Raw genomic sequence first — 72089 nt, 5'->3', positions numbered from 1 at the left:
CTTGGCCAATCCACGTCTGTGGTACGTATTCATGGTCCCAGCTACTAAGAAATATGTCGTTTAATAGTATAAATTCCAACACACTTGTCGTAAGAATCAATTGCATAGGTACATCTGAAACATACGATAGAAAATGTACTTAAATATATTTACTACTAAAAAAGAAAAAACATTTTAAATTTATATAATCATTAATTTTTTTAAATTCTAAGTATGAACATAGTTGAGCCACAGTGATGTCTAAACAAAATAAAAAGTAAAAAATAAAAAAATGTAATTGCTTTCGTGCTTAATTTTTTTTCTATTATTTGTACACCTACATGATGATGTAAAAATGAATACAAAAGAACACATTTTTCATGACTGCTACAAATATACGAGTATATACTATACAGCATTCAATTCTGATTTTTAAATGAGTATTCAAGATTATATAAATCAAAAAAATATCCAACCATAGTTGGTTGAATAATACCCATCTATTAAGTTTTTTTTTCCTATGGTTTATATTAAAAATTAAAACCATTGAATTATTTTATTTTTAAGCAAATACAAATATCTTGAATTTATTTGGATGTATTTAATTTTAATGTATCTATATAATTATTTAAATTTCTATTTTTTAACATATAATTTCAAATGCTTAATGATTTTAAAAAAAAATTGTAAAAAATTAATTGAAACATAAAAATAGCATATTATTGTAGGTAACAAAATAGGCTAAAAAACGTAAGGATTTCAAAGTGTAGTAATTATTCTAAATTTTAAATTAACTTATTAGCTTAAAAATAAAATTTTAGATTAAGAAACAGAACATGTAAACGTTTCTCTTATATTATATAAAAAATAAAAAAATAGTATAATACAACAAATATAAATGAATGACTTATTCTAAAGACGTCAGATTTTTACTATTTGTAAGACATGAAAAATAATTATTATTATGATTTATGGTATACATATAAGATTAAATAAGTAATAAGTATATATTATTTTACAAATAAATGAATAATACTTTTAATGCAACTATAGTATATTTATTTTTATCTTTTTTAATTAATTTAAACTTTAATCAAAAAATCAACATGCGTATACTTAATACCTATAATTTAAAGCAATATGTTGAGTAAGCCTTTATGTAGTTATAGAGTCATATAATTTTAATGTGATTTCTTATTATATACCTACCTTCTTATATAGGAAAATAACTTATGAAAATAAAGCTAATTAATTATCAATTAAAACTAATTCATAGTTAAAGGGGTAAATATTGGTACTACTAATATTAGGCACATATCAAGGTTAACGTAATTTATTTTTTAGTACAATCAATAATTCATTAGTAATAATTTAAAAATTGTACGTGTGTTATCTAAATTACACTTCAATTCATCATCTTTCCATACATAAATATTTTTTTAATTAAACATTGAATTGTTGAAATACGTTGTCTATTAAACTTATATCAATGTATGAAATGTATAATATATTCATAAAACCCGTAATAAAATGAAGTAAAATATCGTTCAATCTCAATGAATATAAACTTAATATGCACTTATTATTTACTGTCTATAGAAAGACTTAATGTAATTTTGTAATTCAAAAATATATCTCATTATTTCTTTTGCGATGTTTCAATAGGTAATGTAATAAATATGTCAATTAAAAAACGTAAAGAATAATAATCTAGAAGCATTTACCTGTCACGTAGTGGACGTCTGGACAATATATCTTGGTGCTATGACCACCCGGTATGATGGAAACAAAAAAAAAAATAAAAAAATAAAAATACAATGGACTATCAAGAAGAATACTAAACAATCATGGGATCGTTGCTTCAACATTATATATGTATTTGTTTTTTTTCATTCGTGTTAATAAATACATGACAAACATATTAAACATATTTAAAATTTAAAATAAATAATATAATATGTACTCTACGGAGTTAAGACAACACTAAATCATGTTAGTCATAAATGCGTTTTAAAATGTTAAAGTAATTAAAAAATTTACTTTACCAAATTTATCAATATTGTGAACGAACTATATAATAAAAATAATTATATTAAACTGAATTATTTGTTTAATTTTTTATAAATATATGCACCTACTAATTTTTGGTTTTATCATTCCTTAATCCTTATACGTTGTCCACAATAACTATACTTTACTATGGCTGAGTTTTAGGGCTTGTATAAATATTGAATTAGTATTTCCTAAATATTATAAAACTAATAAGCACTGCACCGAAAAGTAATAAATATACAAATATAAATAAAATATAATTCAATAAAATTAAATGAGTTCACATTTTTCAATTCATTCTTAAATTTGAATTTAACGAAATCAACGAAAACAAATTTATTAAAACCATTTGTTATTAGGTAGGTTATTTTATATATTGAATCAATAAATTCATTTCTCTAACAAATGACACCACATAGAAAAAATGCAAATACAATAATAATAATAACAATAAAAAGTACACACAGCAGTAATATTGTAATAATAAATCATTAGTGGGAACCCCAAAAGAGATGTTTACACTATGAGCACAAAAAAACCAACCAACCGATTGTTGAGGGAGAAATGACTTAAACCCTTTTTCTTCAATACCTCTCCTCGACTCTCTCCCGAGTGTATAGATAGATAGTTTTTAATTTGAATGTTAAATGTTTATTTAGGCCCGATGAGATTAAATCATTGTTACCAGGTGTTTATTCAGGTCAATACACTTATTCTGTTTAGCTTTTTTTGGTTGGTAAGTATGCAGTGACTTGCAACGGAAGCACTCTGTCTAAGTCTCAGCAAATGAAAGTATATTTAAAAAGAAAAGAAAAAAAAACATTATTTTGAGTGGTAGTAGAAAAATAACTTCCTCCACATGATCATTGACTGTGTAGCCAACGATAATCGCGAGTTATTCCATTTAACGGATATAATACTTTATAAAATATTATATAAAACTGCTCGTGCGAAACATTAGCACATGAAAAGACTGAAAATAATAATAAATAAAATATTAAACGGAAGTTATGCATTTGCATTTAAGACTAATTCACACTCGTAACGGGTATGAGAAAGATTAAAGAAAACAAGTTCAATGACGATAATCTAAAGCAATTTTGCTTGAAGTAAATATCTAATCGAGTTCAATTGTGTAGAAGAAAATCCATTAATAAACATCTAATCTATGAATTAACTATAATTGCATGAAGATTAAAGATTAAACTACATTTTTTACTTTGAAAAAAAGTATCTAAATAAAATCAAAACAATTAAAGAGGGTGTCTGCACTCTATTTATTCTCTTCCTGACCTACGCGAAATAGCAAATTTGCGTTCAATAAAACCACTTTGTAATGTTAGCGTTGTTAAATGACCCATTATAAAAATAAAAATTAAGAATATTAACTGTGTTCTCATATTTGTACATTAAACATAGGTACTCATAACTTCCATAAAAATTATAATATCGTAAAACAGCCAAGAAAAATAAAAACACAATTATTATTCTTAATTATACATTTAATAAAAGATCAATTTACTAAAACAACTATAGCACTTAAGTTACTAAAGTTAACCATGGTTAACTCTTCTGAATCTAAATTTACTGTTACGCTTAGATGAAAAAAAAACAAACAGTGCGCTAACGGATAAGCAATGCTACATCTTTAATTTAAAATTAATGTTACTAGTATAAAAAATGTAAATTGAATCATAATATGAACTTGTATTTTATATTTTTATAATAAAATATTCTTTTTGGGCCATAAATCATCTAAAAAAAATAACCCAAATTATAGTATGTACACAAAAATTAATTTATTAAATAAATCTTGATATTTTTGAATTACTATTTTTCAACAACAAGTATATACTCGTACTTTTGAAGTTATCATGGAATAAAATTCCATTAATATTGAACAGTTTTATAACTTAACTTTCATAATACATTATTAAAGTTTGAATAACTTAAATGTAATCCTTTTGACTTAATCTATTTATGTTTTTTACAATTTTTAATAGCATTCAAATAAAATTAATAAGTATTTTCAATAAATGAATCATCTAAAATTAATAGTATATACATTGTATACTTGTATCTTATTAATATCTATTAAAAATGTATTGATAGTTTTCTCATTATGTTTATTTTGACATTTTTATTTAAATTTAAGATTTACATGAATATTCTTAGACATTTTAAGTATAACAAGAATAAATTCATTTTTTCGTAGTATAAACATAAGCCATAAACTGTAACCTATCTTAAAAATGTCAATATTTGTATAAAGATATAATGTATATTTAATTGTATTAATTTAATGCAGGCTAAAAACCTTTGTTGTTGAAGCCGTAATAAATTTATAAAAAAAAAAAAAAAAAATTAATTAATTAGAAGAGTGTAAATTTGGGCATGCTTAACTACATATATAATCTAGATACACTAACTACTATACAATAAATAAAAATTAATTTCCAACAATTAAGTATTTAAATTTCATATTTTTTAATATAGGAATAAGTAATGTATTTATCATGTACAAAACGAACCTAAATTGTATAAAAAGTAAGAATATGTTAAATATCACGGTATACAAAAATGTTTTGAATAGTAAAAAAAAACAATTAATATTAATTTAAAAAGTGTTTATCAATAATATTTTATCTTTTATTCCTATTAATCTCAAAATGCACACAGGTTAAAAATTATAATTTAGAGGCTAATCATTTCCTTTTAGATATATAAGGTACCTATAAATTATACACAGAATATTTCCAAAATATCTACACTTAATTAAAATAAATAGCATTGAGCAATTAAAGAAAAATCAAACAATATTATTTAAAACCTACTGTATCCGCACATAGAACGAACATTATTATTAAATAGGTAAGGCATAATTAAACACTCCGATCAAAGTGTACATTATGTTAATAATATTTGTAACTTATTACTTATTAGTTTTAAGAAATATAATTATTTATTATAAGAGTATGAATAATCAATAACCATGTAATATGTTAAAGCACATTGTAAAAATAATAAAATAATATTAACACTTCATCATTGATATTAACGTAAATATTACTGCTTATAAGATGAGAATAATAAAATTTAATAATTTTACTAAGTTTATACGACTCAATTTTATACTAAATGTGTAAGACTGAATTTTTATCAAGGTACCTATATCAAAATATTTTAATTTTTCAATTAATGTTTCTAGACTCTAATACGTATAAGAGGACGAGTGTGGTAACACTGACCTAGTGTCAACTGGTGTGTTATTCAAAACGAAACGTTCCCGCCACGGAATGTGTTTACGTAACTAGATCTTACACGTAGTAATGTAGTACTAAGATTAATATCCTACACACTATTTTCACTATTTTAATATCTAACATTTTAGTTAATATTTATTAATATAATATATCAATATTTTAGTTTATTAAATGAATGCACCACAATATATGAATACAAGGCAGACGGCAGTATAGACGTCATATTTTGGTAATAATAATAAACATACTGTAATGAATATTTTAATTTATTAAGTAGGTAGGTAACTGATGTTAGTATGTTACACAAATGAGAAAATCGATTAACTGAGATTTAATTTTATTAACTTCGTCGTAAAATATCACGATTATTGAATTTAAACGCGTTTAAAGGAAATCCTTTTACCGTAAAACCATATAAAAGAATTGTAATTTTAGATTATAATAATCAAAACATCAGAATAAACAAGATACGTCAATATTACTTAAAATAAATAATTGTACATACCTATTTGATATTTCATATCATGGCGTATACAATGTGTACTTACAATCAATGAATTAACAATGACAAACTTAAACGAAGTCTTCAAAATATTAATGTAGAGATTATTCTCTAAATAAAATAAACAAAACACGAACTTTACTCTTCATCAACGATTAATTTGTTTTCAATAATTTGGAACTGATAAGACGCGAGTTATGATAAGATTAACCGGCTGTTAGTTGTGCAATGGCGGGTGGTCGGTGTTGGTTGATAATCGTGCAGGTTCTAGGCGCGCCCGGTGTACAATAATTTGTATACGGTATTTTTTTTACACACAATAATTACCGACATTGGCATTGACTTCCTTTTGCCGTCAGCTTCTTACACTATTATAAATTATAATAATATTATGCATTCATACTCTTGTGTAATACTATTCACAAAATAAAATATTATTAGCATTTTTTAAATTAATTTTTCCCCCCTAAAAATTTTTTGAGGAAACCCAGGATCTACAACAAATTATTTAAATATTTAGTACAATAGTATAAAATTTAAAAATATAATGCACTATACTATTGTTTTGTCTGTAATTCATTATAAATTATAATATATTTTTATGTGCATGATAATAAATTAACTTTTTAGATTAACTTTGATTACACTAAAAAAGAACTTAAGAATTATTATTCAATTAATATTTTTTTATAGTTATCTCACAACAATTGAATAGTCACCAGTCACCAGTTACCACAATAAAAATATTACATATCACTAAATTAAATAAATTAAAATTAGTAAGCAACTGATGAGTTTTACAAACATGAAAATTGTAATATTAATACAATTTTAAGCTTAAAGAAATTTATAATTTTTTATAATTAACCGTTAACCATTTATTTTAATAAGAACTATTACAACTATTGTGCGTGTATACTTTTCATATAAAATATTATTGTATTATAATAATTAATTCGATTTAACTGAGTATTTCCTATCATTATTATTTTACATTTTTCTGTTAAATCTGTGATTAATTTTAAAATAATTATAAGTTAGGTATCTATTTAATTCACAAATAAATGAAGAAGTAGATAATAACTAGTAGGAGGAACTTGAATTTAATAAATAACAGTGACTATTCAATTCATTTAAATAGTAAATATATTTAGGGATTGATTAATTATAATCAGTGTCAAATACTCAAATGTAAGATCCAATTCGAAGCCCTGCAGCTTAATCATATGCGTATATCATTTTAAAGTAGGTACCTACTCTCTTAAAAGCTCTTCCTTCGGTCGTATAAAAATCCTTAAGCATCAATTTTTTTGATTGAGTGTATAAAATAATATATAACATTATATATTAAAAGTTTTAGTTAATTTTTTTTAAATATAACAAAATAACTAAAATCATTATTCTTTATTGAAATATTTAATTTTATTCAAATTTAAACTTTATCTATTATAAAAAATCACCAACGATAGCGATGACAAACACTAAAATAAAATAAAACACATTATTGTAAAATTAATACATTCATCGCTCTACTTAGAATTTAAAATCATACAATAGTACCTAAATGTACCTACTACGCGTATATAATTGAATTTCAAATATTTTTGAGTTACACACGTAACTTAAGCATTCAATATATTATTGAATATATTGAATTTATTATTATAGCATTAACTGTTTTACAACCGCACAATGTAGATTGTACTATTGTTAAGACTCAAATTAATAATAAATTATGATTTACTTATTTTTTTTCGTTTTCTTTTTGAAGTTTGAGTAGCTTGTTGATAAAATATTGTCTCGACGTGATTATATTTTATTAAAATATATAAATAATTATTATGTACCTAAATTACAGAACAAAAAAATAAGTAGCCATTGAACAAAACATTATAAAGTGTTCTACAGACCGTGTTATTTTAATTTTTACTCATTTATTCCTTTAATTTTTCAGTCGATCAATTATTATCAGCTGATTAAAATCTAATTAAAGATATCAGATCTTAATTATTGTATGATTCACACTTCTTATATATAAAGAAAACAACAGTGATAAAAATGCAGTTCCTATGTTATTTGAAAACAATTTGAATGTATAGATTTTTATATATTGTACTATAGTTAATAATTATTATAAAAAATAAAATTTTAATCAATAAAAGGGCATGGTAAATAATGTAGATTTTCCTGTGAAATCTTTCAATTTAAGGGGTAGACAAATGCGTACATGCCGTCTAAGCTAGTATTAATTTGCAGGACCTACAAAATATATTAATTTATTATCAAGAGTATTCTTGAACTGAGATATAAAAAATATTAAATAATTTATTTTTTAACAACAGTTAAATCCAGAAATAATATATTTAATTTAATTTAATATGATAGTAGGTAACTATTATATTATTATTTATTTAATATTTCACATTAATTAAAGAAATCATGAATGCATATGACTAAGAGGTAAATAAACTAATAACACGTATATTTATTAAATTAAATGCACAATAAATACTGATTATAAATTAACATGTTACACGCCGTAAATATATATATATATTTATTTTTTTAAGATGCATTTACTAAATATCTTAAAATTATTTTATCTTATAATTAAATAATATACTATGAATAAAATGAATCACTCTGTAAAATAAGGTATGAACTTTTAAAAGTACCTATTTTGTTTTGGCCAATGTAATTTTAACACTAATGTGAACTTCAAAATGGACGTGTTATTTGTAAATTTATCAAAATCAGTAATCTTCTTCGAATTATTGTTTACCATAATTAAATTAAATCTGAATATATTATGTTTGAAAAAATGGCAAATACATATTAAATAAACTGGTGCTTTTAAATCTATATATACTTAATTATACCATACATTTATTCAATTGAATACTAAACAACTCAATGTGTTAATCAATAGGAAAAACAAAATTTCTCAATGAAATTATCTTTAACAGTTTAAACTATTGTTTCAATTTTGTATACCATTAAATCAAAAGTAGTTATATTATAAAGTACTTAAAATACGTATGCCTAAGCCATATTGGTAATACAACATATACCAGCTATAGTAAAATGTACATGTTGATATATCACATAGATACGTAGAAGAGTTTATCCACAGTTATTTTATATTGCTATTTATATACATCAAAATAATAACTTATCGCTTGACAGAATTTTTTAAGACCATAATTTAAATTAATTTTTAAGGAAAACCAGATCGTAAGCAATAACAATTTATCTAAGGGACGTAATATTATAATATTTATAAAAAAGTATACGTTTATTACGAATATGTAATATATTATACAATCTATTAAATATTAATCTATGGTGCAGAATGACTCCAGTAGAATCAAGCTTAATAAGAATAAATTTTAATAATATTATTCTTATAATTTTATTTGTACTACTCACTAGCATTGTCTTGTATGTATACAGTGTACTTACTATAATTTTCTGTTGTGTGTTTCACGATTAACTATATCTATTATTACGTTTAGGTTGTGTGCGATCGCTCATATTAGATTTTAAATTTCTAATTGTTTTTCAAATTTTATTGTTTATAATTTTTTTTTTTTTTTTAGTCGATTTCTAATTGTAGTTACATTACTATAGTAGTACTATAGTAATAACTAATAATGGAATAAATGCGAAACAGCAAATCATCAGAATGCCAGAATGTCAGGATCAATGATTTATTGCATTAAGTATATAAGGTATACTTGTTGTTTATGTGGAATAACTAGTAGAGAATTATATAAATAAAAAATATATTTCACAATTTTATTATTTTAATAGGTACCTTGGAAATTACTAATTGGTAATATAACTATACAATTTGACATTTTGTACAACGTGTATTATTAAATACTAACTACTTTATAGGTATTAGTATAATAAATTTATAATAATTGATAGTATTATAGTATTGTTTTAAAAGATTTAATACAAATATAAACAATAAGGTCACTTAGCTGTTTAGTAGCAGGTATCAAGTATATACTTTGTCATCGACAGTGGATCACTTAAATGAGTTTATTAAACTTGAATTCGATGATAAATTATGATAAAAAAATATTTTAAGCGTAGTTTGTCGATATATGTTGATAATTATATTTTAATTTAAAAATATATCAATAATAATTATTTATTCATTTTATTTTTTTAATATGGTGGGTTAAAATAATCACATTAATATAAACGTACCTATTATATAATTATTATTATATTTTTCTTTCAATATTACTTATTGTTATATTAACTTTAGCGCATACACCTAACTTAAAGTAATTATACTGACGAACCACAAAACGGTATTAATACATTTTTGATATGAATAAATTAAAATTAGTTAAAATATTTTTAAAAAATAAAATATTAAAATACAACAGACATCATTGTAATACCATTAAAACCAATAAATTTACCGTTTTACTCGTATTTAAATTCTCTTGTATAAGTACCTACGTTTATAGAATATTTGTTATTATAATTAATAGTTCTCTAGTTGATATTACAATCGTATTATAATTATTTAGTGTTTTCATTTTTATTTTCATAGGTATATGTATAAATAATAATATAGATTAAACATTGTAATTTTAATAAAACTATTTATTTCAATTTTACATAAAAAAAAAAAATATTGACGTTTGTGTTTTTTATTCTATTGGCATTTATTTTTTTTTAATATTATTATTTATTTGAAATTAATTTTTAATTTTTTTTTTCTTTTGAATATCCGAAATTGTTTATGTTTCTGTAGAAAATGGTATATAATAATTGCCGAAAGGTAATTATTTTAATTTTCTTCCGACGATGTATTGTATGCACGGCGGATCTCCGAGAAGCAATAAGATACAGCACAATGCATTTTTATACCGACGACAGTATAGACATGACATCCAACGGAAGAAACAAACATTAAAAATATATTTAAAAGTATAAAATAAAAAAAAAATAAACAGATAAAAATAGGGTAATAACATCGTCGTAGGCATAATGAAAACCTCATTGCTACGGATGTAATTTATTATTACGCACTTGTTATTCATCCAATGAGTCAAAATTTAATTGTACTGTCTACCTTAGTAATAATAATAATAATAATGATAATATTCTTGGCGTGTATAATGTCCGTATAGATCAGTCTACCACCGGCCACCACCGTCCACCGTTTTTTATCCTATTCTTTGGTCGTCTTATTCCTCCACCGTACTGTACAAATGTATAATAATACAATCAGCTATTTGCTCCGGTAGTCCGGTTTATGATAAAATTAGTATCAATCCATAATATACATTTGCCCATGTAATATGTATTCAAATACTTCTCTAAAAATAATTTTTTTGTACATAGCACGTAATTATATGTAATAGTCATACAATTGACTTTACTTTAATGAACATTTGAAGTTATTCTAAATTTTGTTGTAAACTTTAACTTTAAATTAAAATCGAGTATTGTTCATAGTAAATATTTATGATTGTACCTCATAATTTTATGTATTATTTATATACCATAAATATACAGTTATATTATGTGAACAATTCTTTGCGTTTACACTAGACTGAATAGTTAATAAAAATATATCAAATAGTATATATTAATTTTAATAATAATTGTATTGAAATAAGAAATAATAATAAGTTAAAAGGTTTATTTTTACTATGTAATATAAATTAAAATTATCCCATAACAATAAAGTACTTTAGTAAAATGTACTAAAATATTAATAATTTATTATTATTAAAATTAAAATACAATAATTTACATTCATATAAGTACAGTTTAAAATACCAAAATATTATTAATATTTATTACGATATACCACGAAAATATGAAATACGGCGGTTATTGCTATAATCACAATATAGTGAATTTTATAGAGTGCAGTATATTATCATTTAAAGTAAAGAGTAACGGCTATATTATTCTGATTATACTACATATTATTATTATTACTATTTTCTAGTAATAAAATGTATCATTATTCATTATTGAACACAGTCAAATAATATTGTGATAAACAAACTAGTTTTTGATTACATTATTATAACACTTAAAATTGTATAACTCAAAAAATAATGTCTTATTTTTATTTAAGGAAAGAAAGGATAAAAATGACGAATTTTAAAATAGTTTCAAAAATTTTAAATTGAAATGATATTAGTTTTTTTTTTATGAAGATCTAATTACAACAGTGTAAATTTGATTAAAATAATTAAATTAATAGACCTATAATTTATGTACAGTCATAACTCATAACATATATCCAATGATCTTTAATAATGTTATAACTTTGAGAAGCATCAGTAATACACTATATCATATATTTATGACTTTCACATAATATTTGCTTAAATAAATTGAAAGTGCAATAATAGTTTATTTGCACATTAAAAACTTACGTGTGATTGATTTCATAAAATATGTAAATATCAATTAATAGTATTAATACATAGAGATTGAAATTTTCAAAAATGTGATGATTTTTAATTTATAAAAATGAAATGATTTAAAGGATTTTAACAATTTATTTTCTTAATTATTTATGTCTATGCATTTTATAACAACTAAAAAAAAAAAACTATAAAATTACATAATATTTTTTTGTAATTAAAAATTAAATGTGAAAATATAGATTATCAATTTAAAACGTAATTAATATATTGCAATTCATGTATGATATCATAATAAATTAATAAATAGTAAATATAGTTTTTAAACCATCATATATATCGCGTATTATACACTGCAGTAATTACATAATAGTATGTAGGTCATTAATAAAAAAATATATATCTTGATGCACAAAATTATCAAGCTATCAGTTTTCAATATTTTTATAGTAACATTTTTTATACTTATGTTCCCTCCACTATAATACAAGCATTAACATTATACAAGGTGATTCACCAAGCATGCCAATCCTACTTTTATTCTTTAATAATGTATTCATTATATTTCTCATTTTTGAAATGCTTTAATATACAAAAAAAATATTTTTTATACTTTTTAAAGTAGGTCATATGATGACACAAAATTCTTATTTTTTTTTTTAATTAAACACCTTTTTTTTTTTTTACTAAAAACCATTACAGATTTAAAAAAATAAATAATTTGTATCTAAATCTAAATTTTAACAAATGAAAATTCAGAATTATTAAAGTTATTTAAGTATTAAAGATAATATAGGTAGTCCTTATTGATATTTATGGAATACAATAATTTATGTAGTATATAATATTTAGTTTAGTATTTTGTAGGCACTTATTAATTAAACTAATGCTATTATTATAAATTATAACATTTTAATTGATTATAACTAATTAATATAGTCTTAAAATCCTAACCTATTATCGTGGACTATCATTCTTATAATGCTAAAACGACTCGTTTGAATTTTAATTTAGCTACATTAACATTTTCAACAAAATCTGGTTAACAATTGAAAAGGTGGTTTTCGTATGAATATAAGTTTGTATCACTCCAAAACACCTTAAATATAACCTTTAAAGATTATTTTTTGAAAATATAATAACCAATATTTTGATATAATATGCATAAATTGAGGAACATATTATAATGGTGACAATATTCCGTGAATCAGTCTGTATATTGTATGATTAGACATTTTAATAGATTAATATGTATATTGTTATTTGTTAATATATTATGTATAATAAATTTATTTTTGATTGCGTTTTCAATTTAAATATATCTTATTATTCTTGTTATTACTGCATCAGTAGATAGTTTATTTAGAAAAAATTTAAATTAAATAAATATGGTAATATTGATGTCGAATGTAATAAGAAAATTATAAGTTTTAAATGATGAATAATAGATGGTGTTTATATTAGGATTAGAAAGTGTGATGCATAATAATTATTTTAACAATACTGAATACGTGCAGGTAAATATTAAGCAACATTAAATTTATAGTGTAAATATACAATATACTATATTATATATTTATTTTACAGGTACCTATTATACCTATGCACTTTTGCTCTGACACAATTAAAAACGTAACTCGAATACAATTCGATGTGAAGTGAATACGATTTTTTGGCATTTGTAAATCACCACAGCTGCAGATAATAATATATCTGTTAGCGGGGTCAACGGCAAGAACTTTGGGCTGGTCGAAAAACACGCGGAACGCAAACAACTGAAAATAATACACGACAATGTCGTGCACGACCCCCGTGCCGTAGACGAATTGTGATACCACAAGAATTGGAGCGCTTGTTTAAACGTCAAGGTCGCCGGCTCAAACGTCGCGCCCGAGCGTTGTTATTATCACTTGACGCTCACACCGCCGTACTCCGCGTAACCAATAATAATAATAATAATAATAATAATAATGATAATAACGATAATAACATGAGATATTGAAAATTTTCACAGTAGTGTTTTCTCTCGCGCTTACAAGGTGGTATACGTCGTCCATACCTATAGGGTATATTATACGTATTTATAGTGGTGCAGGCGTAGTTCTAATAATGATAATAATAATATAATATATAACGACCACGACGGCGTTGATTGCCGTCAGTGGTGCGCGCGGAGACTGGTCTCTATCTTCCACACACTCACACGTGCATGCACATGCGCGTATTGCCCGACCAGTAGTTGGTACACACGACGACAACGACGAGCATTGTTCTGCAATTAGACATGGAGCCGCGGGCCGTGGTCTGGCTACTGGAATTGATCTTCACAAGCCTCCGGACCAATCGATTTTCATTATTATATTATTATTATTATTATTATTATTATGATTATGATTATACACGTTTTTTTTTTCCATCCTCATACCGACGACGATACGTATACCTACTTAATTTTTTTCCTTTTATTTTTATATAATATTATGTGTAATAACGTACACAGGTACGCGTACGTCGCGCGTCTCTTCGCCGTCGTTATTAATCATTATTTTATGGTCGCGCACGCGCATACGTACGCGCACAGACGGACGGAGACTGCACAGAGACCAATGAAAAACCACAATAATACATAATAATATAATAATAACTACTAAAAAAATTACATATAATAATGAAAGGAATAAACATATACATACGCGTACCGATTTATACGGTACGCGTATGTGCCGCAATGGTGCTCGGGTCTATGGATCGGGCGCGGATGACCATTGTATACTGCGTTTTATGTACATGATTTTTATTCTTTTTATTATTTTTTTTTCTTTTTTTGGTCTTTGTTCTTCACGGTGGTTTTATCGTGCGTACCTCATTAACGACACTCTAATTATTAATTTTCCTTTCACACGTATAGGTCTAAAACGCGTTCTCCGTTACCTCTACTCCTATATGACCGCCTCGTCGTCCCGTCACTGCACCGTCGACCGATCGACCAAAGTACGTACGTATTACACTGCCTAATATATTTATATATATATATATTATATCATATAATTCGACCCGCCACCGCCGCCGTGTATATTTTATTATTAGTCGGGGAATAATTAATAAAAAAAATAATATAATAATAACACCATGGCTGTCTCTGCATTCCATCGGATCTCACGCGTGCTGGACCTATTTTTAAAGCGTACCTATACAGCGTATTATTATTTTACTATGATATACCATTTTACCATATTATTATTATTATCATTATTATTATAACGACTTCGTCGTCTTGAAAACCGTGAAAAACGTCTGCAACGGTCCTTGGGAAAATTCGGTGGTATACCGACGGGCGTCGAGGACAATAACAATAAACTCACTATACGCATATACATATAATGTGCACGGACACACAGCTATATATACATACAAATATTTATATATACATATAGTTGCATATACGACTAGATCCGCAGCAATGGCTGTACCATTTGCACAACGCATATATACGGCCATTATTATGGATTTTGTTTAGAAAATGACTAAACAAAACTATTATTATTATTTTTATTAGGTATTTAACTTGAATGCATACATTGTTATATTATAGGTACGTGATGGAAAATATTTTCAGCATTTACCGTTACGTCGTTTATAATTCTAATCGTTAAGTATAATATTCTACCCTGCAATATCTACAACTCGTTGTATACCTACTTATAATACAAGGTTCTGGTGTGAATAATATTTTGGTATTTTCATGTCTATTATCATTTGTGTGTGCTCCGTCGAATGCGTTTGGACGCGTGAATTATTTTTTCCTCATGATCGCCTATTGAATTTGAATAATATATTATTAATAAGAAAAAACAGGTAAAAAAATGAGAATCATTGCAGTAGTATGAAGATCATAATATATTATGCATATAATAACAATATATGATAGAGTAACTATAATTAATTTCTCTATTACCGATTTGCATAACCGCATAGGTTTTTGAGGTTGTAGTTACATCACAAAGCAACTGTTAATGTAATTTATAATTATTTAAAAAAAATTAATAATCATTCGCTGAGAAAAGAACATTTCATGTTAAATAAAATATTTCATTATTCGTTAAAATTTAATTTGTACACTAAAAATAAAACTATTCTATAAGACTTTAAAAGTATGCGCCATATCAATGTTATACATTATACAATGTTTAAAATCATAGAATATAGTTTATTGATAAAATTTAAACATTTATATACATAATTTACTTATTATATAATCAAATATTTTATAATATATTATATTTTCGCGAAAAAATGTCTGTAAAGCCTAATTTAAAAAAAAAAGTATAAAAGTGAATAGTTTTCAAATTATTAATTAACGCCATTTAAACACATTGATAAAATTTTAATAAGTACAAATTTGATAAATGTACAACGTAAAAATTCAGTTATAGCCACAATAATTTACTATGTTATATAAATCAGAACAGATTAAACAGTTTGTTTTAAAAAATAATTGATCAATTTTGTGCCCCTTGAACTTGATTCTGTTTGTACTCGATACGCCTATGCTCTGAGTAATAATTTATAAATATTCTAATATACCTACAATTTGTAATAATAATATTAAATTATAGTTTTAATAATACAATATAATTAATTTAATTGCATGTATTTTACATATTTAACTTATTCTGCATTCACTATAGAATTTCTATGATCCAAGAGTTAACGATACAATTTTCTTAAATAAAGTATATTAATGAAGTTGATAAAATAAAAGTTATGTAAGTAATATAGGTAATTCTTATGTTTAGTTTTAAGCCACTTCGGTAGGTATTTTAAACAAATATTAAAATACATTATATAACGGTAAAAAGTAAATATTTAAAAATTGAAAAAAACTAATCTAGAATTGTTCAAATATTATTCACTTATATTTTTGAATATAAATTATTCTTCTTTCATATAGTGTAGATTTGTATTAAAAAAAAATATATTTTCAAATTGCCCCTATATGTATGCATATTAACGAGCTGCATAGATATCAATCTGTATTCAACTTATATTTTTAATTATAAATTGTGTTTCAATAATATTTAGTTATTCTTGTTTAAGTGCATTAATTTTATTCCATTGAGTGTTAGTGGGTACTATAAAAGAATATTTTTTCTCTAATATATATTATACGTGTATATTTGTATATATTATAATCTCACACGCGTCGTTCGGTTATTTATGTCTATTCGGTTCGTTGATTTATAATTAATATGCTACATTAAAGTATTTAAAAAGAATGTAAGATAAAATTAATTTACAAGTAATTTATGTTAATTTAATACGAAAAAAATGTTTTCAATAACATTTCTTTCGATATTCGTTCGTCGCAATTATCTTCTATCGTGTTTCTCTAATGAACATCATGTTTAACGCATACACAATAAATACTTTATTACAGTATTTTTATTTTTTAATATTTTAAATATTTTAATGTAACGTTACAAAACTCCTACACGGTGTACCTACGTACATTTTTCTTGTAAAACATTACGAAATAAAAACATTAAAAATAAATTACAGATTTTATAAAGTGTGACGATTTTATCGTAGAACGTTTTAATGAATTCGAACTAATGGAAACAAAACCGTCACTGTGTAAGTTATTATTGTACGGTCTTTGTTTGTTTTTCGTCCGTGTACAAGTGTTACCCGCCGTAACGTGAGAAAAACGCAACAACGGGTAATTATTTTGTATATATATATTGTTATTATTATTATTTTAAATACGATATGACGTCGTAATTACACTATACGAGACGACACTGCACGTTTACACCGCCACTGCAGCAGTGTTGTGTATTTGTGTCTGCGTGTACGGTAAAAAAAAAAAAAAAATGCATAATTACATTCTCACCTACAGCACACGGATGGATATTAGGTACAGCCGACGCGTTTCCTCGAGTTATATATGTAAACAATACATGATATATTATCATATATATAAATATATATATATGTGCGCGTGTGTGTTATTATGCGCGTGCGCGAGTATTGGCGTGATGAAAACAAAACGATTATATTATTGTATTATTATCATCAAACGTATCAGATCTATTAGATATTCAACGGGAGTAGAGGTTTGTTGCACCTCGGATGAATATTATAATGTTATTATATTGGGCGAGGGGGGGGATGTACACGTGTTTTTTTCCACCTACTTTATGTACATTATACATACATATACGCACAGACGCATGTCTGTCGTAAAAAGACGCATTATTATCGTCGGTCGCGGTAGATTCGTTATAAGTATATTGTATAGATATTACTATGTGCGATGATTTATTTTTCGTATTAACATATTGATATTATGATATTATTGTCATGTATAGGTACGCGTCCGTATACACGAATTTAATAAGTCAGTCACCGGACAAACGGAGCACGCGACGAATATTATATTTTTATACGCACTTATTCCTCAGGAAATTTTCCTCACGGCATACCAAAAGTGCATACGTTCCGATCTCCTTGTCGGATCGCCGCTGCGCGTCACTAACCGATTATCGGACTTAATGATCGGATTCGATTCAGAAAATTAGTACGCGTTGGTATATTATAGATAAATATATAATTATGAAAATATATTTTACTTCCATGCCGATACTCGCGGCCACTGAAACAACGTCGACAAATTAATAATAACAATCAATTAAAGTGTTACTATGTTAGCGGTTCTATGTCTAGTTCATTATGGTGTTGGATGTAGAATAATACATACCAAATATCCTAAATCTGAATTCTGAATAATCTCTTATCATAATGTATAATTTTAAAAATATTTGTATTATCTTAATAAGTGTAACTATAACTTATCTAGATAAATGAATTTGAGAATTTTTTTATTTTTTTTTGCGAAAAACTAATTTTACTACTTTTCGACCTTGAAATAAGTATGAGATCAAATAATAATTTTTCCTGCGGTTTATTAACATGATTTATACCTATGCATATCTTCTATAACAACACGGCGCTAAGATTTTTTGTGCATTAACAACACCTATGACTTTCTTACCTCGCAATATTTTGGGATAAATTATAAAAAAAAATATTTTTGCACTATTTTTACACTAATAACTAGCATGCATTATTAACATGAAGGGGTGAGGGCTTAAATCTTTCTTTGCATTTTAGCAAAATATAAATACCTATTTACTACTTAAATAATGTTCAATAATTTTGGGAGGCTTACCCCCCCCCCCCCCCATATCCGACTATGGTACAAAGTCTCTCCGCACGATGACATTGTAGTCCTCTGATACCAAGACATTTTCCCCGTGGTTCAACAGCCTGGATTATACCTAATTCAACTAATTCAAGGGGTTTAGCTATTCATTCTTTTCGGGACCTCTGACTTACGGTGACGTACTGAGTCAAGCCCAATGCCCAAATAATCAATTCAACACCACACTTTGTGGTTCACTATGCAACTTTTTTTCTTCACAAGTATTTTTCTTTTTTTGTGGTTGTTTCTTCTCCTAAAAACATGGACTAGACACATATACCCGTGCAAGCGAGCGAATCCGGAGTCCGCAGTATCCGACAGCTCAAAATGTCAACAAGTATACTTTTTTCTCGAAATAAAATAATATTATTTTCGAGAATACTGCGATGCTCACACCGGCCAATTTATAATATAAATAGTATTATTATACTATGTTTTTATAATATAATCTATTATTTTATTTTGACTTAGTGCAGTTTATGAGTTCTGCGGGTAATCGTGTATACGAGTGGCACATGTAAGAACTCTACTATAGGTACTATGAATAATACGTGCTTACTGGTCGATGACGATAAAGATAATCGCATATACTGCGTAAGTATAGCGTCTAAGTATATACGGAAAAAATTCGATGGGAAAAAAAAAATAAATAATAATTCGAGTATGTGTATTAACGCGCGCGGTTTTATAAAGCACATATGAGTCTCTATATATACGAATTACCCGAGGAATTACCTATATGTATATAAAATATAATATTTTATGTACATCAATCACGAAATATAATACGTACAGAAGATTTGATCATACGGACTATAATCATAGAGCAAAATGGATACATACATATAGGTATATTCAATATCGTATACGCACATATTATGCGTATAAGTACCGGGGTAATAATAATAGTAATAATAATATTTATACATATACACCTATGTGTGTTTCTGATGGTGTTATTCGTACACCAAAAAAATAAAATCACTACAATTTACAATTCTTTGAATATTTAAAAAAAAACACCGCCTATAAGAGCGCTTTTTTAATAAACGACATATTTTCTTATTTGTTACGTTCTACAGTATGGATATAATATAATATGAATATCAATTGTAATATCATAAATGTACGCAGGCACGCAGCTTGAGTGTTGAGTATAAGTGTTTTGATTTTCTAGTGACACCAATTTGCTGTGGGTTTTTATCAAAATTATAATTGATCTTTTTTTGTTTTGGAGGGGCCGAGGAGGTAGTCAAGCACTCCCCAAAAATTTGAAACTTGATTCAGTATACAATATTATAAAAGAATACCATGGTATTATATCCAAATTGTATTTAAAAGTTTACCAGAAGTTTCTGAAAAACAATATTTTTCATATTAAATGTGCATAGTTAATGCATTTTTGGAATTAAGACTGATCATAATAATTTATCATGAAATAATGTGTACAGTGTTTTAGAATTTATAAAATAACGTAATAATTAATAAGCATTGATCAAAAATATAAACGAATACAATTTATTATTTACGGATTATGTATATCTAAAATAATAGTATGAGTTTTATATAAAAATAGGTTATCATTATATTACAGTCACCTGGTAGAATAAACAAAATTATTATATTTTTATTGTATCAAAAATTTAAAACTTTATCTAGTTGTGCCGAACGAATAATTATTTTAAATAACCATATTTTTTGTTTAAACAAACTAATGTGATTACTGCATTTTTGATCCAATACTTTCCAATATTATAATAATGCACTTTAATATTGCGTGTGGCCGAGATTCAATAGTGACGTGTAAATATAAACATTTTAAAAAGAAAAATGAAGAAGACCAAAATTTATCTTATTTTTTTTTAATAATGATATGCGTTAGTCACTAAAATACCTAAACAAAACCCAATGAAAGAATGTTTGTAATTTATGCATTCGATGAAAAAAAAATATGAGTAGGTACCTATACCTAATTAAACAGATAGATTGAATTCTTCGACGCACTCGGTCCGCACGTCGACTGTCCGTAACGAATCTACATGTATTGAACATTTTTTAATTTGCTTTGTTTAAAAGGCTTTTCTACAAACGCATAATATTATATGTGTATATGTATATTATACTCCGTGTGAGTAAACATTTATAAATCATAGTAAACGTTTTAATTAAACGCATACTAACTAAACGCACGTCATATTTTATGTTATTGTGTTTGTATACATATTTATAATATATTATACAATAATATGTATACGACACCGGTGTGTAAAAGTTATTTTCGAAACTATTTCTCGACTACGAGTTACAGAAACGAATAAGTCGTTTAAATCACGCGTTACATTTAACACGTTACGGTAAATATAGTAAATGCGATTTAAATATTATTAAAAAATATGTATCATAATACGTATATACAAATATATACGTATCACATACGAGTATATTATATTAACGTGTGCATAATGCGTTATAATAATATAATATTATTGTATTTTGTACAATTTATACATTTGATTGTCATTCTTGTGTTTTTATATCGAGCGCATAATAAACACATATTTTGTGGCCTCGCCAACTTATAAAGTAGTAATACCAATGTCAAACTAAACCACAGTACCACAGAGTTATATATTATTACAATTAAAAACGAATTGAACTGTAATTAATAAACGTGCAATTATTATAATATTATAACATAACGTTGGTCGTGTGATATTGAAGTATACCTATGTCCTTTGATTATACACGGTTGGCTGTTGGCAAGGTGGTTGTATGTTGATCGTATTAAAAATTGTAATGCACGTTACTACAGTTATGCACACCTATATAGGTTGGCGCGAGAAGAATTTTCGGAAAAATAATCTATTCTTCTGATGGTTTTAACATTTTCAGACTATCCTTTCACGACAATGGTGATTGGCGGTAAATACATCACAATCACTTGCACGCTGAAGGGTCGTTCAAACTTTTCGTTACAAAATTGGCGGAGATACCTCAAGGATACGTCTTATATAATGCAACTCCCACTATATAGTTTCATAACGCAAAATTAACACGACCCCTTATGTATAGATTAAAATATATAATAATAATAGTAATAATGCGCGTTATAAATCTTAGCCGTACACTCGCTAAACACAATAACCGATGTCGTCCCCCGCATCAACCCCTCACACGACGTCTGACAAAATATGTCTTAACCAGCAAATATATTTCTTTTTCAAACACACACACACTCACACACATACACACATACATACGTCACAGAACGTCGTTTATTATTTGAAACGTGTTATTCTTGTTATGAATCGTTTCGGCGGCGGATACATTCAAATCAATCAACCGCATTGAAAACGGACCCCCGGTGGACGGACGAACCGAGATATAATATGTATAATATGGTATGCGCGCACACCGCGGCGGGCCTACAACATTCCGGTTCCATTTGGACCCCACGGCCAATCGCTGCCGCCGTATAATATAGTTTAGCACGATAATTAAACAATTATATTCATCGGTGTTTTTTTTTTTTTTTTTTCTAAAATATTTTATCACATCATCGTCAAGGAATGCGAGGGTAGTCGAATAACGCCTAGTATAATGCGTATAATAATAACATATAATATACATATATATATATATACAATGTAAAAGAGATAAAACGAAAAAAACCGCGTGATTTCACGATCAGTGATCGATTACAGAAGCAACGCCTCGAGTAAAAAACGAAATAAGGAATTGATCAGGGAAGAAAAAAATCAAAACGTGAACATTATCATATACTTTTATACATTGTACACACGCCGTCATAACATATAATACTACGATATTATTATGATCGCGTCCAAATAAAGTATTTTATAATCGTAAACCGTTTTATTCGACATAATCGCGGGTTGTCGTATAAAATATATTATACGTCTGTAGTATATAGGTGCACATGCCCATACGCGATGCGACCGAGCCGTTATTAAAAAAATTAACTCGAAATCGGAAAACACGAAATCACCATACCTATTTTGGTGGGTGGAAAATGTATAATCGTATACTTAATACAATAAAATATTTATTTTTTATTGCTGCGGCGCGCGTGAGTCTACGTTATAAGCTCGAAGGACCTAGGGGGATTTTGTTCGATCACGGCATCGCCATTTGTCTATCATATTGTGATTATAATATTTATGCTACGCGTTGTCGACGGGCGGTGCTGGGTCGCACACGACGACTACCGTGTGTGCGACTGAAATTATAAATATCAATAATGATAAACGCAACCGAAATAATACGTTTAAATAAAAAAAAAAATGACGTAGGTATAATGTACGGCTTGGACAACACGCGCGTGTACAACAGCATATACCTATAACAGTGCTTTTATACATAATACGTACCTCTCCCCCGTTTACATATTATTATATATATAAAGAGTAATAGGTAATAATTGCGCGCGAGACTGCTTCTCGTGCTGTGCAATTAAATGCAAATTTGTATAATATATTATTTTATTTAATCGGCACCGAATCGTGAGAATTTATCGATTATTATTATTCACCATCGTAGTTATATAACAACGTAAAAAACAGTCCATGAACTCGAAAATATATTCGTCCGCCGCGGCAGCCGTCACGAAAAAGACCGTGAGGATATCACGCTCGGTCGTAGTAGTGCGTAATGCATATTTTATGTGTACACGCCGGCGAATGTACTAATTGACCAGGTCGCATCGTCAGCGGAAAGAACAATACGATCTATAATGACAATAATAATAATTGTGTAATGATAACTACAGAGCGATAATAAGGCCGAACTAATCGCCGCCGGGCCGTAAAACAATTAGAAAATGTCGTCGTCCTGAGCTAACCCCCCTGTCGACACGCCGCGACAGTTTTCCGCTGCTATCCCTCCCCCGCCGCCCAATCCCCGCTTCAACGAGAAGACGATGAGTATAATAACGGAGACGATCCGACCGGACGAAGACTATCCGATCGGCGTGTCTAGTTGTTGCTGCAAAGAATCCAGACGACGAAAATGGTCTTTTCTGCGGCGGCGCTGCGGTTGCAGACGATTAGGCATCGGGAGGATATTATTACCGTTTCCTTTTAAGCGCACATTTACCCGTACAATTAATAAGCTCGCAGGATCCACTTCCGGGTACGTGTGTACCGTATTCGCTGCACCTGCAGGCGCGGCTGCGGTGACGAACCGATAGAGGTACGCTATATGCCAAGAAGAGAGTACCACCAGCGGAAACTCGACATCAGAGACGACGTCGTTTGTAACGATAACGATTTAAAAAAACAAGCGCGATTTGTATTATAATATTTAGATGCGTAGTCGATACGATACTTACGCACGCGGAATAGCTGTCGACCGATTAGTGAAAAATTCGCTACAGGATGATTTGAATGACGTTATCACAGTTTTGAGACGACTAAAGTCGCACGTCGTTCCGGCGATTCTGCGATTGCATTGTATCGACGATATCGCGTGTACGTCATTCTCATTAAAAAATAAACACCTGCACGGATGCTGGTTGTCAATGATAGTTTACGGGACGGCCGGCGGGAGTCGATGCCTAAAAATCGACTGTGAAATAAAAAATAAAAAAAAATTTAAAAATCAAACAGGCCTATATGGCAGTACCGCGTAATAAATTACGTATGTAATATTATGCATAGATAAGGTAAGAACCTATGTACGTTCTGCCCACATTTAATGTAATATATTCTCTCGTGGTATTCGTAGTATAAATAAACTCTGACCACGGTATAATATTGTAACGTGACCGGAACAATAATACGAGTAGGTACCTATGTACGTATTTAGGCATAATAATATATACATCCAATCAGTGGACGCGCGTTTGTACGTCTGACGAGTCGACGAGACTTTTGCGTCTATTACAATAATATATTACGTAATAAGGACCTAGGTACCCGTTCTCATTTATATATTATAATATGTATATATATATATATATATACGCGCGAGGCTGCTACTAGTGTTTCGAAGACCATTTTTCATAATAACATCGTTCGTTTACACACACGTTTAATATACATATACACATAATATTTTATAGAAGTGTTCACGTACTACGTTTATACTGTATATATATATATAAAAAATATGTGTATAATGATAGATATCGGAGGAACGTAAATTTGTATACCTATGTATGATAATATGTATTGGAATGCCAATCGGTTTCACGTGTGGGCGAAACACACTTGACCCAAACCGTAGGGGGTATGGACGACGACGACGACGACGAAGACTCGGGACGACGGGTGAGAGAGAGGACACTGTTGCATCTGATATACATTATAATATACACGCGCACACATACGCACAACAGTACAGGTATATATGCCACGGCGGGGAGGGGCGGGCTGGCGGGCGGTCAAACAGGTACCGGTGAGTCTGCCGGGGACTGGATCGGACCGCGCGTGTGTGCGCGCGGGCGGCGCGCGCGGACGAACAATGGTAATGGAATGCGAGCCGTCGTGGTGCCGGACCTATATGAGACGCTGCTGCTGCTGCTGGTGCTGCTGCTGCTGTTGCTGTTGCTGCTGCCACGTTCGAATCTCCTACGCGCATACGTTTACACGCGCAAGACCCCGTGCTCGCGAGACACCTGGACGACGTAAACAATATAATACTCGTATCGTTCCTTGTACAGGGTGTCACTGCACAATGCACATAGACGTGTTGTACCGTCCACGTTCACCGTTGGTCTGACCGATGTGTATGCGAAATATGACTGCGATTTCGGATAAGGTGTTGCGTACAATATCCGTTAATACACGTCTGGTGCACCGCATCCGGAAGCCCGCGATTGTATCGACGTTTTCTAGTGCTCGAACTCGAATTGTTCTCAAAGTCCAATATCGGAGATTTCCATTGTTAAGTACATCGTTTGAACTGTTGCGAGTATGAGTCTCTTAGAACATTGCGCGGGACACGATAGTAAATAAATGTGTTATACTACGATTTAATATGTATACGTGAGAAATACACTGCGAGAGACACCCTGTGTAATGTATGCGTATACGCACAACAGCTATGTATAACACGCACTCTGTGTATTATGTATGAATTTATCCGTACGTGTGTGGGAGAGCACTTCTTGCGTCCCATTATCATTGTTATAGTGGACGAGTTGCGTCTAGGTACCTATAGACACTAGTTGCTGCAACCAAAATAAATATATTATGTTTTTACACAATGATGCACAAAATGTAGTCCCATTTTAATCCCAAATTAACCATTGACGAGCAGTTAAATTAATTAAATAATTATATTAAATAACATAAAAAAAACAATAAATACCTACGAGTTAAAAACAGTGTGGTATAAATTGTCTGGCTACCGTTTTTCAAAATTATAATATTAAAATTCAAAATTATTAATAACGATTGCGATATATTGTTAAAAATATTATGTACAGTGTACACTCTATTTTTATACTACATGGGTGAAAAGTGAACTATAACCATATATTACACACACACACGCGCGCGCGCGTATAGGTATAGGTGTTACAATAACACAATGCTAAAATGTTTAGCGACGGATAAGTCGGTGTGTTTACCTAGAATACGACTAATACGTCGTGTATTCAATGTTTTGTATATAGTAATATGTAATATATACGGTTAACGGGCTAAGTATAATATAAGTACCTATTTATATACCCCGAACCCGATATACCCGATAACTACTCCGTTTCTTACGTCCTCGATCGAATTACTATTTACTATTTATTATATCATACATATTATGTATATAATACCCTGCAACTCGGCTGCAAGCGTAGTTTTATATATATTTTATAACTCGCGTACGAATACAATATTTAACAGCTGTATAAGTGTTTATATGTATACAAAACTCGGTATAATGATGATAATAATAATAATAATATATACTAAACGCATACGTGACCACGGTTAAGCAGAAGACGACCGCGGCGGTGGCGATCAGATGGTATAGGTGGGTGTGGTAAATGGGGTGCCGGCCCGCACCATCAGCAGGTGTCGATTACCTTGTTATATACCTTGTTACGACCGACGCCCCTGCCCAGCTATATCATAATGTACTTATACACACATACAAACGTATTATGTGTGTAAGTGAATATAAGGTACGCACTATATGCGCGCACGGACTCGCGTATTATAATATCATATTCGAATGCGCGCATTTAGGCGTGCGGAGCCGTTTAATATTATTTCGTTCTCTCAAACGACCCGGGAGTCGGGACCGTCGGCTCGTTCTGAAGGACATTCGGTACGTCGATCCAGCTGTTCCTGTAGCAGATGATGCCGATTCGCGTTTCGGATTATTATTATTTCCTCTACGTATCAATTATTATATACAAGCTCCGGTAAGAAACCCACCCGCGAGCGTCGATGGAGATTCGGTGGCGGCCCAGCTCTACATGCCTACGTGTAGTATACGAATAATATTTATAATAATAATACAGACTGACAACACGTAGATACCTATATGTACGTTTATTAATATGTACAATATGTATACCCGCCGTAGTTAACCTACGGGCTAAGACCAACCGTATGTATATGGGACGGATATTACCTATGCATCTACATTGGTCGCGGTGGTTTACCGTTAATACACGACCGTATAATATATATGTATATACATATATATTATACGGTATCTGTGATGAATAATAATATAATATAATATGTATTATTAGTGCATATACGGTTTATCAGAGCTGTATAATAGACTGCGCTAGATAGTTCTACTCTCTAGAAAAAGACTCCGTTATATTATTATACTCGTATGTCTTATCAGGAATATTTCTCTGTCTGACCGATTTGTGTTTTGTACATGATCAAACCTTAAACAGATGAAAATAATCTAATACTGTGTGGATGGATGTACACGAGTGGGTTGTTGTTTAACACGATTATACACACGAGAATTTACATTAATGAAATCAATAAAAAGTACGGGGTACATAAACATTTTTACATATTATTACTTATTTCCATATAAACACATATACATATTATGTTAATATAACAATAATTATATGTATTCCGGAAAAACGTTAGATCGTTAACTTCTCTAAAAAAATAGCTAGTAAGACACCAATAATTAGAAAGTATGAAAAAATAAATAATTATAAAAGAACTCTGAATAAAAGCGTTCGAGTTAATCCTGTCGGCTGCACAACATAGAGAAGTTCATTTTTACTAAGAATATATATACCATATGTAATTATATTATACGTGAGTGATTGTCTACACTTATTATATATTTACTGTTTTCAATTTACACGACTCACAGCCAAAAGTGTTTGTGCGTGCGTGTGTATATACACAATTCACATACTCTGTTATTATTGTGTTTGTGCATCTCCCTCATTCTTTCTCTTTCACCACCTCTTTCTCAACACAAGTATATGTAATTGCAATTCTCTCTCAGAAAAAAAAATAAATAAATAAAAATCGATTCCATCGACAACGTTGGTATAGATATAATACTATACACACACGAATCCGACAAATAGGTTTCCCGCGGATAACGATAAAAATCGTATACATACACACGCACATATTATACTGTACAGTTTATATACTGTGACAGACGCAGTAATTGACAAACTGTTTTTCACTTTACGGAACGAAAGCAATCCTATTTAATCGTGTGAAATGTTATTTTATAACAAAACCAATTAAATCGTATGTATTTAATATTTTTATTCTTTTCGTGTATAGGTTTAGTGTAACAATTTCCGAAATATATCGAGTTGATTTTGTTGTATGTAGCAAAATAATAAGTGTGCCAATTAAACACATAATATCCCATTTAAAATAGAAAGCGGTAATATAATGATAATATGTGGATAATCCAGAAAATCCAAAACTGCAGTATTTTACACAATTGTGTTCTATTACAGGTGATATTATAGTGTATCGTTTAGTATCGTAGAGCGGGTGCATTTTTTAGAATATCCAATGGATATGGAAATATATAATGGTTTTGCTGCGATTATATAATTCACGATAATAATGTGTTCGTTTTAATAATGTTTTGAAGATTTTTCACCAAACATTTCTTAAGATAGTATTACATATAAAAAAAAAACTTTTATTAAATCTATAATATTGCAATATACACATCGCTATATAAAAAATATAACACTAAAAGTTACTTAGAGCGGAGATTTATTGAATTTTATTTCTCTGCAGTCTACAAGTAATAGTTCTCGAGAAAACCTAATATTGAAAAATAGCAGAATAACTTTTAAGTCTAGGTATATTGTAATAGAAATCGTGGATTTAACTAAAATATCTAGTCCACTTTCGCGGGTATAATGCGAAATTCGCTTAGAATCGTTATGCAAACGAGCGAAGATTCATCATTTATTTCAAAGTTTCGAATATACAAAGACTACAAACCGGAACGATGTACCTAATGTAAATTTTTTAGAATAAATCAATGTTTTTAGATATTATAATATATTAGCCATAGATGTAAGTTAGAGCTCTGCACGGTCCGGTCTAGACCGGTCCGGACCGGACCGGACCGGACCGTGGTCCGGTCTTTTCGGTCTTTGTGCATTGTAATTTAATGTGGTTCGGTCCGGCTCAGTCCCTTCGTCTAAAAAAAAAAATGGTCTGGTTCGGTCCGTCTTCAATTCAAATTCGGTCTCGTTCGGTCCGGTCCCGTTATCTTAATTTTATATAATTTCTAAATTTATATGACATGGTAAAATAAATAACTTCATAATATCATATTATTTTAATTTTAATTATAACGTTTTGGGACCCAAAAATAGCTCGTCACGTATTTATAATTTAGTCTTGTTGTTGACATAATATTTACCCATTATACTCGTAGATCCACAAATATAATGCGAGGACCCGAAATAATGAAATTACCCGCATTGTGTTCACTCATTCACTGTTCAGTATTATACTATTATATTATTCCAAAATATATACATTATGATTAGTGATCGTCTAATAATTTCTATACGGTATAATAATTATCTCAAGTGCTTTTAAATTATACTTAAATGATAGGTGAATAATAGTCAGTGGCGACCCCGAGTTTCAATTTTATTTTATTGGTCCGGTCCGGTCCGGTCCTAGTCTTGGTTAAAATTTATCGGTCCGGTCCGGTCCGGTCCTGGTCTTGGTTAAAATTTATCGGTCCAGTCCGGTCTAAATTTTTTTTTATTTTATCGGTCCGGTCCGGTCCTGGTCTTGGTTAAAATGTATCGGTCCAGTCCGGTCTAGAAAAAAACGGACCGTGCAGAACTCTAATGTAAGTATATTAGTCATAGATGTAAAATGTAAATATATTTGCAATAAATGTAAGTATATTATATATATATATATATATATAAACACATTATTTACATTCAATTTAACTTTAGATGGTGTATATGAAAATCGCGCAAATATATATAAATGGAATCATATATTCATATGCGAAACGTGATTTTTAGTTAAATAGTTCGATTAATCAAGCAGGCCTCTGGGCAATGTGGGTAAATCATCTATGAGCTAATGATCGTCTTAGCGATTGCCATTGGATATTTGCATGTGAGATGTATTATATTGAATTCATTTAATTATATAATATATCATATATATTGTATAATGTATAACCATGTATGTACGCGTATCCATAACATAATAATATATATATTATATAATGCAGGTCTATACCTCCGGTGATATTGTATGGTCCGTAGCCTTGAATGGCATAAGTACACGCACAAACGCACCGTCGCGTATTATATTATTTTAAAAGTACCATAAATATACATTTATTTGATTTCGCATTCAACCCGGCCGACATTGTATTCATTTGCCGCGTTTATATTATATATATTATTGTTATTATTATTATTATTATGTATGTACGGTTCGGTGTGGAAAATTTCAAAATTTTTGTTGTTTTGTCTTCTATGCGGTGCAGATATCAGCTATTATATACGCGATCGCCTTCATTATATTATTATATACGCGTTGTGTACATATTATTATATATACTTAGCAGCAGTGTGCGTACCTATACACACACACATATAATATATATATACGTAGATATAGGTAATATTATAATGTGCTTATTGTAAACGCCGCCGTACGAAGGTTTCTTTACACGCGGCAAATCCAAAACTAATTACGAGTGTTGTTGCACGCGTCCATATCATACGCATACACACACACATACAAACAGTTACGCGCTTTTGAACGTTTGAATATTATCGACAATTGGCGATCTCTGCGCGAAGAACAGATACGAAGAGATAAATGGGCTGTTGCCCAGGTATGTACACGCGTGTACAATTACGCCGTACCTTTACAGTCTGTACCTTTATAGTCGGTGTGCTGTACAACTACTGTGCAATGCGCACGCGAAGGTCTAAAATAAACGGCGGCGGCAACGATCAACAAAAAAAAAAAAAAAAAAAAACAAGTAGAAGAAGAATACGGAAAAACAATAATAAAATCGAAAATAATAAAACGTTTTACATATACTATACGAAAGCGATCGCGATTTAACGCGACGCGATAACGTGACGCGTCTGGATTGAGAAAAAAATAACTCGCAGACATTACCGCATATAGTCCGGGTGCGTGTGTTATTATTGTTGCCATCGAGCACAAATTACGAACACTGTTTAATCCGCAGTAACGCTGCTATTACAATATGACCGACTGTGTGATAATGTGGTTTTACTTAAACTTTTGTACCACCTACGTAATAGAATAAATGGGGTTTTTTTTCTCCGATCGATACACGCACGCAATACGTATTTTTGTATGAATTGTTGAAGTTTTCACTTTTCATATTCTGTACGAAGTCCATTATCAAATATACTATACAATTTTACCGTTATTATTAATTGTTATACTATTTTTGTGCATATTATGTTATGAAATTTGCATAGAAAAACGGTAGGAAATCACTCCGGTGGTTGAATAATTATTTTTCTGGATCATAAAATATAATACATACCTTCATAAATTTCCCGCCACGGGGGCTCACAGAATAAGTGTCAAAATTGTTTTCTTATTTTAAATTAATGAATACTTTGCCAAAATAAGAATATCGCAATATTATAAAAAATAGTTAAATTTACAAAATTATATGGCATGTGGAATCGGGATCTCGTCATTAAAGTCTCTTTAAGAGCTAATCATTCCGCACACGAATCGAACGAGTAGCATGTTTAGCTGTACGCTGCAATGTGCTTAGTATAATAATAATAATATATATTTTAATAACATGTAGTCGGATACATGGATGTTTATATACATAATATATATCATAAGAACACTGAACGAGGCTGTCTTATTATCTCTTCTCTGACACGTGACGTGTGCTCTTTTCCAGTAGAACACATCGTATTAGCGTCAAACCGACAATTTTGAGTATTTTACACACGTTATTTTATATTTTTAAATTACTTTTAATTATATACATTAAAAAAAAATAAACTTACCTATATATATACATAAATATATTATGTATGCACCTAAATACATAGCAGACAGACCGCGGTATTAATTTATAAATACATTTGCTTTTAAATCAAATAATGAATATTAAAAAAAACTCCGAAAATTTTGTAAACATATTAGGATAAAAAAAAATAATAATAATAATTTTAAAATCAACCAGATGGTCGTAGTACCTAAACGAGGAACCGGAATTCGACGTATGATTTTGGTTTATTTCAAATAAATATTATATAAATCCCCCAGTGTATCCAAAATTTAAATTATCTTTTCTCTTTCAATAATAACAAACCACTCATGTAAAAAAAAAAAGAATGAAAATAACCGTTAAAGCATGCAAGAAACGTGTTTCAATGTCATTTTTTTCATTCATTCGGAGTCAGAGTAATATAGTGGAAATATTAATAATACGCGGTAGTCCTTTGGTATAACAAAATACCTCACACAAAAACGTTTTTAACATACTTGATTTAAACTGAAAATATTATTTTTTTTAATTAAATTTTGTGTATAATTGATACAAAACATCGAAATCGACAGCCTAAATGCTCCGCTTGATTATTTTGTTCTTCGTTGTAGCATAGCAATGACGTCCCTAGACCAAATTATAAAAGAGGAAGGGCGAACTCAATATAATATAAACTTTACATAAAAAAGATCAAGGGGGCAGGAGGTTGAATAGGCCTTCGCCCCCCCTCAGAGAACACCACTGCAGCAACATATAGATACAAAAACAACCACATTGCCAGGGGTTGGATATAGCATGTACGTTTGTATATATTTTTGGGGTGAAAAATGTAAGACCTAATGGCGTATATGAAATGCTACTATTATAGTTCTGCAGTACCCTAACGTGAAGTAATTTATGACGGAGAGTATTGCTCAAAGACAATTCTCAACGTATATAGAGTATTATGTGGAACTACAACTGTATAACATATTATATGCACTACGTAATATTATACACGAAATATTATACCAGTTTAAGACATTCACCAATTCACTTGACTTGACAGCGCATTATTAAGACTACAGTAATATAATATTGATAGGTACTTAAGGTTAGTCTACGCATAAGTAAACTACTATGATAATAAACATTTAATTATCGAAAAACAGTAGATACATACCGCTACTAATTTAAGTCTTTTTAAAATAAACGAGCGCGAAAACTTAATTTAAAAAATAATAATAATAATAATATCGAATGGTGCACTAAACAGAACTATTATAGTTTTACGTGTTTACCGTCAGCCACGTATATGTGCATGAGAAAAAAAAATACTTTAAAACGAAAATGTTTTAACAATAAATTACAATTTTCATTTAACATTTCGTCATTTTTAGCGATACGGTTTTAAAATCGTTCAACCTTATCAAATTTTTTTCAGATGTTTTTGGTAACATCGATTATACGTTTTTACCATTGTGAAGTGTGAATGTACCTGAGGTATAATATGATGTGTAGTATTCTATTTTTTTTTTATGTCGATCAAGTATTCATGACTGTATTTAAATAGTTTTATGCCACCAATCATCACGCCGTTTGAAATAAATTGAAAAAAAAAATTAAAATCAAATCGACAGTGTTTTGTAAAAAACTATCAACAGTATAGATACTTGGTGTACGCATTACGAGACTATAAATAGTATACATAGTTATAGAAACAAAGTATGCGGAAACGAGAACGGATCATACTCTACTTATAGGTGATATTAAAATTGTTGCTATTTATGATTGCAAATCACTTGATAGGCATAATACGATATAAAAAAGTAATTAGTTCTAGAGAGTAGTCCGCATCCAGTGAGGAGTATTATCAATCGTCATCCATTTTCATGGGTATTCAATATTTACTATTTATACCTATTTATATTATTTGTAAAAGTTTTCAAACACGTTAAAGTGTCTTCTGAAATAAATGACCGTATGACCCCCGTATGCGTGTTATCATCACAATATCGAAAACGTTTAGTAGGAACCGCGATTAGACGGCGATCGAACAATCCGAAAATCAAATCGCCTAATATGCCGGTCGACGCGGGTAAAGGTCACGGTGGCTAGAAGGGGTGTTCCTAGTGCAAGTCCACCAACAGAATTTACTCCACCACACCACGCCCTAATACGGATGACCCTCGAAAACGGATTTGGCCTAACACGATTATTATGCGTCGCCACCGCGATACCGTGTCGGGCTCGGCCGCGTCGAGACGAGCACGACAAATTTCTTTTTCGGCAATGTGCGCGCGCGGCTAAACGGCTGCAAACAAATTCGTCAACCGCGCGCCCCCCCGCGTTCATCACACACGTAATGGTATCCTGCGAGCCCCGCGTCGACGCACACGCGATCGCACACACGCAGGACACACACCCACCCACACACACACACACATTCACACAAGTCATTGTAATAATAATATAACATAATGTGTAATGAACGGCTGCGCGATGAGAAACGAACGGCGGCGCGGTGGTCGCCCGGCGACTGGAGGAGCGTACCGGGTTTAATTATCATTTGTTGGTGCGCGACCGATGTCGACCACAAATATTTTTCCATTACCGTTTTCCCTGCGCGCCCGTAAATAATAATTGGCCACGTACGCGCGCGCGCACGCACGCACACACACACACACACACACACACACATGCACGCGCGCGACAAAGAGAGGTGATACGTAATAATAACGCGTCGAGCAGAGATGGCGACAGAGCGAGTGAGACACACGCACCGCGCGGGCGCGCACACACACACACACACACACACACACACACACACATACGGACAGAGACAAAAACATACGGTCTTTAATAACGACATCCGACCAACCGAGAAGAATTATTATTATTATTATTATTATTCTTAAACTTTTCGGTATACGCACGTGCTTGCGAGTGCGCGCGCACATGTGTGTGTGTGTGTGCGCCCGCGCGCGTGTGTACCGCGAGACGTCGACCGACTCACATATTATAATGACGAAGATCCTCCGGCCCGGACCGTAATGATAATAATAATAATTGTTATTACTGCTCGCGCGGATGACCGCAACATCACGATTTGTTATTTTTATTTTTATTTTTTTCATCTCGTCCTTTTCGTCCCCCCCCCCCCGCGGAAATCCGATGTGAGTGTACGCATAATAATGCGATGTCGGATGTACACACTAGTCGCCGTATACGGAGCGCACGGATTTTGTACCTATCTATATTATGATATTGTATTTAGGTACAACGGCAGCAGCGTACGCCATTGTGCTCGCAGAGTGTGAATTCCGCGTAATCGCCACCGCCCCTCGCCCACTACCGCGGCGTAAGGCACTCGCGGTGATACTATTATAATATAGGTATTGTGCACATCGAGTGCGTTGCATGAGTTTATTTCCCGTACGACGGCCGAGATCGTAAAAAATTACGATAATTTGTACATTATTCAGTTGGTTCACGAAATCGTACCGCGGCGGGGCCCCGATACCGATGTCGTCGTTAAATTTCATAAATTTCTCCCCTCCGAAGGGTTTCGTAATGCGATATGTCAATATGTCACTTATTGCCTCGATCGGAATTCCAACAACATCACGTAAACCGCAGCTGTTTTGGTGTGCTGCGCGCGACACACAAATACACAATACCTGCACATTTAGGTACACTGATTTACCTATATGTATTTATATTATGGCTAGCTGCAGGTTCCGTCGACTAGTCGTGATCGTTATTTTTACGCGCGTATATCAAAATATACACATAATATTATGTTAAAAATCATAGTATGTTTTATACAGTATACATCATAATATAGTGTATGATAATTTATAGAATCGCCCCGGTGGTTTTCGGCCTTTTTATTGCTATAACTACGGCCCCCCCGGATGATCGAGTTCAACTTCTATTCACTTTGATCGTCGTAATTCGTACGTTTATAACAATATAAATAATATATACCTACGCGTATATATCATTATAAGAACGACTGATGTATTATATAAGTGTATAACACGAATACGTTATATATGTATATATATAAGCGAGATATACAATATGTATATATTTATATATGACATGTTATAAAACATTAAGTACGTCTAGAACTACGTCGTATCATGGCAACCTGAATAATTCAAATATACTCGAGCCGAGCTGGTTACCTTGGCAATATAAATAATCGTTAATTAAATAGAACAACTTTGACGTACGGTTTTAATAATTCGTATTATTATCGTTATTTTTTATCGAGAATATTCGTCTTCTTTGAATAAAGTGATTTCGTATATAGGTATTCATCTAGCTATCTACTATAGTTTCTTTATTATACCAACGTCCTCCGTTTTTGAAAGAGGAGAAACGGTCTAACCAAAGAAAAGCGTCACACAAATATCTTGACAGTGATCAATCGATCGCATATCATCGTTAGAGATATGTACATGACATCGAATGTTTAGGGAAAAATTCATCGAATAACAATAGTCTTGTAGAATCTCAACAAAAAGAGAGACGTTTATTTAAATTATATAAAATACAACGAAATACCTAATACCCGTAGAATATTCGATATGATAATGCATAGAGTCGAGACACTATCGCGATAATGTAGCAATAAACACAGTGATAGCGGCTCGAAAACGGTTTTAAAAAGTCGGTTAAGACCTTGATCTTTTTCAAAAAAAATCTTATTTTAACATTGAAACCACTAGCCACAAACAGAACCAAAAGTTTTTAAACCTGAGTTAAAACTTAATTGAAACATAAACCAAAATCGAAAATTTTAAACATAACTGCTCTTATAACCGAAACTAAAACAGCTGAAATTTCAAACGATTTCCTGTCCTGACAGTTAAACATAATAAATAGATATGTTTTAATATTGAATAATGTACAATATAAAAGCTGTACTATAAATATTCTACACCTAACAAAACAACTAAATTGTATGTGCACTGAAAATACTTCACCCGGCGCCAGATTCCACTGCCATGAAGTATTGTGCTAGTAGGTAATTCGAGAAAACCGCAGCGATGTTCACGGGAGTGTCACCCCAAGTCCCGCAACAAAGGTAAATTGAACGCGATGCATCGACTATAATTAATAATAGTAATTATTATAATAAATGCTCATAGTTGTGCTTAATTACTACATCGGTTTTTCGAAATAAATACAAAACAACAAGTTTCTATGTGTAAAATAGTATATACGTATTTTAATAACATAAAGAATGAAATCGTCACCTGAATAGTTTGGCCACGCGTACCTACATGCTGAGGTAGTAATAGAAGACTTCCGGTGAAGCCCAAAGTCGCGATATACATAATAATGAATGATAATATATGATGTGCTAATTAGTATAAAATATTTACCAACATAACTATTAAAACTCAGCCGGTTAACCACTCTATTATACAATGTTTTCGAAACTTGTAGGTATTTTCTATAAAACACCCAATATCATAGTGTCTCGTATTATACTATAAACCATTCATATGTTATTTACTATAGCCGTAGTTGAACTTCACGCCCTATTGTATTTTGGTCCATTGAACGAAACAGAGAAACAGAACGAGTCATACGCGGTTATGTATACGTATAATATTGTTCATAGCGATGATCAGCAAAATATAAAAACGAATTTCGATTATATTAACGATCAACAAATATTATAGTAAATATGTGTGAACATTTTCAATAAATGACGAGCATCGAACACGGAAACGTTTGCTTAATTTGTAAAAGAACTATATTGTTAATTAACAAGTGGTACAGGATATTTATTTGAATGCATAATATTATGAAGTGATTTCAATAATCCCACGTGTAAATTAAAATATTTAGGCAGAATATTTGAAACAAAAAAATGTGATCATGTTAACATTAACCGTATGAGTGTGCATAACTGTTGCATAAAAATAAGCATACGTTTAATATTTAATCATTTTGTCTATAAATAGATATTTCGTAGATAAATTTTAAATAATATAAAATAATATACATACAAAACTACACATTTGTATATGTATATTTGATGTAAAAATATTACATGACGTACTAATAAATTATAGTATTATGTAATAAGGAATGACATTTATTGTATATTTGAATAAATTCGCTAAAAGTAATTAACAATTGGTAAATATAAATGTAATATATATATATATTAATGTATCACGTCAAATGGATATTTGTATGAAAGAAAGCCTAATCATATTTACAAATTTGACAACCCCATGCGAGACAAACTCTATTATACTTTTTAGTTTCTACGTCCAAAAACTTCACACTGAACTTTTTTCAAATTAAATTGATTCAGTCTGTAACGAATATATATTCGCATTTTACGAAGTTGGAAAACTACTTTTAACCGAATACACTTAAACTTAATACACTTACTCATATTATATATATATATATATATTAGTGCAATCAGTGGAGAAGGTTCATTAGTCGATCTTAAATTTTTACAGCGAGGTTGTGGCTCATAGATGTACCGTAATTTTGTCACCCCGTCATTAAAGCATTGAACTGAATGAACCCCTCCCTCGCATTTAATGGTATATACAATAATATAATACATTAAGTAGCTCCCACGCTCCGCTCTGAATATCTAAAATTAATCTATTAAGTACCAACAGCTGTCAATCAGTTATACGTTTATAGTAACGACGACTGCGCATTTGTTTTAGCTACTTGTATGTAGATATATACAAAACGATTCTATGACGGTCATTAACTGAAATTTATTCGAACTTTTATTGATACTGTATGTATAAAAATAATAATAATAATAATAATATATAATTGTATCCACGCGTGGTTTCGATACATTAGTTGTGATAGGACTTAAATTAATAAAAAAAATACATTACCTATATTGATATAATAGAAAATCAGGATAAGAGTTCACGATGCTTATGCGTTTTTGTGAAACGCATTGTTCAAACAACATGCCTACAGTGCACACGAAAGATGATATATTATGTTTCGTAATATAATAACGATTTCCTACAGGAGAAGTGAACTGAATATATATATAAATACGCAGCGAATAAAATAAATAGTTGCCTTCCACGGGTTAGTTGTAGTAGTAATAATAAACGAACAATCGATCAACCATAGTTAAAATCAAACGGACAATAATAGAATAGAATATATACGTGGCATTCGTTATATATATAAATCCTATATAGCCATATAAGTACGCGTGGGGGATTTATATCGAAGAGATTCGACGTATATAGAAGTGTTGATCGAATGCAGCGTGAACTGCCTTTCTGAATCGGTACATGTGTACGGAGGACACGACGCTGCTTATTAAATATTTGAATAAAAAACCGTCAAGCATTTGAACCTCTGGTAAGTATATTTATGTGTAGGCACAATAAGTTAATGTTATTTCTCGTATAAGTGTTTATCGTCCGAGTCTAAGAACTAAGAACGTATGAAGTCACATTTTAAGATATAAGTAATTTAAAGTATTTTAAGTGCGTTTTCTGAAGTATATGTATAATTCATATAATATACAATTTCGACGCGAGTATGATAATTAAAGTATTATTGTATTTATATAATATTATTTGTGTATCATGTACCGATGATGAGCATCAAATTAATTTGGGAATTAAGTACATCGTGTAAACAATTTTTACGTATTAGGAGATGTTCATTAGTAATGATTATTTAATTTAATTGGTGAAATCTAAATATCTAATTGACTTCCTAAAATAATCATATTTATGGTAAGAATTTCAAAACTTAAAATTACAATATATGTAAAATATTAATAACTTTTAAATTCAAAATATTGTTTTGATCGTTGATAATCGCAATGATTGGTAATCACTAATCACTAATCAGTATTTTATTTTGAACTAAATGCATTTACTTTTTTTATATTATATTATAATTAAATACATTTAACAAATATTATGTCTTAATACACGTGAAATAAATATCCGTAATTTACTAATTATTAACAAGTGGATTAAATACATCGGTAGCCCGGTAAAATATCGCGTGACGAAAATATCGCAACAAAAATGTCGTGAAACCAATATATTTTAAGAAATAATACCGCCATAAATTATTATTGCATCTGTTAAATTCAAATACACCAATAATTTAAAAGAACAAGACAGTCAGTTGGGCTGAACTAGTAAAGAATGTAGTAGTAGATTAACATAATCGAGAGTTTGAAGATCATCTTCAAGGTATTTCATTAAATATATACTTCCATTAATCTATATACATATTTTATTATTTTTTTTTTTTAATATTTTTATTAATTTTATTAAATTATTAATATTTTTATCAATTCTACTATAAAATGTTTACATAACAATATTATATGCTTTAAAAATTGAATTATATAAAATTATTTATAACTATTATAAAATGTCAATCAATAATCAATATTATTTATTTCTAACTAAATTACTGCTATATTCCATACTGGCGATTGTGAGCTGGCGATATTTATTCCATGCGATATTTTGGTCACGCGATATCTTACTGCCGATATTTTGTCGGGGATTCAAATACATCAATGTTTAAATTTAAATGCACGTGAACCAAAAACATATAATCACGCAAATCTTAATTCATATTAAAATCCGAGAACTTTAATTTGTATACATAGCAGACATAATAAAATTGAAAAAATATATTACCTACCTATTAATAATTAATCAGAATCTAGTCGTGCGATTGTAAAAAATCGAATTTAATACTAGCATTATATTGTATATTAAATACATTTAATACATCATATAATTATAATATAGTGTAAAATATATGCAATTATTGATAATTATAATTTATGACGTGTTTAAATAATTTCAAACTTAGACAAATTATACGGAGAACCTAACCTAAGCGTGAAAGAAATCAGCAACAATTCATTCAAAATTGATATCGTTATGATCAACTTTAATTCCGTGGATAGTGGTACAGTACATTATTATGGTAATACTAATATCGTTATGAAACGATGAACCGGAGAAATATTTGTACGTAAATGTCGAAATACATACTATTATTATATACTGTCGTGTTACTTCCGGTTACATTGTATAAATATTTTTCTGATTGTACATGCACATCTACGTCTATATTATAAGTGTATAATATTATAACATATATATACATACTAGTAAGTTAGCATACAAATGCATAAGAAAAACGCTCTTGTTTTTTCCATCTCAGGGAAAAAAAAATTATTACTTTTTTTTCATAATGTGTGTATATGTTACACATATATTTTTTAAATGACGTAATTTCGTAGAGAAGAGGGTTGAAGGTCCATCGCTTGCAGAGCCCCGGGGTAATTTAATAAACGGTATGAGGCTAAGCTAAAAAGCTAATGTAAAAATCAATACGAGTTCGGGTATCCCCCCCTTGGGGTTTTCATCTCACCCGCGCCCAGTCATCCCATCCCCGTAGCCGCCGCAGCGCGTGTATTTTTTAACAGGTCTCGAGCCCCGGCCGGACCGCATTATATTCTGTGTGAGAAACTTTCCAAGTTTTTATTTATCAAAAGTTCGCCTCCACTTACCCAACTCACGCCCCACTCATGAGACTATCCTACCCCTCGCCAAGGCCGACTCGCACGACCGACCCTCCGGCCTTGCATCTCTTATTTATCAAAGTTCCATTATAATATTATATATACCGGCGCGGCAAACTACAACGCGATGGTGAGTGAGAAGAAACGAGTGAGAGGGTGAAATGATGATAGGGCGTGAAGGGTAGTGTGCGGGTTAGAAGGCGGGCGGGATGTAGGCGGCAGTGCCGGTGGTATGGAATGGAAATGACGTGGGGAGGAAACGCAAATTTTTTCCTCTCATTTTCGCTGGAGACACGGTCGTCATGGCAACGTGCCCGGGCATTAATAATACAGAGTATATTATATATATATATATACATATATAACGCAAAAAACCTAAGAAAAAACCAGCGTGTGCTCGTTCTAACAAAGATCGGAACCGAAAAAATGTCCTTTCGAATTTAACGCGGCCACCACCCTTTTCCGTCCCTTGGTTATAAATAGGCTTGCCAGATCCCCAGAAATTACCACCAACCCCATCCCCTCAACAGGCCGAAACCCCCGGTAATGTAGTGCCTATGCGCCGTGTACACTTCGTACGACATTATATTATTATTGTATAATACAGGATATTTACACACACGTGTATATGTCAAATTTTGTTGACGTCGTCCAAGAACGCGAATAGAAAGTAGCTATTTTTGTATTAACAAAAATCATCCTTTAGAACAATGTCGAATCAATTCCGTCAATGACAATAATTAACCTCTTCATGCATGATTTCTTTTATTAACAAAAAAAAAATGTACCTATATGTAAATTTTGACGTAGAATTCGAAAAAAATACTTAAAAAAATATCAAAACATTATTTAAAAAGATATTTAAAAAACAAAATCCGGCAACATTTGGTGCCATCCCGTTTTGAAGTACTCAACTACATTACCACAAACAAATAAATAAATAGTGTATAAAATATGTTTAAATTTTATTATTATAAAACAAAAGAAGTATTAATTGATTAATTATTTTATGATAACATACATATACATCAAATATAAAAAAAAATTAAATTCCAAATTTTAAAATTGTTAGTTAATTATTTTATAGCTTGAAATAAAAAATTAATTTACATACAAAAAAAAAGTTTTACTTGTATCGTTTTAAAAATTTTACAATTTAAAATTTACCTACTTGTTAGGTTAGGTACCTACCTACTTAAAATTAAAGAATTTATTTTATATCAATATTAAAAAAATTGAATTATTTTTTCGTATGAAAATTTTCCATACATTCTGGACACACAGGTTCTTGGCATTTACAACAAATATAACGGGTACGTCTTTTGCAGTCAGCATCATGACATCTTGGTGGATGGTTAGTTGAAACTTTTTTTGGGTAGTGGTTAGATCCATCATATCTATAAATCATAATTATTTTAACTAAATAAAATTTAAGTTGTAAAAAATATTTTATATTAGGTACCTACCTTATTACGTTTGAAGTCTTGGTAACAACCCGTTTTTTTAGTGGTATATATTCATCTGTAGCGCCTGGCCTTCCTCGTTTTTTTGATGTAGTCTTATTAAATGCAATTAAAGATGTAGCGATTTCTGCTTTAAAGTTTAGCAGTGACATATTATTATTTGTTTTCTTTTTATATATGATCCATGCGTTAACGATTGATACATTTAGGAAATGAAAAAAAATACGATGGTACCATTTTTTATTTTTAAATAAATGTGCATAATGTGAAATCATACGGTCCATCATATCTACTCCGCCCATGAACATATTATATTGCTGAACTGAAAATGGGCGAGAAACTTGTATAAATTGTTTTGTTTTACGATCAAAACGTTTAGTTTCGTCTTCAGGAAGAGCTCCAGCATACGTTGAAATTGTATGTACTTCTTTATTGTCGACCCAACGTACAACTGAAATATTATCATTCGATGTAGCGACTGAAGATGCACCACGTGGTAATAATTTTCCTGCTACTAAATATGATTGAATATTTTTGACACGATTTAATCTTAAAGTTCCCAAAACAAATATACCATTGTTTCTTAGTTCGGTTAAAAGTGGTAGCGATGTAAAAAGATTATCCATAAATAATTTTATATTTAAATTATGTATGTCATGGCAAAGTCTTAGAACTGAATCACCAATTGGACCAAATTTACTTCGTTTAGATTTATCACTTCCTTGGTACATTTCAAAACAATAAATATAACCAGAAACTCCTGCTCTAGCCCATACTTTGAACCCCCACTTCTTTGGTTTATTTCTAAGATATTGTTTCAAAGAATTTCGACCTTTAAATGGTATCATCATTTCGTCAATTGCTTGGTGTTCTGAATTATCATTTGCCTCATGAAATGTTTGATGTAAAATGTCAAGAACTGGGCGTACTCTCCAGTATCCGTCCCCTTTTACACGTTCCTCGTCAGAAGCAAAATGTAAATTACGTTTTATTTCTTCAAAACGATTATTGGTCATATTATCAGCTATAAAAGGTATTTTTATACCTTCAACAGACGACCAATACATTCTGAGTTGCGGATAACGTAAGTAAGTCATAGCAATGTTTAATCCTAAATATGTTTTAAGTTCATTAACCGTTAATTTAAAATTAGAGCGGTTGTTATTCGCAGCATAAATATTAGACTCCATTGCAATTTTCATAAATAATTTTTCTGGAAATATTTTCATGAAAAACTCAAACGGCGTTTCGCATTCATATGACATATTATTATCTCCTAAAAACGGTGGTGGGTTTTCGCAAAAATCATTATCTTTACCGGAAATCCATGTTCTCGGGGTATCGAAATTTACCGTAGTATGAAAAACAGGTGTAGTTTGATCTGACGAAGACGGAGTAGAGACGGTAGAGTTGGCACTATTTCTTTTTGATCGAGTTTTAACAGGTGAATTATCAAGTAATGAAATATGAGGGACACTTATAATAATAGGATTTTGATCTACGTGAATGTTATTGGTAGATGTGGGAAGTACGTCTGTATTTTCCACACATTCTACAGGCCAATCCATAATATCATCGAAACAATTATTATCAGTATTATAATTTGGTACATCAAACTCACTGAAAAAATGTTCTTCGTCCTCTTCTTGGTCAGAAAATTCAGACCCAGAAGGTATAGACATTTCGTCTTCATCCATTTCAAAATCCAACAAATCCGCAATAGTATGTTCATTTAATTTAGACATTTTCACAAATTATTGAAAAAAAATATATATTTATGAGACCAAATAAACAATACTTTACTCGTACAACAACACAACGTACTGATAATAATGGAAACAATTTAAAATCCATAGATGAAATAAAAACAAAAATAAGACGCATGTAAAGACATGCAATAGTTTGTACGTAAATAGACAAAACGTCATAAAATTGATTGAAAAAATACATCCACCAAATCGGGCTGGCACCAAATGTTTCCATCAACAAATCTCGCTATAAAAATTCTTCCATTTACCAAAACCGGTTTTAATTAATATTATCTTAAACAAAAGTTATAAATCTATTCAGAAATATTTTTTTCGAAAAGTTTATTTGATTTTTATGTATGAAAAAAATTGTCTAAAGTGGATGACTTGTAGTAATTTTGGAAAGCTGTAGTCTTTCTGTTTTTAGTCATTTTCTACCAATTTTAAATATGACTAGCGCTACCTATACTAGTAAAATATAAACATTACTATGTTATCATAATGTAGAATGATATATGAAGACTGTTATAATTTAAGCTGATTTTTAATAAAAATAAATATATATGGCACCATTTGATGCCTCTATGCGGGAAGAGGTTAATTGTATAAAATTAATGGGTATGTGTACATTTGCGAGCATTACACAATAAATTGTAAATTGTAGGTGCACGTACTGATACACATGAAGTTTACCCGGATGCCGACTATAATATTATATTCGTCAAGTAAATATCGTTATAAGCTCGTGTTTAAAAACGCATTTTCAACACGACGACATATACCTGTTATTATATTATTATTATTATTATAACACGAGTAAACGTGATTTAATAATCAGTTGTATTTAAAATGTATACACTTAAGTAAAAAAATTATATTTAGACTCGCTAAACTTAATAATAATATTGTGTCCTTCAAATATCATTTTAAAATTAATAAATGTAGTAACGCTTTTAATATTATACATCCTTCGCACATTATAATTAATGGATCATTTTTGATTTAGTGTTGTGACCTTAAACCATTCGACGTATTAATGTATCCAAGTTTTGACGATTAAAATAATTTAACTAATAATAATGATAGTAATTAATAATAATAGTAATAATTATAATTATACCAAGAGCAAATCTCATAATAAATTCACCAAGTAGATTATAATAAACATAGAATATATTAAAAACAAAATAAATATGTATTATTTAATATTATACATAATTAATCGCGCAATAGTTGTATAGAAATTACAATATATCCATCGTTACGGCTTCAAGTCTAAAATTTAAAAAGTAAAAATCAATTATTTATTATTAATTATTTAATTTTTCAAGTTAATTATTATCGGATGAACCGGTTTTTAGTTTCTTCGTTTCTTGCGTAGCTACACTTGTCTTAAATACGTCCATTAGCTATTTTAGATATTATTTTCAATTTCAATTTTTAACTTTCAACATTAAGTAACTTTTAGCAATAATGCCTACTTAATTCTACTGTATTTAATATTTATAATACCAAATACATAGTTACACATTATTGAGATAATTGCTACATAGTGTTTTGATAAATATAATGATTAATGAGACTAACGCATAAGATCCTTGGAAAAATGTAATTAATAATTAAGTATCAAAATAATAGTTGAAACCCATCTAAGTAGATAATATAATTTATTTCAAAACGTGCTCTGCACAAAATATTAACTAAAATATAAATCTAATGTATTTAGTATTTGGAAAACTTATTATTTTCTAATTAATATAAATATATAATATGTTCCTTATTCGCATTATTAATTTCGTGTCTACAGTATATTAATTAATAAAAATACAACGCACACACACACACACATATATATATATTAAAATATTATAAATTGGTCGTATAACGAATAAATGAATAATAGTAAAAATAAAAATAAGCACAGAGAAAGTTGTTATTAAACTGATATACACGCCGAATAATATGTTAATTTAGTTATTTACATATTTAAAGTAGGTATGCTATAGCCTTTGTTGTTAGTTTTACCTATAAAAGTTTCGTTCTTTCTCAAATATTTGTTTATAATATTTAGTAAATAATATTTTATTTTATTTTTCATTGTGATAATATTATTTTTAATACTCAAAAAGAAGGTCTGCATTGTTTTATAATATTATCTGGAGCTGGTTAGAGTTAATAAATCATTCATAATTATTAATGATTAGAATATTTGGAAAAATAATATATTCAACGCTATTATTGTAGTCGTTACAGATGACAATCGGTTGTCCTTTATGTGAAATCTATTAATAAACACCTATAAAAATATTGAAATATCGTTATGTAATTGCTACTAATAAGACGATAAATATTCAATAAATTGCATTTTGTTTTAATAGAATGCTGAAAAAACGTTTTGTTCTTATTATAGATTGAGGTTATTCTAAATGATATATATTATATTCTACAGAAATTTAAATTATTATCGCTATGATAGTTAGCTTAGTTTAATATATTTCTTCACACATGACAAATTCTCATAGAATATTTTGAATTGTATTTATTAAAATATGTACTTAATTAAATGGTATCGTTAAAAGTTAAAACCTTTTACTGCAATGGATCCACCATACCACCCAATCATTTTAAAAATCAACAAAAGCCATTTTAAATAATGTAATAATATGAACGTATCTAATTTATACTACTATATAAAATTGCAAGAAGATTTTCTATGACTACGCTAACTAAGAAAACAACTGAACCGATTTGGCTGAATTTTTTTACTGTTATACTCGATAGTCTGTTGAAGGTTTTAGTACCACTTTTGTCAATAAAAAATAAAATAAATTAAGAAAAATGGGAAATTTTACGCATATTTAATATTATTATTTAAATTATTGTTTTGTAACCATGGTTACTATTTAAACACTTATGTTTGAAGAGTTGTTATAATATTATATGGAATACAATTTTAAAGATATTATTTATCTATTTATACAATGCATTTATTCACACTGTTTTATGGTAAAATTTAATTAACTCAAAGATTTAATAATAAAAATGTTGTAAAATTAAAAAAACAAAGTTAATTTTTGGGACCTCTCTGCGAGATCCACAAGAACAAAGCTTTTTTATGTTCCAATTTTTTGACGACAATAACATTTTTCCAATTTTTTTTTAAAGGTTATGCTAAATGTTTAATATCGCTAGAAACATTTCAATATGGTTTCATTAATCGTTTTTTATATTTACTTGCTGATCTCGTTGTTAAACGATAAAATTTGAATAAAAAATTCTACATATCAATATAGCATTGTCCGAAGGCAAAATAAAAAACCAATCACGGGCGAAGCCGTGACAGGTCGGCTATAAAATGATAAAAAAATAACTGCAGACCAAGGTTCCCAAATTATCATTATTTGATAAATAGAAATATTACTAATTTGATTTTTGATTACCTACGCTGTCGGATTTATATTTTATTTTCAGTTATAAATTATTAGTAAAATAATTATTGTATTATCTACTAATCTATTTATATAATATTATACAATATTATTTCGCAAGTGATTATAATATTTTCATCATAAATACGATTACAACGATTGGTTTTATAATATTATGTTTTCTATACGGTTATCATATATTTTGAGAACCAATTGCTTATTTAATAACTAATATCTGCTAAAAAAATAAAATATAATAGTTATTAATATTTGAATTAAAACTATATACATTATCAAACATAAAAAAAAAAAAAATTAAAAAAATTAAATTTTATCCCAGCACAGTTTTGTACACTAGAAAAAATTAATTCAATAGTGAAAGGAGCTATTTTTCTCATTATATCGTCCATTTTCGGATTAATAATGTTAAATTACTCAATTTGATCGACTATGATGGTGTCAGCAGTAAATATTTGATTAAAAAATTAGTCTAATATTTTTATAGCTATAACAATCTATATTATTATGAGTATTTTACTCAATAACATGCACAACTACAAAATGTTTGGTCAACTACTAAACTGTGCACCGAACATTGGTCACAACTGTTTCCAATAAGTAGGTACGCACAACATAGTAGGTACAAGTCTTCTAATTTTTTTCGTCTTTCGCTCTCATCTACATGGAGTCTGATGCCTTAATATTGCTCCTCTATAGGGCTTTGTCTTCCATCTCTGTTTTACTCATACCAACTATTTTTGTGTTACTCTTTATTCTATCAATCTATCTCTTCTCCGGTTGACATTTTCTCTCTCTCTCTCTCAATTTTCTTTTACTATAATTTTCATAGCTACTGTAGCCACTGTCACTACCTCCGTGTCACCTCTTCTCATAATAACCATTTCAACCTGTTCTCCCTTGTTTTGTCTACAATTTGTGTAATTCTTACACCATCTCCATAACAAATTAATTTCTTATTTTATCCTCTTTAATCATCTCGCACTCATCTGCTTTAGCATTCTCATCATTGCCACACTCGCTCTCTGTTCTGTAACATCAAAACGAATATATTGTTCAAATATTATTTTGTTTATATAATGAAATATGCCTACAAATATGCGCATTTACTATAGATATGTTAAACGTTTCTTTAATCGGTATTTTAGAATTTAGCAATAAGTTACAACGCATCGTGTGGTCCGATAAGTCTTATACAGCTGACGGTGCTGCCGTGCTGGTACCTGCGATTTGTTTTTTACAGTTGCGGACACTCGTGTACCCTGTAATAAGGACAATGTCATCGCTACAGTTTAAAAATTAATTAAAAATAATTTATTTATCAACAGAACGGTTTAATTGTGCGTTGTCACTTGTTACATTAAAAACGTACGGCAGTCGACAACCGGTTTATTGCGTGTACCCGCGGAAACAGCGGTTAGGTGCAATATTATGTGTACGCCGCACCGTGTTATTATCGCCGAGGCTGTCCGAGCTTATTATTACCGCAAGTATCCCAACGAGAACCGTCGCTGCCATAAATAAAAAGTGAGATGTGGAGAATAGATGTCGTACGTCCGATAATGTGCTCGACACATAGTAGTCTGTTGTACATAAATACCCATGAGAACGAATATAATAAAAGGAATAGTCTAACGAATTAAAACACTTGGCGGCAACGAGTGATATACGATTGCAAATGGAACGATGCGAACGGACCTTTTCCCGTAACACGATTGCAAACGTTTTTACCTGCCTTTAATCGTGCGGTGTTGCCAGATTTGGTGTTAGTCAATTACAAATTATTAAATAATAATTTTTAAAATAATCAAATAGTAGGTATAAGGGTTTTTTACTATTACGCTATTAAAGCAATTTGAATAACCCTATGGCTAAAAAAGATAAATCTAAAATTGAATCAATGTTAAAAAATTATAATGACTACAACTTATTAAATCCACAAGGATCTAATTTTATATTTACAAAAAACTGGAAATTCCTACCTAGGAAAAAAATTTTTAAAAAAATAAAAAATAATTTAAAAACTATTATTTTTAATTTTTTTCAGTTTATACATTATATATATAACAGTGTTATTAATATTTATACTCCGAAATTATTTTAATTAATCAACATTTTAAACACCTCATATTATTTTATATAATTCTATTTTAGTTTGTCACGTAGTTATAATGTAACATTGTATTATTAATTATTATCATATCAAATAGAATTTATTAAAAAAAAAATTTAATTGAATTCCCGAACAAAATAAAACACATTCAGAAATTATAAAATTGGCAACGTAGTCTATAAAAACGTTCGCAATCGTTGGTTTTTCGGTTAAAAAAACAAATCGTTTGATAAGTGACATTCGTTCGCAATCATTTTATAAAAAAGGTAAAACGTTCGCAATCGTACATATTTTATTGTGATAACGATTTCCGTCAGCCGAATGCGCGTAGCAATAAAATAATAATTATATAACATAATATTATGTACACATAACAGTAAGTAATACATATAGATACGTACACGTCTACGACGGTCTCACAGCAATCGGTTGATTTCGGTACGTTGGCCTCGCGCGGAGATGACAGCGTCTAATTAAATCTGCGCGGAGTTAATACAGATGCACCTTTATACATAGATAGGCGCATACGCACCGCCTCCTAAAGCTACACAAACACGCACGTCACGTACACGCTACACCAGAGTTTGGCTAAATACGGCACTGCTGTTAATAGCATTGCTCCGTATGACAAAATATTATATTATTATTATCGTGCACGCGTATTATTGCAGTTATTATCATTATTATTATTATTATTATTACTATTATAGGTACTTATTAGTAGCACAGCGTGTCGGGAAAAATCGTAGGTAGCGTCGACGAGACGAGGTGGAAAAACGTCGTACGTACAACAACAGTGGACACTGCACAAGACGGACAATGGCGACGATATCTGGTCGCGCGAGTTTAATGACACATCTCGCACATACACACATACACACACGCGCGAGAAGCTGTGGATTGAAAAAATAATAATAATAATAATAATAACAACAACGACGATGATAATAATAAAATATTAATAAACGTATATAATAATAAGTCTCTGCGTTTCCCATTCGAATGTTGGCGGCTACCGCTGCACTTGCCCGCTGTAGGTATCTAATATTGTGTTACCTGTGAATACATATTATTTTATAGTAAGTACGTCAGGTACGTCGACTGCGATTACACGTACACCCTGTACATTGACGGATGACGACGACGACGACGTTCATTGTTGCCCGCGCCCGTGGCGTTAATAATCAAATGTGAACCGAAATAATAACGACTATACATATATTAATAATAATATAATAGGTGTATACGGGATGATAATGAAATAAAAAAACTGCGCGCGCAACATGTACACACATCATACCGAAGACGACGACGGCTAAGAGAGAAACGGCAGTGGCTGCAGCTGCTGCGTGCCCGGGATAATGGGAAAAGGTGAAATAATGAGACGCGTGTCGTGTGTGTGTGTGTGTGTGTGTATGTGTGTGTCGAAGTCCATCGCGTGGCGGAGCGGAGGAGGATTAGATTTGGCATAAAAATATTATAAAAAATGACGCGACGTGCGTTTACCGTGATTATACGCATGTGTTCGGTGTGTTGTGATAATAGCTGATACGTCGTAAACACTATTAAATATATTGCAGACTGCACGACAAAGAACATAATATTTAGTTCTCTATGCTCATAATAATATATTATATAATATTACATATCATATAGGTATGAGTACACGCGTTATCAGGTATATATGTACATAGGTGCATAGGCATTCTATACATTGCAATATTTATATACATATAGAATTAAATGTAAGATATTATATTATATCGTGCTATTGTTGGATCTGTAATAAAAACGTCATCTCGTAAACTGCTGCAGTCGTGATGGATACTGTTGGCGTGCATATTATTCTGCTGCGGTGAAGTACATACGTATAACACATAATATTTTATTATACTAGTACAATAGTGCATTTACTATTAAAATATTATAATCTGAGGATTCCACTATGAATTTGTTGTGACGCATTCCAGAATATTATAACACGCGTGCAGCAGCAGTGGTGGGATTCGGAGCAAATACGTATGTACCTATAGCTTAGGTATATTATGTTTTGGTAAAGGATAGATTCGTTTGTTTGGGATATATTTTGAAACATTATTTTGCACTCACGACTCGCGGCTTACGAATTTACGATATCCGGGAGGAGGATTTGACGTGCACCGCGGCCACCTGCCGAATACTCGATCAGCGATGGTTTACTGCCGCGAGTTTGGTTTTATTTTTTAATAATATCGACAGTGTATAGTATAAACAATTTATACTAATATTATTATATTATTCGTGCGCACGTTTCGAATATAACACAGTGATATTATATACCTTACGAAACTATGCGAAAATACGCACGATTTGTTTATAATTTTTTCAAAGAAACGATTGCAGTTCGTAAAGCTCACTACGGAGATGGTGGCGAAAATGACGGTTTCAGTCTTGAAATTGAATTCCGCAGTCAACGCGGCTTAACACGCTGCCGTCGTCAGCGCGAGAGGAAATTCGTTTAAAACCATCGTGGAAATGAACGAACGACGTGTTTGACGAAATGAAAGGATTTCCTCCTATTTCCCCTCTCTATTTCTCATTCTTTCTCTCTTTCTTTTTCTATCTTTTATACACACACATGTATATGGATATTATACATGTAAATATACATTGTATGTAAAGAGAACTCGAGTTTTATCCACAGCGTAATTTTTGAACCAGCTCCGAATTGGCGTGAGTCATTTCAAACTGCTCGCGAATACGTGTCTCTGGCGCAAAAGCAGTTATTTTTTCACTTTATTATGAAACTTCTGTATATACGTTTATTACACACAACATATATTCGATATGAGTATTCGTACGCAAAGCCGCACAGGTATGCCAAGATATAGTAGGTATATTTAAAGGTGTCCACCTAATTATTTATACAATATTTTCACGACAACTCTTATCCGAATAGAGTCGTTCAATTGTCCGTTTTCACCACCAAGCATCAATTATTATTTTTTTGTATCTTTTTGTACATTTTAGTGGTAGTACTAAATAAAAAAAACTAGGTACTTATAGTATATATCTATAATATTCTTTATCCTAATAGCATTTTGAATTTTTTTGCATGTATATGACGTGTTAAATTAATCGGTCATTTTTAAATTGAGGGAGACGGGTTTTACTATAATATCTTTTTAATACACTTTTTTAGAATACCCTAAAGGCTAAAATATGCACTGTTTGAAAATTAGCAGTAGATCCGTCGCACTTGGATAAAAAAATAAAATGATTGATTAATAAAAATAATTTTATAGGTTTTATAAAATATGAATAATATTTGAAATTCAAAATGTAATTACTCAGCAATTTTTTTTAACTTAGGAAATTGGTTATTAGCAAAAAACAGTGCATAGAAAAAATAATAGCGTACTAAGTATTTTATTTTTATATATATATTAAAATGATGCATAGTTTTATATAATATATGATTTTTAGTACTTTAATTATAAATTTTAATATCATGGTTTAAATTAAATAACTCTACGTTAAAATATTGAGTGTTTCTAGTTATCGCGAACATATTGTATACATTTTTAATGTATATAATGTCGACGTATAGGTAGGTATATTATATACATTTTATTCGTCGCCACATGCACCGGTAAAATACATTTAAAAATATAAATACTAATTCGAATCGAACTTCAATTATAATATTACATATACGTTCTTAATATTTCTACGTATTTGTGTCGTAATAATTATCCTCGGGGTAATAATACAAAACACTAAAATGACACAACTATAATTATTAACTCGTCTGTTATATATTATATGCATAATACATGGACTAAGTGATATAATGTCTATTCGATTTTAATTAACTAAAAACGCATCAAAGTTGAAGTTTAATATTATATACATATATGATTATAAAATATACACGAAATGGCAGTGTGCTATTAAGGTGTAAATATTTTGTAATTAGTATGACTGCATAAGGCATTTTGTAGGTCAACGCGTATACATTAATTAATACGTATCATTAAAAGTTTCCATCGTCCGAATAACAGCAACAACTATTATTATAATTTATAATAGACTATAAACTTATATTTATATTATATTTAATTTACGTAGACATATAGAACACCTGTTTAAAAAATAGAGTTTAAATAGTCAATCGAAAAAAGCCATTTTAATTTTAATTAGTTTTAAGAAAATAATTTGTGCACGGTGAACGTGTTCAATTGGAATATTTCAACCGGTTAGATAATCATTATTGTTAATAAAAAAACATCCGCAATGAACTATAAAAACCATTTAAATTTGTATAGTAATACATGATATATACAATATAATACACGAATAACATACGTGTGTCAGGTCCATATCGGTCTTTGCGGTTCGATACTTCGATATTATATTGTACTATTTTATAGATAACAATACGATACAATATCATAATATTATATATGAGTATAATTTTAAGAACCGAAAAACGTTTTTAAAATAAAATGTGTATTATAACAATACATTGGTTTATTTTATGATTTATTGTCATATTTAAATCGTATTGGTCGTTAATTATTATTCTCACTCACTGTGTGGTTATTGACTTTTCTTTCGTAGGTAATATATTAATACTTTTTTATTTATTCTAATATAAATTACAGTTAGTGATCGTAAGACCTACAAATCCTGGAGTTAATGTATATTATCATAATTTGACGATGGTATAATATTTATTATTATTTATTATACCACTATTCTGCACCGGCCTTCATCGCACAGCAGAGCTTAGTGTCACACATTATCCGTATCATTGTTATCAACAATACTATATAAATCATGATAGTATAGTAATATATTTTGTCGGTTGTTGTTTATATAGCATTCGCATATCACGGTCTGACGACTACCACTTCTCGGTTACTAACATGCGTCAGTCTCAGTTTTAGGTTATACCTTATACCCGTTCTTAAAAATTCATTTTTGATCTAGATACCATAATGAGAATACGAGATCATATAAACTAATTGCCTTTCAAAGTAAAAAAAGATCGATAATTTTTATAGGAATTACTTTCCGATTATACACGAGTTGCCTCCCCACGTAAGTATACCTACTTTAAATTTTATGGTAAACGAAATACTTAACTTCCCAATGTCTGGAAAATAAATGTATAAGCGGTTTCTAAATGACTCAACAATTTTCAAATATTAATATAGATTTGTAATTTTAAAATTATAATTTATTCTCAACACTTTTAGTATTATTACATTTTTATAGACTTAAAATAAAATTATGATAATTATTTTAATAACTATTTTTAAAATAAACAGAAAAATATCTGTTTAAATACTTATTTACCCATACAATTGTGTATGACTAAAGTTGTTTTATTTTTTTGTCGAATTAAATAATTTAAATATTTTAATGTTGTTATATTTGTATTATATTATTATATGTTAAATAGAAGTAACTGTTAATGTGTAACTATCTTAACCTAACTGTAACACAATATATTATGTTTAAGCATGATATATTATTTGTAAGATCATTTATTTAAGTGGCATATTTTAGCACACGAGCGGCCACTTTTTAATATTTAATACTTGACAATAAGTATGAATATTTTTGAAAGACAACTCGTACAAGAATTATTTAATCATCGAAGGCAACTCGTTTATATTTAAATTTGTATTTATAATAAGAGAATGGAGGACCAGCATAATTTGAGAGACGGCTGTATGACTTGATGATGATAGTACGAGTTAAGGTAACTACTGATCTTAAATTATGTTTTAGGTCAAAACGGGATAAAAATATTATAAACACGTAAATAACAGTTTACTGTATTGGCACTGAATGCTGATATTGCAGTGATGTTAAGTCAGGTGTTAAGTCATCCACTAAAATATTAATTATTATATCGCTATTCGGCGCACCATAAAAGTGTAAAATGGGAAAAACAAAGATTTTCGGAGTAGAATATAATATAACTGGTAGTAAAAACGATTCTTCGACGAAAATTTATTTTCTGCATCTCTTAGCTTATGGATTTTTGATAGCTGGAAATGTTTGTGTCCCGGTTATTTTCCATAGGAAATGACAATAGGAATCGTAATGAAAAATCTGTTTTCCACTTGAAACGGGATGTCGGTGTATACACATTATTGTAATAACTTCAACATTATAATCGATCTGTATACGATGTATATGTGTACGCGCACAGCGTTGAGGACTGAGGAGAATTGTGGGTACAACACAAACGTAATATGATACTACGATAGTAAAACGTATGTATGTGTATGTGTGTGTATGTGTGTGTGTATATATATATATTAGAAAAAACAAAAGATTGCCCTGACCAATAATTAGCGTTAATTATTGGTCTGATTCGGTCGAGCCGACCGCACCGGAGCCGAGTAGCCCCGAGGCCGTCACAACTGCGCGCGCGGTTAATTACAATAAACGAAAAAGACGCGGAGAAAACGTATCAGAGATGACTAATGCCCGGTAATTAGTCAGATTCGCCCACCGTCGTCGGGTCGTAAGACAACCATTACCGCTGCCGCCGCCGCGCGCCCAGCTATCACGATTATTATTCCAAGTGGGCTTTTTCTTCAGCGCATGGAATTCGAAATCTAGGACAATGCAAGAGGGTGCCGCGCGCTAAACGAAAAAGAACGCACGCGGATAAATCAAAAAAATAATGTACTTACAGAACAGGTATTTCTGCGAACAATAATTGTTAAAAAACAGATTTCGGTCAATGTTTGATCGTTTTTCAATTAAATTTTCGCAAATGTTTCACTCGTGACGTATGGTTAGGTGTTATGCGTATAATATTATTGCACAAGGGGTAATCCGTACACAACATCTCACTGCACCGTCAACAGCACTGTTATTTTGCCGAGCCGATTTTGGCGTTATTGAAATTTTCGATTGAATAGCGCACAATACACATAAATATTATTAGAAATTAATTGAAATGTTTTAATGAAATCATATAAGATGCATAACTATGTAAATACTGTTTTTAAAAACTATTTATAAAAACTATTCGTTCTTTTTGAGGAACGCAGAAATCGACATGTAAAACTATGACGTAGCCGCACAAACTATGGATCATCGTATAATATAACGAGCAGCGTTGTCGACCTCATCTCGACGTATATTATCGAGCACCATATATTGTTTTTTTAGAACGTATACATACGGCGTCAGAAATAGTATTATGCGATTCATTAATGTGCAACATCATTATTGTCATACGCACAAATGCGACTGTGAACGATTGGGCATATTAGTGTATACCTACAGCGTGGGCATATTTTAAGAAGCTGTACACTTGAATATTATACCGTGGAGGTGACGCGTCCTCGTTTAAGCGACACGCCACTACCACCGTATATGAAATAATAGTAATAATAATGTCTTGCCGAAGAAACGGTACTGTTTACAAGCGCGATAAACAACCGAATGCCGTTTACCCATAATACGACCGTATATAATAATAAGTAATAACATTCCTTTTCGACGAATCTTCAGTTATCGTTTAGTGTGTGCGTGCATGATAATTTATAATAATTATTACTATTATCGCGTGTACACTATATGTCCGAAAGTCGTATGCGTTTACGATTTTTGTATAACTGACGACAAGAGTAATTTGGTCAACGATCTGTGATAGTTAAATTTGGTCGTGATTAGAATTTTTTTCACCCTCATAACGAAACACCATGCTTTAAAGATCTAAAAATCAATAAGACATGATCGTTTACATCATTATATTATATATATATATAAATGAAATTAAGTCGTTACAAGCATTACACTGTGCATATATTAGAATATTAGATTGATTTTCGAGTCAGATATCATTATTTTTAGAACCATCATATTCTAAATGATAAGAATCGGCTTGGAAGAACACACCGCAAGTTTTTAAAGTTTCCTGTCTATCTATTGAAAGTTGATCAGAAACTTCATAATTATGAACCTGTATTGAGTAGATTGAGTTTAGTTTTTAATTGATAGACAAGTTACCACGAACAAGGTTCTCTGATGTACATTTATTGAAAAGTTGAAAGCAATGAAAGCTATTATGTAAGTTGTTTTTTTTTTTGTTTTTATCGTTATTTATTGTAAGCTTTTTTTATTATAACGTATTAAAAATATTTTATTTGATATATTTTGTTAAAATGTGTTTGTTTATATTTGTATAAAAATGTATTAAAAATACTTTATTTATTATATTTTTTCTCATTTATTTATTCATATATATTATGATATACTACCTCATATATTCTAGTCGTTTTATACAATAATTTCTTAATGATTACTAGAAAGATATGAGAATATTGTATTATTTATTATATTTTTATCATTATCTTATATTATTTTTAGAAAAGTTGTGCAAAATTTCATCAAGATAATTATTTATATGATTTTTTTACATTTATTCAAATAAGAATTCAATAAGTATTCAAACATAATATTGAGCTTGAACTCTATAGTATATTATATAAAAATATATAAATAGATGGGACGTGTGTTATCTATAAAGAGTATCTGTTTATTTTATGATATCTATTATATATAATTTTAACAAATAAAAGTGTTTTTTTTAAATAAATAGGTACTTTGTAAACTATAAAATAGTAATAATCTACTAATCAAAGAAATATTTTTACGTTATAATATACCACACTGCTATCATCAGGTCCCATTGAAAAATTATTTTTCTATGTAACTATGACCAATGTACCAAAATGTAACAAACTGTCACATGAAATAGTATGTTTCAAGGATGACGAAAGTATATTTTTAAATCTAATTAAAAAATTTAGTAATAAGTTTAATGTTGTTTATTAATATTTAAGTTATAACTATAATAAGTCATTATAAAACTTATTTATTGATATTTTGAATCTGTTGTAAATATTATGTTCATTTTTGTTATTATTAAGGTACTACTACCTATTTATTTTTATTGTAATTGTTGCGTAATTATTATCATGAATTAATATAATTATTTATTGTAGTAATTTAAATGTACGTATATTTATATATAATTCTTTACTTTCTTCTATGGCTCTATGAATAGTTTTGTATTTTGTTTAATAATAATTTATAATATTTTAACTTATTTTTGAAATAAATAGATTTTTAGGTATCGCAAAGTTTTTTCCATGTCCATATTTCCACCATAATAGCTTAATCCATTCCCTTTATCACTTTGTACCACTAACCATAGGTACTATCGTATAATGGGCCATTTGTAAGATGATGAGCATTTCAAAACGAGGATCCATCTTTTCTTTAATTTAATATACATTATATATTTATTATCTGTAAATTTTTTTTATATCGTTCAATATATTATGTTTATAAGTTATAAGTTAAATGTATTTTGGGCCACGGCTCATTTTGCAATAAAAATTAAAAAATACATAGGTACATAATTACATATAATACTATTTATACAAGATGCAATGCAAGTCAAACCGTCCGAGCGTCAAACACCGTTTTGATAACGTGTATAATTATATTGCCGAATAATAATTTAACAACGATGAAATTATTATGATAGTAAAATATAATATAGTAATAATTGAATTAACCTTCGGCGTGAATCACGCCCAAGGATTTGTCGTCGTTGTCGTTACTATATTGTTTATATGTATATTATAATTTATAATATATAATATATAATATATTGTATACAGATGATGGACAACGGTTTTCTTTTTTGTCTAATCTAGCTAATGACAAAAATATTGTTATTTAAGTATTATACTGAGTACTGACGGACGAACGGAGAATAATTATTGAACACCTACGTGAATTATAAATATTATTATTATTAAAATGTCTGTTTATAGCTTTCATTTTATTGTCAAAAAATTGTCATTGCTCTGCTTTGTTAACAGATTATAGGTATAAGACCTTATTTCAACATGACCTTAGTTCATATTTTGTTTGTACATTTTTTAACATTATTTTGTACAATGACACGAAATGACGTATAATTTGTCGACAATGTCACACAGAAATATTTAAGACCAACGCGAAATTGAATCCTATAAAAATATAACTATAAAGCTTTTATGATATACATTTTACTTTCGTATGTATTATATTTTTTATTCAAACATGGAGTTGACATATACATGTTGGTATATATATTGTTATAAGTTTATAATGTGATGCATACATAATATTTAAGTATTCGAGAACTGAAATCTACCATAATAAACACTAAACAGTTAATTATTAATCATATTTTTATCTTTTGTATCAATCGACTGCATAATATGTATAATTACAGCGATTAATTCGGATTTTAATTAATTTTTATAATGAATAATTACATAGTCTATCGTAAAAAAGGGAAAAATCGCCAAAGGGGAAGACGCAGATAACAATACTAGGATAAAAAAAAAAAACGAAAAGCAGCAACTAAATATAGTAGAGTATGTCTATTTCGAACGGTAAACGAACAAACGTAGGAAGTAACTAATTTACCGATCAGAAGATCGACACGATGCGAATCGCAAGCGCACCTATATAATATATATATACGTACCTACAGTATTTTATGCTATAAACAGTAAGAACATAATATTAAATTCTAATATGTATTATAATATTACACAGAAGACACATGTCGACGCGAACATCCGAACAACTAAAAATTATGAATGCAATTACCCTACTTTGTATATTATACTCATATGATAGCCGATAGGTAATACGAAACGTGTAAGCCAATCCCTTCGAGCGCTTACAAGATGTACCTACAGTGTGACATTGCTTAAATATATTATAATGTTGTTGTGTTATTTCAATAGGATGCCTGACCCGTAAACATACGCTTATAGCAATTCTCATTTATCAATTTTAATACTAAGGTGAAATTTACCTAATATTTAACTTAGAAGGTAACAGTATTTTTTGTAAATTGCTGTAGGTGGTTATTCAATGTTTTCATTTTGGAGCAAGTTAAGAGCATTTTTAAACTACAATATTTTATATGTTTAAGTCCAACGACCAAAATTACTGAATTTTGTATGACAATTGCTTCAAAATTAAAATATCAAAAAAATAAATAAATAAAGAACTAAGATAATGTCCCTATTGATTTCGTGTTTACTTGAATTGAAAACTATATGTTTTAAGAATATGATATTATTTATTAACAAATGTTTATCTAAACACCAAAATATTAGGTATTAAATAAAAATAGTACACCATATTACAATGATTTTATTTTTAGTTTTCAGAGTATAGAAATCTATATTAAAGCTGGATTATTGGATATTGTAATTTTTTTTGTGTATAATCCCGACAAATTAATTTTATACATTCACGCCACCATATACATAAAGTTGGGTACCATTGACAAAATAAGTATACTGTAGTATTAAAATACTAGTTATTATACTATATATGCTATGCTGTTGGTAACATATATATGTTCATTGAGGTTTAGGATTTCGCCATAAATATTTAAAAACAAATTTGTCAAGATAATTATGAAACACAATTTAGTAAATAATTTTGTCCTCTTGTGATGTAACTTATGTAACTCACCACCGCTGTATTATTGAGATGTTGCACACGGAGTTATAATATAAAAATTTCCTATTGAAATGTACTTTGATGCGTTGATGTTATCATGATAGCAACCGCTAACCACTGGTATCAAATTAATACATATATAAAAAATGTTACTACATATTATATATTCTTTTTAATGGTTTAAATATATAATATATTTATAGGTAAATCTATATACCAAATTCGGATATTGAATGTTGATTTTTAAATGATGCTATGCTATCTCTAAAAATGGCAGACTATTGTGTATACGATATTTGATTACTACAGATCACAATAATTGACGTTTACAATCACTATGATTATAAGTATTTTATGACATAAAATAATTTAAAGTTTAAATTTAATTAATAAACCAAATAGCAAATAATAAAATCGATATAAAATAAATATCAAATAATACATAGGTAAAATATATTTTATTTCAAAAACGTAATATCGGCGTTACCCACTTGAAAATTCACTATGTGCAATATATTTTCCGTTGGTGATAGTGTCAATGAAATTGTTGATAATTGGATGGCGCGACAGTCAATGTACCCCATTAAGAAAATTACCTACAGAAAATATTGTTATTACTCGCTCGGTAGTAACGTAAACCATATATTTATATATACCTATATCTATATATATATATATATATATATATATATATGGTCAGCATTTATAGCTAACGTTGTGTAACCATATAAAACCATCACCGCCATTCACAATCAGCCAGTCCGCCGAAAACGTGGTCGTTACCAGAATTTGTCTCTACGTCTGCTGAGCTGGATCAAATAATTTTTATCCACCCAAACACATTAGTGTGTAGTTGTTTCTGTATTTTACAATATACTATGCTTTGATATTTCATTTCATTATTTACTGCCAACTCCAATATTTTGGCCACGAAAATTGGTTAGAAATATAATCTTTAAGTTGAAAACAATTGATAAAAACTCAAAGACCATAACTTATATATTATTACAGCTAATATAAAAATAAAAATAGAACATTTTAAATACCTATAAAAAGTTAAAAATAGTCAAAATTATGTTCTGTCTAAAAAATTCTAATATATTGAAAACTTTTAGTCTTTACGTGTATTCCTTTATTCCTTTTAGAATTAAAACAAATAATACAAAATCGATTTTTCCAAAAATTTGTGATGGATTAAGGGTTATGCTGCCCTAAACTTAATATTCTAGAATGATTAACTAGCTAGTAGTACTTATAAGTTATAACCACCTAATAAGTAATTACATTTGTTTAAATGTTCTACGGCTGTCTAGCGCAATAGTGTGAAGCTGTTTTAACGTAAGGAAAAAAAATTATTAAATAATGGTACAATATTATTTTAGTACCTACATCTGTATTTTAATCGTGCATTGAAAATATTTTTTAAAAATAGTAAATACTTTGACGGAGAATATCGGAAAGCGTAAAATATCACATAGGGACTAGGGCAGGAGGCAGCTACCTCCACCGTGCGCACGATCACGCTGGGGTACTTTTCCTTCTCGGGAAAAGCTCGAAGGCGGCGAGACGGGCGCGCGCGCTCGAAATCGTTACGGGAGAGCGCCATGATAATAAAAGTATATTATAATAGTGATAGAATCGTACAGAACGGTGAACAGCGCATAAATTATACGCTATTATTACGTGCAAGCACATACGAGTGCCATACAAGAAAAAAAACGTCCGAACCTATGTAGCTAATAGCTCCGTCGTCGCCGTTTATTATTATTATTATTATTATTATCATCATCATTTCGATTTGCGGCGGTTATCGGGCGCGCACATTCATGTAAGTATACGCCGCCGCGCGAACAATGACGCCGCGTCGCGAATCTCTCGGGCTCGCTATCCGTACGATATCTGACTACAATGGTATACGCTAGCGATCGCCACCACCGTCACGCAATAACTATGCACACAACAATAATGTAATGTAATAGCGTGTCTACTTCCTCGCCTCTGATGATGTAACGCATCTTCGCGTCTGATCATCGAAATGTATACCGTGTTTAGTATAATATTATGGTGTTTGTGTGTATATACTGCAGACATAATATACACACTCTGTTGCAACGCGCCGGAGCGCGCAAAGAGGGGGGATCGTTGCACTGCTCGTTTTTGTCGAAACTGCACTCCGCGGGATTCGGTGAATTATTAATAACGTTCTTCGATTTGACGAAATGTGATTTTCCGGACGCTATTCAATACAAGTTATACAAGAATATAGTAGAGGGTATGCAGAATCTATCAATACGCTTAAAAGTAAATCGGATTAGTTTTTGGGTTTTCTAAAGCATGATCCAACAACTGCCGCAGAGCTGGAAGTGTCTCCCTCGTACCCAAATACTTTTGGCACCACAATAATAAAAGTTTCATCACTTAATAATATATCAGAAGACACCGGCGCTGGTAAATAAGTGACATTATTGTCCGTTCCTATTGGCGTATCAGAAGTCTGATATTTTTAGCTCATAGCTAACTAGTGTATTGTGATCAAAAAATTCTTTAACAGAATGTTTGTGTTCGTCGCTAGTTGTTACTTGTTTCTTCGTCATCGTAATTTATGATACCTTATTTTATGAACTAACTCGATGATTATAATTTAAAATGCATAATTTAGAGGATTGGGTTTCGACTTATTCCTAATGAACATGTATCAATCAAGAACTTAAAGCGCTTATCGGTAGCCTGGGTTTAGGGGTGCGTTTAGCATATAGAATCGAAACTACTTTGTTCCTTTGCATAACGTATATGTTCAATGGTCACAGTTTAGGTCACGTTTCAAAATATTTTAGTATTGTAAGTATTTTTTTTTTTACACTTTACCTGAAAACAATTATCAATTGCAGCTCAATACAAATCAAAATATGTACTAAATATTATGAAAATCTTTTCATAAGATATCAGCACAATATTTTTATGTACACTAATAAATTATAAATTGTAAATTTATTTATTAATTCAAACTTCTATATTAATTTCTTTCTATTATTCTAGGTAATACACATATAAAGTTGAACATTGAAATGAGAAATAAAATCCATGCCATTAGCCATCAACATCGTCCTACAAGAAACCCGGTAAGAAGCTTTATCTCTTCTTGTTCTCTACGAATACACCTTTCTGTTATATTATACATAATACATATATATATATTATACACACTACACAGCACATATATTATACTTATATTATTACATATATAGTTCTAGGTACGATTATATTACATAAACATATATCGTACGCACGTAGCCCACGGCCTTTGCGGGGGCGGAAAAAATCCCTACTCCGAACGAAACGGAGTAATTTTTCATGTTTTTTAAGTGCATCCCTGGAACGGCCAGCAGCAACGAGCACGGCGGCTATATATTATATTTATATATATGCATATAAGTTAGAGTATGTACGTATATAATGTTAATGCCTATATGTATATGATGTCTATACGTTATTATTATACATTCATGGTATATTTTGCCGTGGTCAATATATAATATTGATGGATAGCCGTCGGCGCGCTGTGGTGCGGTTTTCGACGACGATAATAACATTTGGTTGGCCTGTGACAATCCCTTTTATTTTGACGCGAATATAAATACTATTGCCCATGTTAATATTATAAATTATAAACAAGATTATTTTTGCCCTCAAGTATAAAGATCTGAATATTGTTTTCCGATTTTTATAATATTTAGATACCTTAAATGATTTTTTCAATTTCCGTGATCGTCATCATCATCGACATCATTTGAAATCATTTACTTTTTTTTTCAAAAACAAATTTATTTTCTAAAATAAAATTACCGTTCAAAAGTCTATTTCGTTCTTTGTGATGCACGTTTTTGCTAAAATCGCGTAATGCAGATTTATACGAAAACCCGCATAACGAGAGTGAAAAGGTTTTTTCATTTAATATTGTGCGATTTCAGTATTAGAGTTCGATGATATATTTTAAACGTGATGAATTTGAACTTAAATGCTATAAAACATAAAATTTTACCGGTAGTTACAGATATAGGTACTGATTCGGTTAGATGCCGCGATTGGGTTTAATAATAAAAATAATAATAATAATTTCATTATTATTCTATTCGATAATAAAATATTATTCGTAGGCGACACCATCAAATAAGATTTTGACAATTAATACATTTGTAAAAAAAAAAAAATATTAATTTAATAGGTATCTCCTGATAATTCTTATGAACAATTTGTAATTTTATATTTATTTAAATAGAATAAATTTAATATATAAATTATGAGGTGTATAAAATTAATAGATCGTCGTCATATTTACATACATACTTGCAATATATCAAAATCGATATTAAAAAGAATACAACACAATTGTAAATTTGTTTACGTTAATCTATATTACAATACGACCTTTTTCAATATACTGACATATAATATTACAATATACATGCATATTATAATATTTATTATAATCACTTAAATCGAAATCCATTGTAATATAACAACATATAGAATATAAATGTAAATAGGTGTTGTATGTATTATTTCTGTACATAAATATATATATTAATACATTAAAAATATATATTCTACGACAATTCTATAGTAAAAATTGAAAAAAATAATATACTGATCACTGCTTATATTATACAAAGTGACTCACCAATCATATTTAACTTCACTTTTTCATTTAATAATACATTTATTCAAATTCAAATTTTCAAAATTTTCTATTATACTTAAAGACCATATTTTCAAATTCCCGATATTTTTTATATTAGTTAAAAATATTTTTGTGAAGATACAAATTTCTGGATTTTCGAATGAACCCCCCCCCCCCTTTTTATTTTAAATTATTTAATAAAATATATTTTGTTGATAATTTTGATGTACCTTATTCAAAATGTTTATAATAAGGATAATGCCGATAATGGTCTTTAAAATTGTTCTACAAAAATATAAAAACGATATAATATTAAACCTAGAATTATAATACTTGAACCACTTTTACAAGTTATAAATGTTGATAGAAATTTGTATCTCCATAGGACACTTCTTAAGTAATACAAATAAAGATGAATCACTCTATATATAAGCAGCGCAATACCATCAGTATCTTTTTTCAATTTTTACCACGGAATCATATATGTACCTACACAACACACACACACACACACACACACACATCGGGTTTACTTTTTGCAAAACTTTGTATTAGGTATACATATAATAACATAGTATGATGGAAACGTGCTGTTCTACAAAGTTTTATATTATACCCTACGAATTAGTTTGGTTGAAACGTCACGTGTCAGTTTCCTATAATAATGAAAGGCAGCGTGCAGTCGGTAAATCCAGAGATAAAGTTAGTACTCAGTAGTATTTCCAACGTAGACCTTTGTAATTACTGGCATACATCAACGGCCCAACGATACAATGGGTACTCCAACTCCGGGTGCAAGGTATGATATTATTCAACGTCCGCGAATCTAGAAAACTGTAGCTGCCCGGCTTTCCGTTAGTAAATCGACCGAAATGCGCGAAAACCCTTCAAAACGATCGTCGTCCATTTAAATCGCTCTACCTCCACGCACCCGCCATCGATAGAATGCACGCAAGGTCCATTGTTGGTTTCGAATCCTGCAATATAATACATTATACACGCTCGCATACAATGCGGTGTAGTATATTCTGTACATTATCACCATATAGTTAGGTTAACCTATGTGCTTAGAGTGGTTTGTATCTAAATATTATATTGCATAAATTATACATAATAAATTAGTATAAAACGTAAATTTTACGGAAATATGAGCTACGTAATGTATAAACATATAATATTAGGTGTATGAAAAATAATTAACATAGTAATTACATTAATTGTTCATTATCATTAATAATTAGCACCTGATTAAGTTATAATTTATCTCTCTACATATTTATATAAATTTACTACTGACCATAGTTTGATAATTTATTGTCAAACGAATTTAAAATAATATTATTGTGTAGATTAGAAAAAATTATGTGAAAATTATGTCTCTTTATGTTCGAGTGGTTTGATTATAAACTATAATATAGTGTATTTATAATTTGTAAATTATACTAAAATATGTAGTAACACTAAAGTTATAATAATTTAAGTTTAGTATACATTTTCGAATGTTGTACCTGTTTACATAATAATAATATATAATATACGAAAGGTTAGTCAAATAATGGCATGTAGAAACCTTCAAAAACAAAAATTAAAATACTTCAACTTGAATACAAATATATTATCTGCATATTACGCAAATAACTGTGACTTAAACTAATTTATTATTTTTTTATTTTTATTTTACATCATGCTGTTAGTTTAAATTCCTATTAGTTATTCCCTCGCTTCTAATTATAGAAACAGCATTATTATTGACATCATTCCAAATTAATTTAAAATTAAAATATATATTAATGTAATTAAATATTTATAAACGAAAATATGTACGTTTGGGGTTAAAAGCTTTTTAATTATTGTATTTCACTATATTTTTTTTAAGTATAATTTTAATTAAAATAATTATTTAAATTAGAATTTTCAAAACTTTTATTTTGACTATTGTATTATGGTTTTTATAAAAAAAACATATGAATTGTGCTATTCGGAATGTTGACTTAAAAAAACTATCCATCTAATAAATATAATTTTTGTATAGTGTTTCATTGTTTTATAAAGGTTTACGACCTAAACAATTATTATTATATACAAGCCCTAAATAATATTATTTATTTATTCATTAAAACGCGTAAAATATGTTTGTATTAAAATCATTTCTCTCTGAAATATATTTTCTTTTTAAAAATATTTTTTTTTTTTTTTTTGTAAATCTCATTCTGATAAATTTAATTAATTTTTTTCAGGACCTTTGAAAACCCACGTTGAACACGTCTACTCGGTTATAAAAATACAGAGAATAAAATACAATAGCAGGCATAGTATAGAAACTCCAGGTGAAGAATTCCATTTAAAACCTTGCAACGTTTATAACGACGGCTTAGCTTCAACGCAAGGTGTGCGATTATATACCCATCTCACTATGTGTATGTCGGTATTATATGCTTATTATATATTATTTATTTCTTGTATTTGTATAAAAGTAGTTGTAGCACATCTAGTATTCGAATACATATTTTATATTATATTAATAAAAATGAATTTTTGAGCCAACGCAATTGGTCCCTATTTTAAAATATCGCTTATTCGATAGTGATGCAAAGTTTTTAATATATTATATTGCAGTCCATCAATCTCGATAAAAAGTAGACAGACATAATTACGTTTCTCTTGTACTGTTACGTCCTATAAATTCAATGCGTATTTTGTGTGTAAATGCATATTATCATTATCTGTAATATACAATGGGGCGCAAAACTCGTGAATCATAGAGAATATAACATGAGGGGATCGTGCACAAATTCAAAAATGGTGTAACAGCTAACGAACGTCAAGTATACATCTGCAGCAGGGATCGAGTACAAAAACGATTTTTGTTGCACAGAGAGAAAATTACAAAATCTTGATTACAGCAGAAAAATCCGAAGTGAATCGATCAAGACCTGTCCCAGTGTGTACAATCGGACCGCCGCCGAAAGGATCTTTTCTCAGAATTGACAAAATACTAAATGCACCTATATACATGATAAAATAATAACAATAATATATAATATAATATATACAATACGCGCTACTTCGCATAACACAGCAGCTGATGTGCGGCGTTTTCAGATGAAATGCTGGACCGTTTCAATTTCCATTATTATAGATTATATTATATACAAGAAACATACGCCGATTATATTTCGGAGTGATTTTGAGATTTCTCTCTCTCTTCTCTTAATTTCCGCAATGTGAACTTTAATACTCGTTGACCGTTGTATGGTATCTTTTTCCTTTTATGTATATCATATATTATATAGAGTTGCAGTATGATATCATTATGTATTAAGGTGTACACTCACACACGCACGCATGCACGCACATATACATAAACGAGACGCATATAAGATATGTGTAATAATAATATTATGACTGTTACAATTATAGTGCAGTGCCGCGTCTATAACTACGTGAGTTTCTTTTTCGTGCTGCACTCAGAGAAGGCGTGTGCGTTTTTAATTTCTAACGGAAACACATCTGGACACATACGGTTATCTGGCACACACAAAAGCAATGAAAAACTGCCCGACCAGTCTAATATGGTGGCTTAATGTTGTCAAGCCGATAAACATATATACATCAAAGGTATAACCTATACGGAGGAGCCACTATAGCTACAATTGAAAATCGTAAATAAAATATAATATACAAATAGGACAAAACAATAATATTCTCCAAGCGCAGCACTGCAGCACTTCTATTCAGCTGTTTATGATATTTTTAAATCTTTAAAAAAAAAAAAAAAAAAAACGTTTATGGTTCAGTAAGACTACGGTAGTACAATATAATTGAATATATATTGTACATGTATTTATATTGGAATGTATAGACACAAAACAAAAACAATATATTTCATACTTACACAATATACCAGATACTTCTATTATAATTTATATTGTGTATAAATCGAATCGAATGGAATATCGGTATATGGTATAATAATATGGTTGCAATGGTGTCCGTCGGCGCGGGGGTTCGAGAGAAGAGAACGTCTCAATGGCATGACGATTACAACAATACGACTTTGGTATTGTGATCGGACTTCGAAGAGGATCGAAGAAAAAAACATATACTCGTTTTTGGATCGGTTCGGAACTACAGAAAAGACAACGAGACTCCCCGCGCGGTTTAAACACACGCGTTAAATGTCAAATATATATATGTATGTATGATAATGATGTATATATTATACGCATGGTCCGAAAATCGGTCATTTAAATGGCCCGCGTGTGTTTTTTTCTTAATGTTTCTCTGTTCAAAATACAATTCAATAATATAATATCTACCATGTACCTTTGCGGCCGTGCATTGGAAATATTGTGAAAAAAAACGTAACTACATCCTGCGTTTTAATTCATTGAATTTGTTCGAATAATACATCTCCCGAGCACTGTATATTATATAATATCATTAAAGTATTCATTTTAACAGCAAAGCGTTCTTTTTTTTTATTACTATAAATGTACATCGTTTACTTTTATGATGCGTTTCGGGCAAAGTCTACT

At 29.7% G+C, this 72089-nt stretch overlaps 2 protein-coding genes and 1 long non-coding RNA gene across 5 annotated transcripts in view; all 3 read right to left on the bottom strand.

The window, feature by feature from the left end:
- LOC112604376 (methyltransferase-like protein 9) overlaps positions 1-5976 on the bottom strand; it is a 106964-nt gene extending 100988 nt beyond the window's left edge. Inside the window, exons 1-2 of one of the 3 annotated variants that reach the window (XM_025353385.1) lie at positions 5800-5976; positions 1-114 (exon numbers count right to left, since the gene is read on the bottom strand). The exon at positions 1-114 is cut by the window's left edge and continues 57 nt beyond it. In XM_025353385.1, coding sequence (XP_025209170.1) covers positions 1-33 — 33 coding nt within the window. In that variant the 5' untranslated portion in view covers positions 34-114; positions 5800-5976. Of the gene's footprint in view, positions 115-1703; positions 1780-5799 lie in introns of those variants that run through there. The other 2 variants (XM_025353386.1, XM_025353387.1) reach the window with 2 other exon arrangements.
- Positions 5977-43737: 37761 nt separating this feature from the next.
- Positions 43738-46457, bottom strand: LOC112604396 (piggyBac transposable element-derived protein 3-like). The gene is made up of 2 exons (XM_025353424.1): positions 44008-46457; positions 43738-43938 (listed from the first exon to the last, which is right to left on the bottom strand). Exons 1-2 carry the CDS (start codon positions 45747-45749, stop codon positions 43782-43784), a joined length of 1899 nt encoding a protein of 632 aa, XP_025209209.1. The 5' UTR covers positions 45750-46457; the 3' UTR covers positions 43738-43781.
- A 3793-nt stretch (positions 46458-50250) lies between these two features.
- LOC112604397 lies at positions 50251-52566 on the bottom strand. Its single transcript, XR_003115225.1, has 4 exons — positions 52429-52566; positions 51713-52367; positions 50571-50781; positions 50251-50460 (listed from the first exon to the last, which is right to left on the bottom strand). It is a non-coding gene; the product is annotated as an uncharacterized LOC112604397 (long non-coding RNA).
- Positions 52567-72089: the final 19523 nt, after the last annotated feature.

This window comes from Melanaphis sacchari, unplaced genomic scaffold (assembly GCF_002803265.2).
Source record: "Melanaphis sacchari strain LSU unplaced genomic scaffold, SCAv2.0 Contig11_pilon_pilon, whole genome shotgun sequence".
NCBI lineage: Eukaryota > Metazoa > Arthropoda > Insecta > Hemiptera > Aphididae > Melanaphis > Melanaphis sacchari.
The sequence above is the reverse complement of the archived record's forward strand: the minus strand, read 5'-3'. Positions and strand labels throughout refer to the sequence as shown.

Coding starts and splice junctions, on each gene's coding strand:
- LOC112604396 (XM_025353424.1), bottom strand. CDS start 45,749: ATGTCTAAATTAAATGAACATACTATTGCGGATTTGTTGGATTTTGAA. Junction 43,939..44,007: donor AAGACTTCAAACGTAATAAG/GTAGGTACCTAA, acceptor TATGATTTATAG/ATATGATGGATCTAACCACT.